The sequence below is a fragment of the Lepidochelys kempii genome, chromosome 2 (assembly GCF_965140265.1).
Source record: "Lepidochelys kempii isolate rLepKem1 chromosome 2, rLepKem1.hap2, whole genome shotgun sequence".
Lineage (NCBI taxonomy): Eukaryota > Metazoa > Chordata > Testudines > Cheloniidae > Lepidochelys > Lepidochelys kempii.
Genome location: NC_133257.1, coordinates 164,330,092 through 164,402,180, shown reverse-complemented (window position 1 = coordinate 164,402,180; position 72,089 = coordinate 164,330,092). Strand labels below are relative to the sequence as shown.

At 40.0% G+C, this 72,089-nt stretch overlaps 1 long non-coding RNA gene across 1 annotated transcript; it reads left to right on the top strand.

Annotated features, from left to right (window-relative positions):
• The first annotated feature begins 34,466 nt into the window (after positions 1–34,466).
• Positions 34,467–42,833, top strand: LOC140905986 (uncharacterized). Its single transcript, XR_012157014.1, has 3 exons — positions 34,467–34,547; positions 37,321–37,402; positions 42,742–42,833. It is a non-coding gene; the product is annotated as an uncharacterized lncRNA (long non-coding RNA).
• The last annotated feature ends 29,256 nt before the right edge of the window (positions 42,834–72,089 follow it).

Here is a 72,089-nt window from a genome sequence, read left to right as displayed (position 1 = left end):
CTGGAGTAGAGGGTAGGCCTGGGCTCCCCCTTTTGCCCCCCCCCCCATTAATCACTGAGACTGGGAGACATCAGAGACTGTGCAAGCAAGGATAACTTCTCACCTCCCTCGCTGGCTTATGATGAAAATGGCTCAGTAGAATGTGACCCTTGTCTCTAGGGAGAGAAGGGTTATGTGGAGGGTCACAGTGAGCCTCTGAGGCTAGCAAAATCCACCAGGAAATGCGGGGACAAGGATAGAGCTTTGTCACAATACCTACTTACTAAAGGGAGTTTCACAGGGAAGTTTAAGAGTAATTGCCTTCCCATATCTTGCCTCTGGCATGGAGAAAGGGCAGGACCTGTGTATTTAATACCAATCAGGTAGGCAGGGTGTGTGGAGCAGGCAGGGCACACAGAAGATGGGAGTGGGCAGTAATTTTGCATTTATCTCTCAGAGAAAGATAAGAGCAGAAAGCCTGAATTCCTTCTCAGGACTCCTCTTTGGGCAGTGCAGTGCAGGCCTAAGCCTAAAGGCTTTGGGTAGCCCTCAGTGGGATGACTTTCACTCTGGCACATCATTCACTGTGGTCATGTCATGTTAATTTCCTCATTGTCCAATCAGCATGAACTGTATATATCTTATTGTATATATCCTACTGTGTATGTTGAGACCAAGCAATTCATTGTTAACAACACACAAACCTTAATTCAACTAGTCAAGCCAAGGAGTGTGATCTGTAGCTCTGGGTACAATAGATTTCATATGCTCTTGAGCAACAGTACCAACTTAATTAATTATGCAGGGGAACATTAAAATTGCAGTATGCATGGGACAAGTAGTAAAATAGAGTTTCTATGAAGCCATCATATTAATGCTGTTGCTTAGTGACATTGATTGGGAAAGAATACAAATTGCTTCTAATGTCTACAGTTTAGGCAGCTAAATTATTTGCAGCACAGATCTGCACAAGGAAGCAGTCTCCTTAACTAATGCCAATTTTTTTGTACTTCCTCTTAGCTTTTGAAGAGATCTGTCTGGATTTCAAGTATGTGTACAATTATTGACTCAAGAGACAAAGGTGATGGGTGAGTAGAGGGTTGTAGGACAGGACTGAGGTGTGCGAGAAAAGCTACTTAGGGAAGCTTGCAAAGTACCGGCATACACTGTATCTGTCTTAAAGCAGTGCTATCAGTTTCAAATATATGAAATGCCAAAACTTGGTCCAGTCCGCTTTCTAAATGGAAACCCATCTTTTGTTCTTCTAAGCCACCGGGGGCTGGGCAATGACTGATAACTGTTGTCTAAAGTGCACACCCAGTTTTCGTCCCCATGTCTGACAACTTTCTTGGAAAGTGGGACCCCCACAGTTGGGCTGCTTAGACCTGGAACCAGTGACTCAGCCCTACCAGGTTCCCCCAGTGCTTAGACATGTACCCCCTCAACACATTCCACTGGCTTTGGGAGCTTTTATTTTCTAGTTACACCTTTCAGTGACAACATATCGCTAAAGAAGAAAACAGGCTTGGCAAAGAAATTTCTTCTACAAAAACTTTACTCTCAAAGCGCAAAAAAGAGTTACAGACCTACAGTAAACAGCAAAATCCTGAGCACAAACACTGTGTGTCCTCACCACATCTGTGAGCCAAGGTCAGCCTACTTAAGGGAAGCCTAGTCCCTCCTGCCTCCACTCTCTCACTTGGATCTTCTGTTTCTGGCTATGAAATGGCTTCCTTACTCAAAACAGTATTCCTGTTTTAAAATGGCTTATGACACCTTTCCTGCCCCTGCATTTCTGCTACGGAACCGTGCCTCACTTTCCCCTGGGCTCCTAGGCAGAGAGTCATTCAAAGTTAATGGCCCTGCTGGAAGCAAATCTGTTGTTCCAATGGGGTGAAGCCATTCAGTTCTGATGATCCTTGATTACTCTGTCACAGCTTACCAAATATAGTCTATCCACTAAATATCAAGCTACACTTTCAAAATGAATGCTGAAAACCACACACTTATGTTTACATTCAAAATGGAGTTTGAAATAAAAGAGTGCATTCAGAAAACCAATGGCTGACAAAGACATACCTCCCAAACTGTCACACTAAATCACTGTTAATATTTTGGATGCGGATGGTAGGGGGAAATGTATCCGAGAGAAAACACTTTTTGCAGGGCTCGTAGACCCTCCCATTACTAAGCTTGACCAACACTTCCCATTATAAGACCCTGTTTTCAGTTACTTATAACTTTGCCAAACGCTAACCATTTAGACTGAAATTATCCAGGTTGGCTGTCTGCCTCAGGCTGAATTAAAAAAAACAACAACCTAAAAATGTTCTACCATTTCTGAGAACAAGGCTATAGAAAAGTGCATTGTTTTGCTGAATGAGGCAATGGTCCTGTGGAAAATTATGATCATTTCAAAAATACTTAGGCACCTAACTCCCATCAATTTCAATGGGGGTTAGGCACTGTCAAGGTTCCTTCCCCACTCTGAACTCTATGGTACAGATGTGGGGACCTGCATGAAAACCTCCTAAGCTCACTTTTACCAGCTTAGGTTAAAACTTCCCCAAGGTACAAACTATTTTACCTTTTGCCCTTGGACTTAATCGCTGCCACCACCAAATGTCTAACACGTATATAACTGGGAAATAGCCCGTTTGGAAATGTCTTTCCCCCCAGAATCCTCCCAAATCTTACACTCCCTTTCCTGGGGAAGGTTTGATAAAAATCCTCACCAATTTGCATAGGTGACCACAGACCCAAACCCTGGATCATAAGAACAATGAAAAAGCATTCAGTTTCTTAAAAGAAGAATTTTAATAGAAGAAAAAGTAAAACAAATCACCTCTGTAAAATCAGGATGGTAACTACCTTACAGGGTAATCAGATACAAAACACAGATAATCCCTCTAGGCAAAACCTTAAGTTACAAAAAGACACAAAAACAGGAATCTACATTCCATTCAGCACAGCTTATTTTCTCAGCTATATAAAGACATCAGAATCTAATGCATATCTAGCTAGATTACTTACTAAGTTCTAAGACTCCATTCCTGTTCTGTTCCTGGCAAAAGCATCACACAGACAGAGAGAGGCTTTGTTTCTCCCTCCCCCCAGCTTTTGAAAGTACCTTGTCTCCTCATTAGTCATTTTGGTCAGGTGCCAGGGAGGTTATCCTAGCTTCTTAACCCTTTACAGGTGAAAGGGTTTTTTCTCTGGCCAGGAGGGATTTTAAAGGTGTTTACCCTTCCCTTTATATTTATGACAGGCACCTAAACCCATTGCTTTAAAAATGTATTTTGGTGCCTAATTCCCATTTAAACTGATGGGAGGCAGGCCCCCAAAACCTTTGAGAATCTGGGATCTAGGCACTTAAAAAAAACCCAGTAGGTGCTTAGCTGAATCTTATGCACTTAAATACCTATAAAATGCAGGCATTTAGTCTCATTGTATCTCAGATCCCCATGCTTTAAAATGGGGATAATGGTATTTCCCTACCTCACGGGTGTGCGGTGGGGATAAATACATTAAATTTTGTGAGATGATCAGATAATACAGTAATGGAGGGGCCATGCAAGTACCTAACTTAGCTGCTGGATGCTCAACACTTTTGACAATCAGCCAATTTAGGGCCTGATCCAAAGTCCATTGCTGTCAATAGGAAGGTTTCTATTGACTTCATTGGGTTTGCATCAGGCCCTTAGTGAGGTACCTAAATACAGATTTAAGAGCCTAATTTTGGTTTTATTTTTTTATCTCTTGTTTTATGTGAATGAATAACAAGCCACAGACTGAGATTTTCAAACACATCAAAACATGTTAGAAAGCCCAAATCCTATTGAATTTCAACTAAATTTGGGTAGCTAGCTAACTCTTTTGGGGTCCTTTGAAAACCTCACCCAATATAAACCTTTTGTATTTGCCATTGCTTAGTAATTACTGTATCATATTACTAGGGTATTTGTCTAAGGAGCTTACAGGACACAAAGAGATACACATATTGATGATTCTGTTAAGTGCACAGTGCTCTGCAGTGATGTGACTACTTTCAACTCCAAAATACACAGATCTCTAAAAATACGGCTTGTCCACACTCAGAACTAGAGTAGTCTTCCATGGTGCCATTTCCAACATACCCATTCTCTAAAAAGTACACTATTTGGTTTGGGATATAAAGGTTCAGCAGGGTTTGGGATATTTTTTAGTCCTCTAAATTGTGTCAAAACATACATCTGTTTATGGTATTTAGCTAACTGTGAGTATTAGAGTACTGTTATCATTGAGCTTAAATGCAGTGCTAACTGATAAATTATCATGCAGAGTTCCCAAGATAGGAGAAGTGAAGCAATGGTAGAATACTATAGTCTTGTTGTGCAAAATAAGGTATGGTTTCCTTATGAGAGGGCAGGATGACCATTTCCGTCATATGATAGGTTGTTAGCCTCTTCCTCAATAAATCTTCTCCTGTTATGAACAATCTTCTAACTACCATCCTATTTCTAGTCATCCCTAGATGATTGAGAAGGTTGTGGCACATCAACTCTGGTGCCAAATGGAGTCCTTAGTCTTCCTTGACCCTTTTTGATGTGATTTCCAGCCTGGGGTCAGCACAGAGGCAGAATTGATTTCATTGATCAATGATCTTCTCTTGGAGAAAGACAGAGGTCAAGTTCCCATGCTGGCTCCTACTTCTGTCAGCGCGCTTCAATTCCACTGACTGTAATATTTCATAGACTCAGCGGGGATTATGGTAGGGGTAGATGGAATCAAATTTCATTGTTCTATTCTTTCCTCTGTGAGAAGTCCCAGAAGCTAGTATTGGCTAATTGTTCATCTGTCCTCATATAAACTATTTCAGCTTGACAGCTCCTTAGCTCAAGGCTACTCTGCCAGAAGGCACTAGGAGAGTTAAAAATGAAGGTCTTTTTGAACCCACAAGTAATGCTGTGCCTTCTGTCACTTGTGGGTGATTAATAACAAAGTGTTTGACTCTGCTGCAAGTACACATGACTTTCTGTGCTTCTCTCCTGCCTTCACGACAGATGATATGGTGTCAGAACAAGCTGCATGCCACCTCCAGAGATAGAAGAAAACAAACAAAAAATGAAAGTCAGACTATTCTATAGTGAGGAGCTGTGTAGTGCCCCCACCCCATAGATACAGGAGCAACTTGCAGAACAGGCCATACTACCAGGTACCAGTCAGCAACAGAAGGGTAAAGAGCCTGAGATTTCATCTTGGCTGCTCCGTGACCACATCTCCAAGAGATTGTTTGTTTTATCCACATGTAAAATAAAATAATAACCAATCAACTCCTTAACTTTAATTAGTTTCAGACAACAGGGATTTCAGACAACAGTATTCTTCGTGGTCTGCCTAAACAGGGTCCCATTTCCTTATTCCTCCTCTCTTCTGCTGAAAGTCACGGTCACAGCTGCAACTCTACACAGCCTGAGGGCCTGAGAAATCCCACACATGTCTGTGGCTCAGGTCAAAAGTCTGAGATTAGACAGGTTTGCTGCCAGGGTTCCCTTGAAAAAGTAGGGAGCTGCTAAAGGTTCAGAGAATGGCTGTGAAGGCACGAAAAGCAACAACCTGATGAGGTGGAAAAGAGAAAAGCAGACAGGGCAGAGAAAAATAAATTCCCTTAAAATTAGACTCAGCTGAGAAACTTGGCTGCAGGCCCAAAACACAGCAGCTGAATCAAGATGGCCCATATCCCATGGAAACAGAAGATCCTAAGCCATCTCCACTGGAGCAGTGAGAAAAAACAAGCTGTCGCCTTATAGACACAGAAGTAGCAGGAAGAAAACATTAGAGCAAGGAGTTTAAGAAACAAGTTATTTTGAAGTGCAATGGAGATAATATTTCTTATCCTGTTATATACTGTAAAATTTTTATAGGTGGGGCCAGAATGGTTCATTTGGAACAGTTTCATGTTGTACATAGTTCAGTGATTGCTAATGAGAGTGATAAATACTAAGTATATTTCTTCCTCAGCTATGTGATGGCATCATTTTCTAATGATATCAGTCTTAATTTGTGATTTTCGGTGTTTGTGGTTAAGCTTCACCTCCCAGATTCATGTGATTCTCAGGTTTCCTTTTATTTTAATTAAAAGAATAAGTTTCTTGTCCTCATGATTGTGGAGAAAAGCTTGAAAATGTGACATGAGTTCACATTAAAAACTCAAAAACCAGAATACAAATGGAGTCACCCCAAATTTATTATTTTTGTACAATTCTTTTAATTTTTATTATTTGGTGATGTTTGTTCTTGGAGTGCATTATCTGAGACAAGGTCTTAGATAAGAGTGAGTTAGCTAAACTTCATTAGACAAAAGGTACAGAAAGACAGTGGAAGCATCTAAAGAGTGGAGTTCACCTCTACCGCTGAATTATGTCAACAAGTCGTGCAATCTGATGGTGCTTCTGCTAGCAGCTTCTTCCGGCTCTTCGGGTTTCAATCGCAGCCACAGGTGTTTCTCTTCTGGTTTTGGCTTTAAGCTTCCAACCCTTCTTCTACTACACCGACCTCACCAGCTAACTCATTCATCTGTGATCTACAGATTAAATTAGTATAATAGTGTCATAATAGACTAACACTAACGATTATTTGAAAAAGTCACCTGATGGAGGATGCAGAGGCCCATTTACAGTGTTTACCATGGTTAGCCCTGGAAAGGATACTATAATGGTTTTTCAAAATCTGGTGACCCAGGTGACTCTAGGGTGCAATTCCAGGGGTCAAATTTTGCTTGATGAAAGTAAAATGGATGAGGACTATGCCATTTACACAAGGAATATATTTGGCTCCTATCAAAGCTCTCTAAGGTTTGGATCCTGGCTGCTCTGGATCTCTTTCTATGCATCACTGCAGCATCTGAAGGCTTGTCTACACCTAAAGTGCTACTATAGTGCAACTGCACCACTGTAGTGCTTCACTGTAAACACTACCTCTGCCAATGGATAGCGTTCTCTCATCATTTTAGGTAATCCAGCTCCCCTAGTGGTGGTAGTTACACTGATGGAAGAATTCTTCTGTTGACCAACACTATCTACATGGGGACTCAGGCTGTCTTAACTACATCACTTAGGGGTGTGGATTTTTCACACTCCTGAGCAACATAGCTGGGTTGACCTAACTTTCTCATGTAAACCTTGAAATTCACAACAGTGCTGCAGACAGTTGATGATTTTTTGTTTTTTCCCCCACAATATGTTTCAAAGGATCACCAATTAAATTTATAAAGTCATGGTCCAATACCCAGCGAAGACAATGGAAGTGTTCCCATCGACTTAAGGGTGCATTGTATTGGACTGATATGTTATACTCCAGTTCTCCAAGGACCCGTAACAAGTCTTCTGAATTTGAGGAATCTTACAGCTACATTTCAGCCTTGAATTACAGTATTTCTGAAAATGCAGTTCAGGATATAGATTAGTAACCTGAAGAAATTAGGGCAAATTGGTGCAAGACTTAGTAACCATGAAGAAGGGTATGTATACCTGTTTTCATTAATAGTATTGATCAGGGACCGTGTGTGCTCATTGCTGGAACAAGAATCCCTAATTTGAGCAAGTTCAGTGTCAAGATTAGACAGATTACAAATTATCCACAGCTGTGGATAAAATGTGTATAACCCTCTGTTTTAAGGGAAGAGTAATGATTAGCACTGAAATGAAGACACTTATATATCATTTCCTAGAGACAGAAAACAATAAAGAGCTATCTGATGAATTGCCATTTTGTAATCCAAAAAAATAAAAATTAAAAAAAAAGAAAGATGGCTTTTCTTTCAGTTTTCCTTGTGAACTGAATAGCAAAATGCCTCATGTTTAAAATATCTAAAAAATTATTTGCAGAACGCCTTTTCTTTTCTTTCTGGTTCCGTTTCTTTTAAACACACATCATTGTTAACATGAATTCTCATTAAAGGCAGATTACATGTAGCATGACTTCAGCTTTTACCTGAAATGATCTTGAGATTTATTTAAACCCAGACATTCTGCTATTAAATTCATATTTAAAAAGAAAGAGGAAGAAAATCTTGGCTGAGGAGCAGAGCAGAACAGATGTACATTGGACGGCTCTCCAGATTTCTTTGTTTAATGATTCTGTAATCTTTCCTTTTTATTCAAAAGCCCCTGTAAAAGTAGATGATGGATGAAATATTAGTGCCAGTGCTCCTGAAACACCAAAGTGTAAAGATAAAGGCTCTCAGTTTGAATCTTTTACATTCTATTCTCCAATTAACAGAGTAAGGAGGGCCTTGTTCTCATCAATGCAAGGCATTTATCTCAGTCCCTGTATACAGCTGTACTGAACGTAAAGAATGTTCTTGCTTCTCAAATAAATGAATGTTAAATGTGATTATGTAGAAAATGCTTTAAACAGTCTGGATAACAAATTTGATCAAATGCAACAGTAGACTTTAACAAAAATAATAAAAACAGAGATTCAGCTATTGTTTGAACAATTAACTGTTATAGCACCGCTCCACTTTTAGTTCCCCCTCCCCACCAGCAAAAAAATCCACTCCATGAAAATACATGGACCCTGACAATACAGTGTCTGATTCTCCTCTCATTTGCCCTGATTTTACAGTGGTATAAAAATGGGTGCCTTCAATGGAGGTACTCCTGATTTACAGCTGTATGATTAAGAGAAGAAACAGGCCTATGGCATCAATCTGTTTGCAATTTTTTTTGTGGTTTGGTGGTGTGTTTTATTTTGTAGTGAAAAAGCAGATTGCCAGGTCACAACCATCCCACCTTGCTTCCATATGCAAAAACAAACTTCATGACACCACAAACCAAAGACTAGTGAAAACCAAACCACATTAAGGGAATAAAATCAACCAAATGCTTACTTGTCTGAACAACTTTTCTCACAGTAGTAGCACGACTGATGTACAGTGGGACTGCTTGCCTCAGTAACGTTCCTCAAATGTGACAGTATTAAAAGGGTCAGAACCTAGGTGATTTTGGAAAGGGTAGCAGATTGCAGGGAGTCATTATACATGTAATAAGTAGTTGCCAAAACCTCTGTGCACGGGGGTGGTGGGTGTAATTATATAATCATAAAGAGTTACTGGGAGGCTACCTGGTCTAAGGAATTTATCATATTGTAGGGCTGTGATTCCTTCTGGATTTTAATCTCAGTCATTTCATTTTCTAAATACTCTTTAAATTCTTCCATATCAATTAAGTTATGACAAATAGATCAAGGGCAAGTATATCTTTCAGTTTTAGGAGGTTATTTTGTGGAATTGATAAGTAAGGCTGGATGACTGTTTTTATAATATTGCAAACATATTGTGTTTATGTATCCATTTTATATGTAAGTCTGTTGTTTTCTGGCCACTTCCCAATTCTAGTTCAGGAATAAATCTTGCAGATCTTCCAGTCTAGTTATGCAAACCAAAAGAGTTCTGGGGTTGTTTTATTCACCCCATTCAGACCATCTTTGTTTTAAACATATGTAAGCAGTGTCAGGATGAGCTCCACCCTGACATCTGGTGGTGAGGTGTGGCAAGTTGTGGAAAAGAACTTCAGAAGCTGATCTCATTTGCATAGGCACAACCACCCCGCCTAGCATGAGCCCATAGCTGCCCAAATGGTCACTTTGGCTGCTGTGGGATCCCCAGTGTCTCTGTTATTGGGGCAGGAAGAATAAATTGTTGTTACCCTGATTATGGGAACTGTGCTTGGAACTGTACTTGGCCTTTTGTTATGATGGAGGGACTCACCATCAACTAAGTAGCACTCGCTAGGCAAGGGTCATGGGTTCCAAAACTCTGTGAATGGAAAGAGGCTGGGGACAAGTGTTAATACTTGGTGGTATGGGCCCCTTTGTGAGGGCCTTACATGCTAATTGCACTTTCTTCTCTCTCCACTGTGGAATATCAGAGCTAATTTTGATTTCATTAGAAGTCTAGTTACAGGCTGCTGAACTCACTTTGGGCTAATAGTGTACCAGTACTGAGGCTCCCCTACTACAAGCTGAATTCACCAAAGAGCTGAACTAACTAAGAGCTGAAATCACTGAGTGTTGTGTTAAGTAGTGGGGGAGCCTGAAGATCTATTGTGGAGCAGTTTGCGGACAGCTGGAGTGCCTTGTGGACAGGCTGGTGGAGCAGTTCATAGGATGGCGGGAGCTGCTGGTGGGACGCGGAGCAGTTCATGGATCAGCTGGTGGAGCAGTTTGTGGGATGGCGGGAGTTGCGTGTGGGCCGCAGAGCAAAGCGGAGCTGAGCAAAACAGTTTGTGGGGCGGCTGGCGGAGCAAAGCGGAGTGAAGCGAAGGCCTCTGGAGCTGTGGGGCGGTCAGCTTCAGATCATGTAAGGTGCCTCTTACCTCCGCCCCCATCTCCACCCAGGTTGGGAGGTAAAGCTCTGTAGATAAACTTTTGAACTCTGGGGCTGCCCTGACCAGGGACAGAGACTTTTGGGTCATTGGACTTTTGGGACTTTGGGTGATTTGGGGTTGCTGGACTCAAGAACAAAAGGGAATTTTGCCCCAATTTGCTTGGGGTGGGTTTTTTTGCTCATGGGTTGTGTTATGAATCCTGTTGGTGGTGTTTCCCCAACACAATGCCACATTGTTTCTCTCTGTTATTAAAAGGCTTTTTGCTACACTCAGACTATGTGATTGCGAGAGGGGAAGTATTGCCTCTTGGAGGCGCCCAGCAGTGGTGGTATATATTTGTCCCAGGTCACTGGGTGGGGGCTCGGTCCAGTTTGCATTGTGTTATTGGAATGGATCCCCTAGATATTGAACCTGACCCTTGTTGCTGCCAACTCTGACAGGCAGAAGGGTTACACATACAGACTTTTTGTTCTCAATAATCAGTTGTTTATTCAAGCTAAGTTATTTTTATTATTAGCAATTAGGTATCTTTCTTTCTTTCTTCCTTCCTTTCTTTCAGTTCCTAGAATTCCTCTTTTGTTCCTTCTGCTGTTTCTATAAGGAATAATACTGTCCCCTTATGGCAGCCTGAAAAGTTTCTCATCTGTAGTCAGGGATGGTCAGTGTGCTATTATTTCTCAAGTATTCTTCTCTCTGTGTTGGTATTGTTATTTAAAATGGGAAACTGCATTTCCAAGAATAGTTCTGTTTAACCAGAGGGTACAGACATTCTATTGCTAATAGCAATGGGGAGTGAACTCTCCCCACTTGGGGATCATGCATAAGCCTCTATTTTGTTAAATAGCTCAAACAGAAGGAGCAATTATGTACATATAAACAGGAAGAAAATTGTGAATCCTAGGTTCACTATATTGCCAGGGTCCTAACTGTTCTCATTCTGTATGTTTTAAACTGACAGTCTTCTTTTTAATATCCTGCAGAGAAGTCACTATGTGGCACCATATTCAGAGGATGGTTTAGACAACTTTGTATGTTACTTAAAATAGGTAGCCAGAAGAATAAGGTCTTACAACTTAAGACCAAAGAAAGTTCTGTTATCCTCTGGAGAATATATTGAGACCACTACAAGAGTTGTCTATAATCAGACATTGCCCTTCTAGATCACAAATACTTTACTTTTGAAAGGACAGACTTTTGTGTACATGAATCACTACCTCCCTAATTCATGATATTGGATACTGCAAATCTTCATCCCATCCACAAGTTTATGTAAATTCAGCATATGCTTCTGCACCAAATAGGATTCCTATACAAATGCTATATTGACACAGAGTCTTTTGATTGTCATAAGCATCCTGGTTCTTTTTCATTAGGCTGTAAAGATCATGAACATTCTACATAACAAATCTTAGCAGAGTATACATTGCCCCACCTTTTATATATATCTGCAAAATACCCTTACCATCTCCAGTGTCTGTCCATCCCCTACTTTATTGCTGCTGCTTCTTTCTCCAACCCCTGTTTTCCCTGACAACCTTCTACAGCAGTTTAGTTTCCTTTCCCCTATAGTATTATGCTGTAATGTTCTAAGTTCAGTGAAAATGTTTGTAAAAATAAGATTTGTAGTGACAGCAACATGATTGAAAGAATATTTTGCTTTTCTTGCATACAACACATGTCACAAATAATGAATTTAAATCTTGCAGATATTCTTCGTCTTATAAACAAGTGGGAGAATACTGAAAGAGGGAGTGCACACACATTGCCCTACTAATACATCTCAATGTTGGTCTTGAGTGGGAGGGGTTCTTCCCCTAGTACTGAAAAGGATTATGCAGGCACCATGGTCTATACAATTTGTGACCCTCTCTGCAGTCTAGAAATTAGTACACAGCACTGAGGTGAGTTTTTGATGTAAGATTTGGAACTGAGACCCCAGCTAACTCATCTCATAGAGGAGCCACAAAAAATCCATTAGATGGAAATTACTTTCGGTCTCCACTAAATTAGACTGGATTCAAAATGGTACAAATGGAAGGATCTTTCATTCATTAGCAATGCCCTGAGGCACTGAGTCCCCCAGTAAACTCTAACTTGTTTGTAATAGGATTACATACCAAAAAACTATGCTACAAGAACTTTAAGGCTGCAAGGTCAACCATCTGAATGTTAGGAAGTGCTAGGATTAAGGCTGCTTCTATAACATTAATAGGGCCCCTTTGTGTTTATACATTAAGATACAGGCTTAAATTATATGATTATATACCATCAGCAGGACTTTAATCTAGGATCTTCATAGCCACAGCAACAAACCTTTTCCACTTGAGCTCAGGTTGCTACTGGCAAAAATCAATATAAGCAGGTTGTGATGGATTGGGAGCAGCAGCCTGGGGGCTGATAATAGTGAGGGACCAGCACCATCTTCCTCCACATTCTGACCTGGCTCCTTTCAGCTTTTCTGCCCCATTCTATCCATTTTGAGATTTTCCCCTGTTGTGACAATTGGGCCTAAAACTTTTTGTCTGCTTGGGAATTAACTGTGAAAAGTAGGCCAAAAGTTATCATCAATAAAGAATGTTATTAACAGGTGCAAGAAAACCAGACAGAGACTGAACTTGTCCAAACAAAAAGGCCTACGAGTACAACTCCAGGACTGTGTTAGGTCCATGCTTGGTAAACAAGAAGATGAGTCTAGAAATTAATGGACCAAAATGGGTATGACAGATATTAGGCCTAACTGGTGGTCAAATAGCGAGCAAATATGCCAACCATCTTCCTCCCCATACTTTTTTAGGGAGGATCATAAAAGGATCATTTGAAAAATCATCTTATGTCAATTTGACTCATCTCCTCCAGCTCATCTTTTCTCACTCCCCTGAGCCCCAAGACAGAAGAGCAGGAAAGACGCCAAGGATGTTCTTCCCAAGAACAAGGTGTTATAAAAATAAAGGGAAGGGAAAACCCCTTTAAATCCTTCCTGGCCAGAGGAAAAACCCTTTCACCTGTAAAGGGTTAAGAAGCTAAGACAACCTCGCTGGCACCTGACCAAAATGACCAATGAGGAGACAAGATACTTTCAAAGCTGGAGGGGGCAGAACAAAGGGTTCTCTCAGTCTGTGTGTTGCTTTTGCCGGGACTAGAGCAGGAATGCAGGTCAGAACGCCTGTAAAAAGTCAGTAAGCAATCTAGTTAAATATGCATTAGATTCTGTTTTGTTTAAATGGCTGATAAAATAAGTTGTGCTGAATGGAACGTATATTCCTGTTTTTGTGTCTCTTTGTAACTTAAGGTTTAGCCTAGAGGGATTCTCTATGTTGAATCTGATTACCCTCTAAGGTATTTACCATCCTGATTTTACAGAGTTGATTCTTTTACTTTTTCTTTAATTCAAATTCTTCTTTTAAGAACCTTGTTGTTTGTTCATTGTTCTTAAGATCCAAGGGTTTGGGTCTGTGTTCACCAATGCAAATGGGTAAGGATTTTTATCAAGCCTTCCCCAGGAAAGGGGGTGTAGGGCTTGGGGGGATTTTGGGGAGAAAGACATTTCCAAGTGGGCTCTTTCCCTGTTATATTTATTAGACACTTGGTGGTGGCAGCAATAAAGTCCAGGAACTAATGGTAAAATAGTTTGTACCTTGGGGAAGTTTTAACGTAAGCTGGTCAGAATAAGCTTGGGGGTTTTTCATGCAGGTCCCCACATCTGTACCCTAGAGTTCAGAGTGGGGAAGGAACCTTGACAAAAGGCCATTAGACCTTCCTCTTGTTTAAGGAAGTTTGTTTTTAATCTGAGTCCTGAAAGTCATCAGATCATGCTAAAAGAACTTTAAGGTTGTGTCATGAATATAAAGGGAAGGGTAAACCCCTTTAAAATCCCTCCTGGCCAGAGGAAAAATCCTCTCACCTGTAAAGGGTTAAGAAGCTAAAGGTAACCTCACTGGCACCTGACCAAAATGACCAATGAGGACAAAAGATACTTTCAAAAGCTGGGAGGAGGGAGAGAAACAAAGGGTCTGTGTCTGTCTATATGCTGCTTTTGCCAGGGATAGACCAGGAATGGAGTCTTAAAATTTTTAGTAAGTAATCTAGCTAGGTATGTGTTAGATTATGATTTCTTTAAATGGCTGAGAAAAGAATTGTGCTGAATAGAATGACTATTTCTGTCTGTGTGTCTTTTTTGTAACTTAAGGTTTTGCTTAGAGGGGTTCTCTATGTTTTGAATCTAATTACCCTGTAAGGTTTCTACCATCCTCATTTTACAGAGGTGAATTCTTTACTTCTATTAAAAATCTTCTTGTAAGAAAACTGAATGCTTTTTCATTGTTCTCAGATCCAAGGGTTTGGGTCTGTGGTCACCTATGCAAATTGGTGAGGATTTTTACCAAACCTTTCCCAGGAAGTGGGGTGCAAGGGTTGGGAGGATTTTGGGGGAAAGACGTGTCCAAACTATGTTTCCCAGTAAACCCAGTTAGAGTTTGGTAGTGGCAGTGGATATTCCAAGGACAAAGGATAAAATTAATTTGTACCTTGGGGAAATTTTAACCTAAGCTGGGAAAAGTAAGCTTAGGAGGTTTTCATGCAGGTCCCCACATCTGTACCCTAGGGCTCAGAGTGGGGGAGGAACTTTGACAGGTTGCAAGATCATCAGCCCATCAGAGGGGATTTCTAATTGTCAGCACCACAGGGGCTCCAGGCAGAAGGCATGTAAGATACCATTACACTTCCCTTCCTTCTTGTGTTACTTTCTGTCCCACTATTCTATTTCCTAGCCTATATCTTACTTTCTTGACTTTTCATCAGCTCCTCAAATCAACTACACTGTACCGATCAGCAGAGGAGATGAGACAGCCCACCCAGCCCTGCCCAGTCTAAGGAGAAAGCATCCAACAAGATTATATCCTTCACAGTAATATGAGCCAGTGTCCAAGTAACTGCTGTCCTGGCCAACCTGCCAGCCTAAAGCATCCAGTCATGACTGACCAATGTTCTACTAACATCAACAAAAGCCATATTCCCCACCTTTTCTATCCTGTCTCTCCTCCACTTTGCGTGTCTGCCTGTCTGTTCAAAACAGGAGAAGTGAACACCCTTCACACATCAGGACTGAGAATAAAATTAACCCTTTCCTTTTTAGTTTTTTCTTATTTTGTTTGTTTGTTGGATTCTTGTTCTTTCTTGCATTTTGATCAATAAACTTCCAACTTTCGAATGAATGATTTTGGGTGTTTGCTAAGAAACCAAGTAAACCAGGGTGTCTGTAGAAAACCCCAAAACTTGTTATACCGTTTCAGTGTCAGACAGTGAAAGAGTTTACAACACTCTTTTGGCCCTTGATATCAATATAACAGCCCTTAGCCCTACTTCTGTGCCACCTCTAAGCCCCTTCTTTCTCTGTCCTGCATTCCCTATCTGCTGCTGTCATCCCCACCAGCTGCCTCTTGCACTGTAGGGCTTCAAATCAGATGGGCACAAGGAACCAGAGTATAAAGGAGAGAAGCAGACAGGATACCTTGGTGCACGAAATCAGGCCCGCCACAGCCTCTGGAGTCATTAGGACAAAACTGCAACTCATGCCTGTGGCTTTGCTGGAAGAGTGAGAATGTAGCTTGGATGTAGGAATGGATGACAGGGCTGCCAAAAAAGTGAGTGGCAGGTGAGAAATGTGACACTACTGCCATTTCCAGTAAACATTTAGCAATGTTTCCACTTTTTTGCCATTTCCATATTTTACTCATATTTTAGCTTGCCCACTCCAATTTAATTATTACTCCTGCTCCCATTAGCCACCACTTCTATTCTTTGTATTACAAAGAATAACACCACCTCTTGAGACCAGCTGAGATTGGGGCCATGGTGCGATATGCTGCAGCACACATTTTGTAAGAGACAATCCCTGTGCTGATGAGCTTTCATGCTAAATAGTCAAGACTGATACAATGTGGAAGAAAGGAGATATTTTAGATGGGAAACTGAGGCACAGAGATTAAGCTCTACCTAGTCTTTAGTTTGACCTCATGCATGTCAAAACTACCAATTGCCTTGTCTTCACTAGAACTTTACCTAGTGATTGTTAACAAAAATTAGCTATGTTGATTTAAAAACACACTTTTTTTTTCCTACTGAAGGTAAGGCAACTGTGACATTGTTTTTTATCATCACTATCAGACTATTTAGAATGTCACGGAAAACATGCAGTTATAAGGTTAGCGATGTTGAAATAAAGCATGCAGGTATTTTATTATTTATTCAGAGGCTTTTCTTTGGTCCTCATCAATACAGTGTTTGAATTTGCCAGTACTCAAACCTTTATATTGTTAATTGTGCCAGTCTTATTTTTTGTCTTAGACTCTCTCCGATAACTTTGGTCAGCTGTCAGTATTTGTTGTTCTTCCAGCAGTCTGTTACACAGCTTTGTGTTACACGTGTGTTGTATCTGTCACGTTTCTCTCTTCCCTTCTACTAATGCTGGGGTGTTCCTTTTAGTTCTAAAATTACCCTTCTCTGCTCTCTACTAGGCTTATTTGAGTGTTATGTCTTTCTCCTTATTACACTAAAAAGACACTGGAACTAATTAGCAGAACTAATGAAAGACTTGAACTACTGATACTTAAGATTAGCATTTATTAAAATGAAAATATCACAGATACTGCAGTCAAAATGTGTGAGGAAATGCACATAACAGTGAGTGACCAAACAATTATCCGAGCTTAAATCAGAAAAAAGCAAAGACAAAATACCAGTTCTCCCATGACACAATTGTCATGATACCTGTATGATAAGTTCCATAACATCCATCCAATAAACACAAGCAGCACGAATTGCTTATTAAAAAAAAAAATCTTCTGTGACTTTTTTCTGTGTATTTTTTTCTGGGATTTACAAACACATTGTATAGTCACCAGTGGCCAAATACAAGACTTGAATGGCCAGGCTAGTCTCGATGTACTGATTAATATTCCTGCTAGAGCAAGTGCATCTCATAACTGAATGAACAGCTCCTGAGGAGAAACATGTTATGTGAGGCTCTTCCATAGTGATCCCACTGTACGTGGTGAGGGAGCCCTGCTGGAAGCAGAGGGATTCTATGACAAGCAGTGAGGTCATAGAGTCATAGAGCTCAAGGCCGGAAAGTACCTCCAGCTCATCTAGTCTGACTTCCTGTATATTACAGCCCACCACCAACACCAAACACCCAAAATTAGACCAAAATACCCCAATCCACAGGAAACTAGACTATCATCAGCCACAGAGAGAGAACAGGCAAATAGGAAGGACGAAGCTGCATCAGCACTCAAGGTCCCTGCAGTGGCAGGGAAAAGATTAAGTGATATATACCCAGATAACATAGGCAAGTGACTTGCACCCACACAATGCAAAGGAAGGAATCTGAGGAATTGCCTCTAACTTCTCCCACTCAGTGCGGGAAGAGGCCTACCCGCTACTCATATTTTTCCTTTAATATAAATTTAGAGATGCTATTTCTTTACCAACAGTGATAGAATGCACAGTGTGAATCTCTAAGAAGGAGGTGGCTCACACATCCTATGGGACACAACCCAGAGGGTATATACTTCTAGCTGTCCACTTTGGAATTCTATTTTGTTTATTGCCATCATGCCTAGTAGTGTCAATTTTGGAAGATAGTACTTCTGGCAGGTAAATCATATCATTACAGATCTGATTTAATGTTGTCTGACATACTCCTGTGGAACAATGTAATTTAAATGCAGTACTTCTGCCTATGCCATGATAGAGCAGTGGGTTAATTAAGCAAGCACTGTGTGCACCTGCAAAGAGATGTAAACAGCGGATATTTTAACATCTGTAAACATTTTCTTTAAGTCAATTGAATTAGCATCCATTTTTCTTTATCAGGTACTTTTAACAAGGCATTTGAGATTTGAAATGCATTTATTTAGTGAAGTCACATGAGCTCAAAAATGTCAGAAAAACAGTTTCTGCACTCATTTAGGTTTAGGGTCAAATCAGAAGTGATGTAAAGCAGACACTCTTAGACTCTTACATTTACTGAGGTCAGGTCTACTCTACCACTTACTTCAGTATAACTTATGTGACCAGGGGTGTGAACAAGCCACCCCACTGAGCGATGTAAGTTACACCAACCTAAGCGCCGCTGTGAAGAGCGCTATGTTGGCGGGAGAGCGTCTCCTGCTGATATAGCTACCGCGTGGAGGTCAATTTATTATGCTATTGGGAGAGCTCTCTCCCATTGGCATAGAGTGTCTTCACCAGATGTGCTACTGAGGTGCAGTAGCATCAGTGCAGCTTCTAGTGTAGCACTTTTAGTGTAGACTAACTCTGAGAATGCCTTTCACTCAGACACCTTTAGATCTACTTACTAGTGTGTGTGGGAGTCTGAATTGGTGTAACATCTACTCTCCCATCATCTGGTTCCTCAGAGTGTGAGTTACACCAAATTACAGCCCCTAATACTCAAGACTTTAGAAACAACATGTATGGTAAGGTGCAAGTTGCATACTGACAAATGGGTTAGTGTAAGTAGTGAGTTTAAGGGAATCTGTAGAGAGATTCTAAGTAAGCGTAATTTACATGTTGGGGAGATGGAAGAAGCTCTGAGACACATCAATTTAGAATCCCTCTGGTTTCCTAAAGTGCATCAATCCCCTCTAAATTTGGCCCATAGTCTCCGCAGATCATTAATGACTCAGAACATTTCCAGAGGTTCCTATGTCCACAATGGAATACAATGTATGCCAAATCAACTGAAAAGAAAAACACCAAAAGGAACATTATCTAAGCTAACACTGCCATCTAAGTCCCAGCAATTTGATATTTGTTTTCATTACAGTGCCGTTGACTTTAAAGTACTGCTTGTAATTCAAGAGAAATACCATACAGTGTGCTCTGTTTATTGGAACAAATTTCAGTCTTGAATTTGAGTTTCACATGGTGCCTCTGCTCAGCTGTTGAAATTACATCTTATAAAGACCTTTAACAAATACCTCTAAACTTAAGTTTCTTTACAATGTATGAAAACATGAAGCATTTTCTTTACATTAAATAAACTTCTGCTTGGCAGTTGTAGACATTATGGGCTAGATTCTCAGCTGGTGTAAATAGGAATAGCTGTACTGAAATAAATATTTCTAGATAAATATGTCTGGTCAATTCAGTCTGTAGTTTAGGGTTTCTCATGGATTTTTTGATGCCGCTAAGCTCTCATATAGCAAGATCCAGAACCAATGTCATCTACTACCTCCAGTTGACTAGGAGACTCTAACTCATCCTGGCAGACAAAGACATGTACTGAGTTGTACAGGCTGTCATTTCCTCCCATCTGGACTACAGCAATGTAATATACATGGACGTGAGGCGACCAGCCCTTAGGTAATACCAACTCATACAAAATGCTGCAGTATGTCTCCTCCCCAACATGGGCTACCATCAGCAAATAAGTCCCATCTTCTGCTTTCTATGCTGGAGTCCCATAAAAAAGAATGAAGTTCAAGATCTCACTCCTTATCTTCAAGGTGCTCATTGGCCTAGGTACAGCATATCTAAAAGATCACCTGAAGTTCTGGGGTGAACTTCATGGACAGCAATTACACTCCTCAGGCATAATGGAATTTTCTACCATAAGGGTAAACTCAGCTCTGCGGAAGACAGAACTGTCAAAGGGGCTGTCCCAAAACAGAAACAAACTCCCACTGGCCTAAACGGTAGGGCTGTCCACCTTCCAGGATTGGCCTGGAGTCTCCAGGAGTTAAATATAAACCTTTACTTAAGGATTATGACATGTGATGAAATCTCCAGGAATACATCCAACCAAAACTGGCAACCCTATCAAAGGGCCATGACAAATCTCACCATCTTCCACTCCAAGTGCAAGGCACACTTCTTTGATCTTCCCTCTCTAATACAAACACAGAGCAGTGTGTACAGTTAATGAAACTCCCAAATCAAAACACTACACTGAACACACAATTCTTCCTACTGGGGAGCGCACGAGAGAAAAAAAGAAAACCACACCTGCCAACATGTTTGTCACTGTGATGGGTTGGACCCCCCTTTCTGGGATGCCACCTGATGTACTGGGATTTCCCTGAGCTCCTCCTGCTCCACCATCCTGAATTTCCCTATCCCAGTTTTGCTGAATTAGGCTCTCTTGCCGTGCGCACACACACACACAGATAGGGACACATCACCTGTAGAATCGCATCTTCTGCTAACAGCTCTCTATGGGAAGGATCAGCTAGGAAATTGCCCTTCACTCAAGTGCACCTCCCCTCTGGAGAGGACACCCAAGATAATATTGTCTTGCGCTCTAGAGAAATCTATACAGCATAAGTTCATAAATTTTCCCCCTCCCTCAATGTGGAAGAAGATATGCACAGCTTCTTGCCCCCTCCCCCAGTTATAAATTGTACAAACTGGGTTTTATAACAAACAAAAACAAGTTTATTAACTACAAAAGGCAGATTTTATATGATTATAAGGGATAGCAAACAGAACAAAGCAGATTACTAAGCAAATAAACAAAACATGCATACTAAGTTTAAGATCTTAAAGAAACTGGTTTCAAGACATTTTTTCTCACCCTAAATGTTGCTTTTGGGGCAAGTAGCAGTAATTTTTGAAGTTTAGCTACCCTGCTTGCAGCTTAATTCTTCAGACACAATATTCATACACCAGATTCCTTTTTCAGCCTGGGCGCAACTCTTCCCCTGCTATGTCTTTGTTTCTCAGATCTTTCCAGCTGTCATCCTGGGTGAGGATTCAGTGAAGAGTGAACCAAGATCAACTTACTCCCCAACCTTAAATAGAATTTACATTAGGAGGGAACCCTTTGTTTCCCGGTCTTGACCTCCTCCTCCTTTTAATGGAAAATCACTAAAAGTCCAAGATGGTGTTTAGTACCAGGTGATATGATCACATGACCTTATAGTGTCAAAGGAACTTCCCAGGAACCTTCTCAGGAAGGAGAGCAAGATTAGTAACTTCAAAGTCTTATTGTTTCTTCCTAATGGTCCATCAAACAGCCCATGCTGTTTGGTGGGTGTTTCCCCAAGTACACACACAATTGTAATTGTTACATAGTCAATATACCTACCTTTAGATACTGTCAAGGTTCCTCCCCCACTCTGAACTCTAGGGTACAGATGTGGGGACCTGCATGAAAACCTCCTAAGCTTACTTTTCCCAGCTTAGGTTAAAATTTCCCCAAGGTACAAATTAATTTTATCCTTTGTCCTTGGAATATCCACTGCCACTACCAAACTCTAACTGGGTTTACTGGGAAACATAGTTTGGACACGTCTTTCCCCCAAAATCCTCCCAACCCTTGCACCCCACTTCCTGGGAAAGGTTTGGTAAAAATCCTCACCAATTTGCATAGGTGACCACAGACCCAAACCCTTGGATCTGAGAACAATGAAAAAGCATTCAGTTTTCTTACAAGAAGATTTTTAATAGAAGTAAAGAATTCACCTCTGTAAAATCAGGATGGTAGAAACCTTACAGGGTAATTAGATTCAAAACATAGAGAATCCCTCTAGGCAAAACCTTAAGTTACAAAAAAGACACACAGACAGAAATAGTCATTCTATTCAGCACAATTATTTTCTCAGCCATTTAAAGAAATCATAATCTAACACATACCTAGCTAGATTACTTACTAAAAATTCTAAGACTCCATTCCTGGTCTATCCCCGGCAAAAGCAGCATATAGACAGACACAGACCCTTTGTTTCTCTCCCTCCTCCCAGCTTTTGAAAGTATCTTTTGTCCTCATTGGTCATTTTGGTCAGGTGCCAGTGAGGTTACCTTTAGCTTCTTAACCCTTTACAGGTGAGAGGATTTTTCCTCTGGCCAGGAGGGATTTTAAAGGGGTTTACCCTTCCCTTTATATTTATGACAGATACAGAAATGATACATGCATACAAATTGGATAATCACATTCAGTAAATCATAACCTTTCCAATGATATCTTACACGACCCATTTTGCATAAAATATATCTTAGTTATGCAATATCCATTTAATAAGCATATTTCTATAAAGAATATGGAGTGTATCGCCACAGTCACATCACTTAATGAATTACTGGAAGGCGCTCAGGTGCTATGGTGATCACAGCAATTTAAGAATCTGGATAGAACAGCATAGAATAGCAGGGTTTATGCAAGATATTGGGCTCAAGTTTCCCATGCTTCTGGGGTACATACAGCACAGGAGTATGAGCAGTTTCCGCTCCCTATTTCTTCACAGGATTGTTCCTAACATGAGTTAAAGCAGCCTAAAACTGCTTAAAACTGCTCTCACTTACACCAATGGTGAATTATCCCCCAGGGAACTAATGGCAGTGGAGGGTGAACAGAGCAGAGCTCCCTTACAGTGGTGGTGGTTAGACAGCTGGCATGGGAGCTTGCTCTGCCAGTTTTACACTCATGGTCTGCTCTCCTTTCCAGTGAAACCCTCTGCTGGTGAGTTCTATCCGGAATATGGCCCCCTATACGTTGCATTTTTTTCAAAAAAAAATTCTGACTGTGTCCTTCAATAACATTGGCTCTGTCTGTGAGTACCAGAAGTACTGCAATTAATAATAAAAAAATATTATCATGTGCCCAGGCCTTTGAAGTGCTAAGTGAGCTCCACTCATTAACTTCAATAGGAGCTTTGGGTTCAGGGATCATTTTGCTACTAACTTCAAAGGGTGCAAGCCGCAGGTGCTGGGTGCTCTGTACTACTTGGTATTCTGCAACCCTCACAAGAGTTACATAATGTGAGTGGCCCCAAACTAATGTTGAGTTAAGGGATGTAGACATGAACCCTGATAAGAAACAATAATTAGCTGTGTTATAGGGGTGTTGTCATGATAAAAGTGTCTGTAGAGCACTTTACAAACTGAGTTTTCAAGGCATGACCAGCTTTCCAGATTGGGGTAGCATTCATCTAAGGTGCCCAAATACTAGAAGAAGGTTAAGAAGTCAGCCAGGCCTAAACCTTGGGGTGTCAATTGACAACTGGCAAAGAGAAGCGATGCAGGCCCATCTTCCTCTGGGTTTCTTGTCTCCAGTGCAGATTGGCTCTAATATTCTTTATGCTTTTCATTCACTGTATGACCCTGAAGAAGAAAAAAAATCACATTCCTGGCTCTGTCATTTTCCATCTCTACCTTGACAGAGAATAAAAAGATCAGCTAGCAGCACTTTAATTTAGGGAAAAACAGAGAATTTAAAAAGACGCTGACTTGATAAATCTGCATTTTCACTAGTTCAGAAAGCTTTGTTGAGGTGTAAGAACCATTCTTTCAATCTGAAAATTAATTTGATATGTAAAGCCAAGAGACCTGGAGCCATATCTTCAGCTGATGGAAGCAGATACAGCCCTATTGATACACTGATTTATGCCTAGCCTTCAAACAGAGGAATGCTACAATAAAGCCTTCAAATCTCAGATGACTATAGCTTTAAATGCATCAGGCATTGTAGCTGAAAGGTCTATTACTTGTAATATCCTTTTTGCATAATACCTGTACTGTATTTGTGAAAGATTTCCTGAAATGTTAATGTTTGAGGATTAGTTTTGTGTAGGTAACTAGGCAATCTATTTCCGTTTGTTTTTAAAATCACTTCTTTACAAATCCCTTTTGTGCCTCCAAATTTGCATGCATTTTTTAATAAAATGATTCTTCCAGTCTCCTACACACACAGCTTGAGCAACTGTATTCACAGAGGCTCTGCAGAGCATAAAAATCCTCCAGTAGTTCTATTAAAAATGTCTTCTTCCTAAAGCAGAAACATTGTCAATCATTCAGAAATACAGTATATGCATAGAGGCAGTCACTAAAAGTTCTACATTCATTGCCTGAAGTATCTGCAGTAACTGAGGTACTTTCCTGGCCTTTTGAAAATCTACTCTTATGGAAATCTGAGTTTCCTAAACCCAAATTACTTGAATGTTCTATGCCATGAGGTCAGACTGAAGACTGGGTAATTATAATAGCAGTTGTCAGAATAAGCTGGGCAGATCTGGCACGAGATCATTCTGTAGAATCTGCTCAAGAATCAACTTCTAGAATTCATAGCGTGTCTTGATTTTATGTGAACCTGGAGCAATCATGTCACTTAATAAAATTTCCCCAATATTTCACAAATCATTCTTGCGCTAAGACGTAGCCTCATGGATTCAATGCCACACCATTTGTAAAAGATGCAGGTGCTTCATTCGGATGGAAATGTACTCTTTTACATAATCTAGGTAGGTGAAAATCTACTTCAAACATCACACAGTTTAGTCATTAATCTCTTAAAAGTATCCACTGGTAACCCCAAAAGACTTAACTGTGAACTCATAATGATGTGGTCCAACCAAAAAGGCTCCTTTTTCTGCAGTTTCTTTAAAAGGAGCTGACAATATCCACAAGCCCCACTGGACAACTTCAGATTGCTCCAAAATATAATTTGTTTGTTGAAATTGCTGTGCACCTTTCTTTGTAACATTAGACATCTTAATCTCAAGCGGTATGTTTTACCTTTTTTTTTAAACCAGAAGAGTTGAAGATGCCATGGATTTAGGGATGGATGAATTGCACCCTTTGTAAGGCAGCCTGCACCTGAATGTCAGTCTGAGCCAGGAGTTTGTTAGGATGTCTTTGATGTGCATCAATGCAGTGTTCTGTCATGTGAGTCACTTCCAGCTTTTCAGTAGGTCCTGTCACAAGGATATATTTGTAACTGAAGCCTCAGCCTTCTATCTGTCAGAGCAGATGGAACTGATTACATTGATGTCAGTGTCCAATTTAGCATGATGTTTATCCCATCTCACTAACAGATTTACCCCATCTATCACCATCAGATTCCAGACTATAAAATATGTTCTCAACACAGAGTCAGGCATTATATCAATAAAGGTGTGTTGCCTCGTTTATTTGTCAGCATAAATAGTAAAGGTTTCTGAATGCATCCTATGAAGTGAGCTGTAGCTCACGAAAGCTCATGCTCAAATAAATTGGTTAGTCTCTAAAGTGCCACAAGTCCTCCTGTTCTTTTTATAAATAGTAAAGTCTGCCATTCTGCTAACAATTCGTGGCTCCCATTTTCTTGAGCACAAAACCAATGAGGAGAAATCAGAAGAATATCTGCAAAGTTCCTCGTCATTAGTACAACAGTAGCGCCAATGTCCACCAACAAAAACAGGTCTTCTGAGGCACAATGGCCTGTACAGCAACAGCATTTATTGTAATACTGCCTATAGAAATGGCTTCATTAGGTTGTTCCCTGGCCACCAACACCAGAACTGCGCTAATTTCCAGGCATTATTTCCAACCCTGCATACACATGGTAAATGTTCTATCTGCCCACACATGTAACAGCCCATTACTCTACTATCGAGACGGACCTGCAGACAGCTGCCACAAGTGCTGAGGAACCATGCTTGACAAATGCAATAAGCACTACCATTTTAAGCGTAGGAAATTAATCCACAGGTGAGAATTTTGTAGTGAGGTTCATAATCCTGGACCTGCTAGCTAGAGCAACAGGGAATCATGTAAAACAGGGCAGGAAGAAATCTATGTCATTGACATTGACAAAGATAATGTTATTTTATTATGGTCCATGCCCTGAACGGACAGTGGAGCAGATAACTTTTGCCATTTTATAGAAAGTTGATTGGTTTATGTTTGTGCTAAAATGTCAAGTTTTTTAGGGACAATAAGCAAGAGATTGCTAGAGTTGCTGCTCACCCAGTGGTAGTTATCAACTAATGAGTTGTCCATTTGCTATCTCCAAGTAATAACGATTAATGTGATATTCACAATAACCACTATACTATGTGATACCATCTATTGTGCAACCGGTAATAGGGTAGAGATTCTAGTGGAAATCACTGTAGGTGTAGGCTTTTTAGCTACTATCCAAAATATGTTTAACCAGCAATGATGCTAAATCTGATTTGTTTCTCTTCTATTTTATTTCTTTATCATAATATCCTGCAGCTGTACCCAGGAAAGAATTATACCTTATCCATCCAGCTGTTTGTTACAAAAACATCATAGGTTTATAAAACATAGTGCACATTGCCAGTTTAAATTACATCATCCAAGCAAAAAAAAAAAAAAAAAGGGAACAGCTGGTATATCCTCAAAAGCCTATGTCACGATGTTATATTGAAATATATGAATGAGCTGACATGCCAGAATACAACTCAAACTGCAAAGGCAGCAGGTGCAAGGCCGTTGAGAAGTAAAGCAATCAATGGAAAAATGCCAACTTTCATAAAATAAAGATGATTACTGATTCTTCAAATTATTACCCAAAGAATGTATTGTGACAGCACGTTTGAAAAACAACTTGGAGGTGAAGCACTCAAAGTTGGAAATCATTGTTTCGTACTCAGGATGTAAAAAAAAATATTTATTTTAGCAGGAGTAGCATAAGAAGTACACCTGTTCAACAGAAATAGGACAAAATTAGAACCATTAATCCAAATTACCTTGAATTTTTGTGGTTTTGATACAATGGATATAAATGGCCTTCATTTGTCAATAGGAGAAGTGGGGAAAACTTTTTTCCTGAACTCCCTTGTCCTGAATTTTGGTGGTTTGCTGATAATTAATTTGCTGGTTAGTTTGCCTCTTTTGTTTGTTTGAACAAAGAAAACAATGGAAACTTCTGAGATAATTGAATTTAGAAATTTCATTAAGTTCTCCAGTGCAGCTGGAAACTTCCTTGATCTTGAGATATTCAGCTTGCACTCTTATCTCTCTTAAACTCATCCCTCTTTAACTGAATTATCCTTTACTGAGCTATCCTTAACAAATTCATCCTTAATTATGAGCTCACTAGCAATGTTATCCTTAAATGTATTTTTAAAAGAATAGACAAAATTCTAACTTGTCTACAATAAGTTATCAAAGTTACAAGATCATAACTACACCTAGGGAAAATCTGCACCACTGTGAAAATGCAGAATTCATGTCTCCTGCAGATTCCTCCCTCTCCTCCCCACTGCCAGAATAAAGGATTTTGCCAGGAAGGAGCTGCAATGATAACTTTCACCCACCAGGAGCTACTGTACTGCCAGAATGGAGGGCAGCTGGCTCACCACCAAAGCAGACATCCACAGAGAGGGAGGAGTTAGAGGCTGCCTTCCTCACCGCATCCTGCCTGTGAGGCCAGGTGAGGAGATATGGGACATGAAGGGGACAGATAGAGGGGGTCACACAAGGCTGCTGGGGGGGTCACATACACTGGGGTTCAGAAGGGCTGAGGGGACAGATTGGGGCAGGGGCATAGGATCTAGTGGGGTGACAACACTGAGCCAGGGGCTGAATGAGAGTGGGGGTGCAGGGCCACATGGGAACAGGGGGCAGGGGGTGCAGGGACACATGGTGAGGTAAAGGGACACATGGGGACAGGGGCAGATATGTCTGACTGAGTGGGAGAGGCTGGGGTGAGCCAGGGTCTGTATGGGGGAGACTCCCCAACGCCCTACCAATCTCTCCTCCCCACCCCCAAATGTCCCATGCTTCTCCCACTCACACCCAACAACCCTAGAGGTTCACTCACAGGCTCCTTCCCAGCAATTACTTCCCTCCTCCTCAGCTCCTCCGTTACCCGACTCCCCCAAGCCTTTGCACTGCTTCTGAGGGGCGCAGGAAATACATTTTTGTACTGTAGTTTAAATGAATTATTGCTCAGAGTTCTTATTAATATGCCTAAAAAGGAATCTATTTTTCAAAATACATTTCCTGAATCATCTTTTTGTTGTCTGTGTTGTTGCAGAGATACTTGCTGACAGGGATTTTGAAATAAATTACCAAAATAATTGAAACAGGTGTTATTATATTGTGTTATTTTGACAAATAAAATATGCAGAATTTTAAAATATTGTGTGTCAAAATTTAAATGTCTTGGTGCAGAATTACCCCAGAACTATCATAATGTATAAATAATTGTAGATGCAGAACATTGTGTGCATACTTCAATATTAGTGTGGAATATTTTAAGTGAGTAATTCTTACTCAAGTGAGAAGTTTAAATGAGGTCAATGGGATTGCTCACATGAGTAAAGATTACTTCAATATATAATGCTCTGATAGATCAAGCCTACAAAGACTGCCACAGTTTTAAGGTTACTGTTAGAAATATTTCAAGCAGATTTAGTCTTCCTATCACAATTTGCTCCCATAACTGATCCCAGTTTGCCAAGTGTATTATGCCTCAGTGCCCCATCATAAAATTCAAGATACATTATTACTTCTATTTTGATAAGACCTAGAGGATGCCACTGAGAACTGGCCTCCATTGTGTGAGGCCATGCACTTATCCATAGCAAGAGTCAGTCCCTGCCTCACAAATTTTACATTCTAAATAAAAAAAATAAAGGGTGGAAAAAAAGAGGTTCCCCAATTTTACAGATAGGGAATTGAGGTACACACAGATTGTCATTTGCCCATGGTCCGCACAGCAAATCTGTGGCAGAACTGGAAAACGGAATCTTTTGGGTGCTGTGCATTATCCATAGCACCATCGTCCTCTTCTCCTACCTTTACATTGCCTATTTAGATTGTAGGCAGGGTTCATTCTCTATATATTTATACAGTGTCTAGCACAGTGGGGGTCCAAATTTCATTTAGTGCCTCTAAGCATTACTTCAATACAAATAATTAAAACAATAAATCAAACATAACCAATGCAATACAAGTTTGGATATTGAATAGTCACAATAATCATGAACAACTTACAGAGCAATTATTTGGCAAGGATTTTTTTTTTGAGGGAGGGGGAAAACAAGCTGTAATTGTGTGAAAGTCATAGACTACATAGGGTATGTCTACACTGCAAGTAAACATCCGTGGCTGGCTTATGTCAGCTGACACAGGCTCATGGGGCTTTGGCTATAGGGCTGTAAAATGACAGTGTAGATGGGTGCGCTCGGGCTGAAGCCTGAGCTCTGGGACTCCGTGAGGAGGTCAAATCTCTGAGCCGGAACATCTACAATTTTACAGCCCCATAGCCCAAGCCCCATGAGCTTGAGTCAACTGAGAGAGGTCATCTGCCAGGGATTAACTGCTGTGTAAACATACCAATGAAGTCTAGGTGAACTAATCAGAACAAACAATTTATGTATTGCATGTTGCCTTTTTTTTCTGCTACTTCTGCCTATTATCCTGCCCTTAGTTAACCAGTAAAATTCCACTGACTTCAGTGAGGTTTCACTGGTATAACCGAGAACAGAATTTGACCCTTTGTTTCTAGGCCAGTGTATTACATATGGTTATCCAAATCAGGCCTCATAGCTGCCATTCTGGTATGTGACTATCATCCCATTAGCAGTTCAGCAGGCATTTGCTTTTTAAACTATTCAAGGCTGTTTGGTAAGATAGCAGGAAAGAAGCTATTTGCTATATTAAAGATAGTGTATCTCCTTTGACAATTTTTATCTTTCTAACAAAGTATTTGGCTTCTCTATTAGAAGCATGGATGCTAGAGGCAGATAAAAAATAAGACGTTTGTGATCATGACTATGTTCATTTTCAGTCACAAAAATATTTGTGAAAGCTCCACACTCCAAAAATAAATTTTGCTAAAGGTCTTGAGGCATAAACAATGGGATGTGCCCCAGACTTGACATAACTGATCCATATACTAAATGATAAGAGGAAGAATCAGAGTGTATCTAGGTCACAGTGTACCAAACTATTAGTGGATACAACCGCATATTTTTGTGTTTAAATGTTGGGCAGGTTGAAATATATCTCCAGGAAATCAACTCTCTGATAATAACTGAGTCAAAAGATTTACCAGTGAGAATCCCTTCAGGACTGCACGTAAACATTTGTTTAAGTCCCAGTGAAGTTTGGCTGAATCAGAAACTGGATATGCAATTACATTTTTTGTAGTTGTGTGCAAGCACAAGGAACAGATGAAACTCTTCTGGAGGTGCTCTTACAACATCTGCCACAGAGGATGGCCTTATATGTCCAGAATTTACAAAAAATCCAAGATGCTGAGTAGAGTTTCATGAAGAAGCACTTGGACATGCACTGCTCATCTAAATGATTTAAGACAATCTCCGGATTTTGGTAATGCCCATCACTATTTTTCCAGTGACTATTAAACCAACTACAGCATACAGCAGTGTCAATGGTCTATTGACATATGTTCTGCCTTTGGCATGAGGACCCATTTTGCTTGGTATGCATGTATATAAATATATTAAGAATAAATAGAAGAAAAAAGGAAATAGAACAAATTATCTGAAAAACAAAATATAAATAATAAATTCTGGCCCTTCATACGTTTGTAACCTCAGTCCTTTCCTGCCTGAACTCTATAGCACATAACCTTCAACCTCTTTTGTCTATCCTCTGTGCCCAATTTCCTAGCATTCCTTTGTGTCATATGTCCACATCTAGGTCAAATGCAATGAGACTTACATCAACACCCATGCTCCTGAGTGCAACTGCTTTAGTTTGCGGAATCCTATCATTTTGAGTCTGAACCGCATTGTGCAGGAAATGTTAGTTGTTTTAATTAAATATTTTTTAAAAGTTGTGATAGAACGTGTGAATGATTATCCCAGTGGACCATAAGAAATACAATTTGACAGTCTTTAAAAGAAGTGTGTAGAGTATTAAAGGTCCATTGAAGCTGAGAGAAAAAATAATTTTAAATAAAAGGTCATCATTTAAAAAAAAAATTCAGCCATTTTAATGTATTTTAGATTTGTTTAAATGCTGCAGTTATCATTTCTGTTATGTATATTCACACACACTCCCTGGAAGAGTGAATCTAATAGATTTTATTTTTCAGAAACACTCCCCATAGCCTAATATATAAAGTAAGTTTGCCTGCAGCATCCACAGGTTCAGCCAATCGCAGCTTCCACTGGCCGCAGTTCACCGTTCCAGGCCAATGGGGGCTGTGGAAAGCGGCCGCCAGCACATCCCTCAGCCTGTGCCGCTTCCCACTGGCTGTGATTCACCTTTCCGGGCCAATGGGGACTGCGGGAAGCAGCATGGGCCACGGGATGTGCTGGCCGCCACTTTCCACAGCCCCCATTGGCCTAGAGCGGCGAACCACAGCTAGTGAGAGCTGCAATCAGCCAAACCTGTGGACACTGCAGGTAAACAAACGGTCCTGGCCTGCCAGCGGATTTCCCTGACGGGCTGCATGCCAAAGGTTGCCAATCCCTGATATAAAGGAAGTACTGGACTGCTACTACAGCACTGCAGCCCTTTGATCTGAAACAGGAGATCCTAAAGGCGGTGTCACTGCTTCATCGTCTCCCTTGTGCCCATACCCAAGGACTCAGTTCCCTTGCTGTATGGACTGCAAACTGGGGGCCTGATCCAAGGCCCACTAGAGTCAACAGAAGTCTTTCCACTTACTTCAAGAGGCTGTGGATTAAGCCTTGAAAGGGCAGCCCTGCCCTGGCTGCTATTCTTCTTCTCTGCCTAGTAGCAGCTAGGACATGATTCTCAGAGAGTATGGTGTAGAGCCTGCAAAGATAAAGGGGCCTTGCCTTTGGTCTGGGGTAAGAGAGAAGCCCCTTCTCTGAGGAAAAGAAGAGTTGCTGTGCATGGCAGAAGTCTGATAAGGGGAATTCTTTCTGAAGGTGGAGGCAGAAGATGATGCTGGAGCAGAGAGATGATCGCTCAGAACTAACCAACTGCTAATGGTTTAAAAGAACTTTTTTGTTTCTTTGTTTGTTTTACAGACTTCACTCACCAGCAGATTGGAGAATGACAGCAGATAATAAGCTTAACAAAGTAACAGCATATGCAATGAAACTGGGTATAGACTGGATACTGGAAAGTGAAAACACTTCCATTCCTTGAGAAAACATCAAGAAAATTCAGCTACTTTCATGGGCAGGGCTGGCAATATCAAAGAACTATGCCAGTCATACTCAGATATTAATGGGAAGTCACTGAATAACTTCTTGAAGACCTGACACCTATAAAATTCTTTACAATTTGGCATCAAGATCTCAAATCTCTAGATATTGATGACAACAAAACGGTTATGGTTGAGTGACAGGATAATGCTACCTGGAAAACTAAGTGTGTTTCTAGGTTGGTTACTAGCTGAAAGTTATTAAATATGGCAGGATTGAACAAAACAATCAATCCACTCCCCAAAATTTTGCAAGTGTGGAGCACATTGCTTGATTATTATGTTTCTAAGAATAAACTAGCCATGGCTTTCTTGATGACCTTCAGATTAATGCATTAATGCAAACAAGTTTTTCAAGAATGAACTTCATCAAGACTGATACCAAGAATCAGCTCGTAAATTATATGAGTACACTATGTGTGGCTCTGAAAACCATCCAATGCAAGCTTATCATTTAAAAAAAAAAAAAAAAACCGTCATCCAAAATTCAAGAGCAGAAGTCTGGCTGTCTGTTGGTCAGCTGCCTCTGCAAATCATGTGATAATGAGTACATCTTTTCTAACCACTTCGCATAGTAAAGGATAATGGTCACTGGAAGATAGCATCCCAGTGCAAGATCTCGAGGAATCATATCCACTGATTGTTAGAAAACAGGTGATGATGAGGCTACAGCCATTCAGTAATGTTTTATAGAAATATAAACCTATCAAAGTATTTATGGTGACACAATCTCATTATTATTTGCTGTAGGCTTGTGACAGGGCCCACTTTCTGCCCTCTGAGTTTCATAGGTCACTGCCTCCTCTAGTTTTCTAACCAGAGGCACTCTTTGACCTGTGAAACTTTTTAGCTCAGCATTTGAGGTTCACGTGGTACTTTTAAAAATCTTTCCTTATAATAGCTTATTTCAGATGGCAAAAATATTGACTGATATACTTGTGCCCAATTCCATAGTGATGAAATTATCTTGATTTCAAATTCAATCACAGTTTCTGATATTCTTTTGACTTGACACCAATTTATGGTGTGAATAGCAATTCACTATCTGATGTATAATCTCCTTCCCTCAGCAGACTTGACTTATTTTTCACCTGTAGTCACTCATGTTTGAACTTGTTTCTTTTTAGTTTTCTCATAAATTTTTATTTTGTTCCCTTTCTTTCTTTTTACCTCCCATTAGCATTTTGTTAGGATCACTAAGGTATAAACAACCAATGGATTTTTTTGGATCCCAATCCTGCAATGAGCTCTGCATAAATGCAGGGGACTGGCTGTGTGCAGTTCATCATTCACTATTTGTTGTGAATTTGACAGCCCTGCACTTTTAAGCAGGGCAGGATGCGGGGTGTTGGCTGTCTGACTGAATGAAGGGAACAGTGCTTTATGGCTGGGAGGGGGAGGGGGAGAGAGAGAGAGATGAAAACCATTGCAAAAGGTCAGTGTGGTTACTGACTCATTCCCCAGGAATGCATGGTTTAAAAGGGCCTGAAGCTCTTTTACATGGAGCAGGCTGAGGAGGGACTCGCCCTCCCTCCCCTTTATGTGGTAAAATACCAGGTTTGGTCAAGACTTGCTGGAGGCATTACATTAGCCGCCCCTTTTTTAGGGGGGCTGGGAAGGATTTTTTCCCATATCATCATATTGGCTTGGGTTCAGTTGGGTTTTTTTTTGCCTTCCCCACAGTGGGTTCAGGAAGGGCTCTGTTCATGCATGACATGAAGGGCTGTAGGCTGTATGTTGCAACTTATTATTTAAGTGTAGGGTGGATGTCCAGTGCAGGTACTCCATAGGAAAGGTATACAGTGACCGGAAAAATGGCTTGGAAAAGGACTTTAAAAGGTGTTCATTAAAGGAATAAACAGGGCTGTTGGGGACTCCTATGATTGATACAGCAGGGAGCCAGCCCCCCATTTTTGTAGCCCACCATAACCATCCTACGGGGAGGGGGGTGGATGGTATGCTCCTGGCGATAAATTTGCTGGAGGGACCTGGATGGAAAAAGAGGGGGAGCTGGTAAAATCCCCTGGGTAATTACAGAATAAACGTGGGATTACCTGCAATGTACACTTTTATCTGCTGGGTGGTCCAAGACATCTAATAATAAAGTTGTGGCCTAATTAAAGCCATGCCAAATGTCTCCTGTCCTTATTTCGGGATAGCCAGACAATAGGACAAAGGGCTCAGAATCCAAAAAAAGAGACAGTTTTTGATTGTATATTTATCCAATAAAACCAACATATTGTCTCAGATGAACAACAGTACTATCAGCTGTATGGCATCGTTAGTGGAACAAAGTACTACAGTGCCAAGGACTGGTAAGCATAAAGTATTGCTTTTATAAAATTTGTTTAAAGAATACTGTATTAATAATAGAAAATACTTTCCATTATTTAACATGAATTAATATTGAAGACTGAAGAAAAAATATGCAAGTAATATTTTTGGAAAGCATCATTTGTATAACAGCCAGTTATGCAACAATTCATGATGCTGTTTGCATTTTTCTTCTGGATCATTTTCTTTGCTATAACATAGTATTTAAGTTTTAAGAAATTTGATCATATATCACAATATACTTAATTCCTTGTTGTGGCGTTCAAATCAATGATTAAATCCTTTATCCACTAGGTTTTGATTTTACTGTTCAGTTAGAACCTGCTTTATGGAATTTTCTATTGATCCATGAATGTGTACATTGGTTATTCAAAGGCAGGTATTAATTTTAAATAACTGCAGTCATTCCAAACGTATCTGTTCTGTTTGCCTATGTTTACCTCTTAAACTTCATTAAAGCTTAAACCCCTTAAAGTTTAATTACATGTAAGTGCCACATTTTGTAATACAAGAGAGTTATGTTATTTCTGGAGTAACACAAGTGACTGTATGTTATTGTGGAATAGATCTTTAATGAAGAAAGAACCAGATTCAGTATGGTGTTTCAGCAAAAATATTTGAAGATTTTTGGATAATGCTTTGTCAGACCACAAGGGTTGTTACCAAATAAAGCAGTCTCCTTGGCAGCATTTGAGAACTTCAGGGCATTAGACCAAATTTCACTCTTTTGGCTTCTGTGTCCTAGGGTAAAACATATTCTTGTTTTGTTTGTTTGTTTTTTTAAAGAGGCTTGATACTCCATCGCTTATACCAGATTTACTCCAGTGTAACTCCACTGATTTCAAAGACATTAAGTCCAGTTTACATGACTATGAGAAGACTGAAAGGCTTACAGAGCATTTATCTATATATTGTGTCAGAAAGAGTCTGTTATTCTGTTGTGGGTGAGCTACATTTGGGTCATGACAAGATATGAAATGTAATTCAGATGGAAGGTTAAAAACAAGCTAGAAAGTGGCAGCCCCTGCCTCCAATCCTGGAGGTAGAATTATTGGGCCAGATCCTCAGGAGATGTAAAAAAGTAACTCCAGTGTCTTTAATGGGAGGTATACTGAATTACACCAGTTGAGGCTCTGGCACCAGCTGAGGAGTTATCCAGTGATGACAACTGCTCCATACAAAGGAAGCAATTGCAGTACCCTAGCTTTAAAAATAAAGATTGGGCAGGATAACTGGAATAGTAGTAAATAAACTATTAATTTGGGGAAGAATTCTCTTGTGAATGACACTGATTTTCCATTAAGAGCCATTATAAAAAGTGTCCTTAACTCTTCAAATCATTTAATAATTTTGTTAAAAAAGAGGACTGTTCAAACAGCCTATTTTTGTCCTAATGCTAAGAGCACCTACAAAGTAAAGTATTTATTTGAGCAGATTGGATAGTGGTAGCTATAGAATTCAGAGAGCTATACTAACTATTACAGACTTCTCCCAGTTAATATGTAGTCATCAATATTCCCCAGATTCTCTGAGTAAGGATGTTGAAGAAATATTAACAGATCACTAGTATATAGAAAAGCATTGCTGGAAACATTGCCACTCTGAATTCAAGTGAGGAGTAGGTTGTTTCATAGCAAAACTGCTAAGGGTTCTATAGCCTGATTTAACTCCCACTGAGTTAACTCAATGAGAAAATTCCCATTTATTGTTATGGGAGCTGTATCAGGACTTGTAACCTGATAAGCCCTTATAAACATAAAAGAAAAGGGGAAAGCACATGCCTCAATGGAAGTTAAGTTTGGGGGAAGGTTGCAATTGATTATGATTATGCTTTGTCAGTTACTAAATACCATGTTTATCATTTTAATCATATTGAGGCCAAAGCCAGTTCTATCAGCATATTCCATACAGATGCTAAAGCTACTTCCGCAATCCCCTTTGCCTGATATCATCTCTCCCAATTTTTCATGTCACATCTAACCTAGGCCCTGATCCTGCAGTGGGGTCTACGTGGGCACAGAGATCCATGTGTACAGAGTTCATTGTGTGATTAGGATCCTAGACTGCAAGCTCCTCAAGGACACGGACTGTCTTTGTTCTCTCTCTAGAGTGCCATACACTCTCACAGCAAAATGCTAGTAATAAATAATAAAGTTAATGAATTCAAATTGAACTTCCTGAAGTACATATGACAGACATATAAGGGCTACATTAATTCATTAAAGTTAGTGCTATAAGAGTGAACACTGAATGTGTTTCTAATGTCTGGACACTCAACATAAAGTGGGCAACATTTTACAATTTGAAGTTCAGTGCTACAGCATCAATCATATTCAACAACTAATGCAGATTATATATAGCTTGGTGATTATACTTGCAGGTTCACCCCCCACTCCTCATCCACGTTTCATCCTATTCCACATTTCTGCTAAAGACCATGGGCGGGTCAGGGGAGATGTTGTATCACTTTGCTTAGCTTTGTAAAGTTTAGCATTCTTTCACTGCTATTGATGGTGATAAAAAAGGACTAAATTCAGTAACTCCAAAATGAATGGTTCCTCTTACAGATTGCAATCTGAGCAATAGAATACAGGAAATCATTGGAAGTTTATTACTTGTTTGCCTGTGACTGTCACTGAAATATGGGTTGACTGTCTGCAAAAAATCAATGGTTTCCCTAAAAGAAAGCACACTTGGGATAGAAGAATGCAGGGCCCAAGTAATTTACTGGCTTCTGTGTTTGTCTGATTGAAGCATTGCTGAAGCTGACGGGGTAACCAGCGGATTCCTGAACCAAACAAGCTCTCAGTCACACAATGGAAAGATGAAACACAGGGTGAGCATTATACTGCTTTGTGTTCTGCATGTAACGTATTCTACCACACTTCTTCTCCCTCCCCTCCCCCAACCTCGCATGCTACTTCACTAGGAAAAAAAAAGAAGCTTTGTTTGGGTTTTTTCATTGCACATTGGAGAGGTCGGAGGGACCCCCACACACAAAAAAAATCAACCACTTGTTATGTTAATTCAATAGGATCAAGAGGTAAGTCCCTGTTCTAAAGCAGCATTTGAAACTGTCCCGAGTTTCAGGTGGTCAGATTCAGTAGTTTGGTTTAGCCCAGGTTAAGGATATTAGCCATTCAGACCTGGATTCAGATTCCCAAACCTCCCAGAATCCAGGGATGTTCAGATCTGGTACTTGTGTTTAGGGCCTCTCAACAATGTTAATAATTTCAGTCTTCACAAGTGGCTCAATCCTGCAAGGTGCAGAGCACCCTAGCTCAGATCCAGCAAAACACTTAAGCACATGCTTAATTCTAAGCATGTGAATAGTTCCACTGAAGTCAATAGGACTATTCATATGCTTAGAGTTAAGTATGTGCTTAAGTGCTTTGTTGGATCTCTGCTAGGGTGCTCAGCATGTTGAAGGATCAAGCCAAATTAATGTAAACACTTAGAAAGACCTGTATTCCCCCAGTAAAACCACTGGCTTCAGATGGTAGTATAATAACTGCAACTTCAATTTTTGAGGCAAACCATGCCATTTTCCATTACCTACAAGCTCAAGCATGCTGAATAGGTGCCTTGGTGTGGCACTTTTTGGAAGATGGCAACAGCCTGGTGAAGCAGCAGACAGTATTCTAGCTGCTGGTAATGTGTATCTGTGTATGTGAGTTCAGAATTACTCAATTCTAAATGTGAAAACTAACCACCGTCTCCTCGTTTAAAGCACTCACAAAGATTCACTTCTCCCATGACACATAAGAAATGTCAGTCAAGTCATCTGAGTGAACTGCTCAACTACAAGGAGGAAAATTATTGAACATAGGGAGAGAGAGAGTATAAGGGCTCTTGACAGGGAATCAATGTAGGAGAAAGATGAGAGCACAGAATTATGAAGGAAGAGTGAAGGAAGGGAATTCAGTATGTTTAACTTAATGCACATTTTTTTTTAAAAAAAGTAGGTAATATACCATAGGGCAGATGCTGAGCTTCTGTAAATGACTATAGTGCAATTGAAGTCAGTGAACACTGAAACTATGACAATTTACACAAGCTGTGGATCTGCTGCCATGTGTCTATCATGAGCCTGATCATTCTGTACTGTGTATTTCTCCCACACCTCATTGGTCTTTTAGACTGTAGCTTCTTCAGGCTTCATGTATATTTGAAAAGCAACTTCCACCCTGTGAGTACTGCTGCAATCTAAATAATAATAATTTTAAGGGGACTATTATGTGTAATTAGAGTAGAGCAGAAAGACACTAAGATCATGGCCCCTCTGTAAAAGGCACTATAAAAACACATGGTGAAAGAAAATGCCAGTGCTAGCCCATTGGGAGACCTAAACAGGATTATATTGGGCCCCCTGCCAAATACAACACATATTAATAATTAAAAGTGGGCTCCCTTGATCCGCTCAGGGCCCTAAGCAATTGCTTAGTCTGCTTATGCCTAACGCTGGCTCTGAGAAGAGATTTCCTTCTCTGAAGAGTTCTACACAAGGCAGGAAAAGGGTTGTGTGGGTGGGGGGAAGGACAGAGATTTGAAATTACTTGCCCAAAGTGACACTGCAAGTCTGTGGCAGAGCCAGGCACAGAACCCAAGACTTGTACCTCCTAGTCTGGGCAACCAACCAAAAAGCAATAAAGCAAATAATAACAACATGGATCAGCGTATTCTTCTTCACACCACTCATGACCAGAAGACCTTGGTTTCTTCCTGAACAGGGAACTGCCATTCTGTTCTTACAGGCCTGGTGCTGACCAGCTGAACAGAAGTGAAAAGCAACTGGGATTTGGCCATTTGGCCCCAAAAGTATGTGCCATTAAGGAGCATTTCCTTTTAATATTGTACAGCAACAACAAGGGATTCCAACTTCATTACCCTTCTCAAGTCCTAGGAGAAATAGCAAAGCTCTAAGTTTGAAACAATAATTGGTATTATAAAAAATACAGGACTCAATTTCCAAAACAGTTTAGCACACAGCAACATCTATTTAGGCATCTACATTAAGAATTGAAAAATTCCTTCCTTATTAAATATAGGGGGTGCCACAGTAAAACTGTCTTCTTGCAAAGGCAAAATTGTTAATATTTTATGTCCCAGTTCATCAAGATACTTAAGCATGTGCTTAATTGCAGTGGGATTGTTAACTTTAAGCACATTCTTAAGTCCTTTGCTTGATCAGGTCCTTAGAGAATAAGCCAACACTAAAGTTCTAATTCTGTAATATTGAAGTCAAAGGGACTTTGCCATTGAATTCCTTGGGAGCAATATCAGATGCTAAGTAGCTGAGATTAAGTTATTCCATAATTGCCTGTTATCAGGATATCTTAAATTCCTACGAAGCGCTTGATAGCAGTCACTGATGGAGACAGACTAGTGTACAAGAGGGACCACAGGTCTAAATTGGTACCGAAATTCCTATGTTCCTATACCTTGTTTAATATTCATAGAAATGTAGGGCTGGAAGGGACCTTGAGAGCTCAATTAGTCCAGCCCCAGCACTGTGGCAGGACCAAAGTATACCTGGACCATCCCTTACAGGTTTTTGTCTAAAAACCTGTTCTTAAAAACCTTCAGAGATTCCATTACCTTCCTTGGTTACGTATTCCAGTACTTAGCTAACTTTATAGTTAGATACTAGGAAAAAACTTTCTAACCTAAATCTCCCTTGCTGAAGATAGAACTGATTACCTCTTGTTCTACCTTCAATGGACATGGAGAACAATTGATCACTATTCCCTTTTTAATAGCCTTTAACAGATTTCAAGACTTATCAGGCTCCCCCTCAATCTTCTTTTCTGAAGATTAAACATGCCCAATTATTTTTACCTTTCTTCATAGGTCAGGTTTTCTAAACATTTTATCATTTTTGTCACTCTTCCAGAGACTCTCTCCAATTCATCCACATTTTTCCTAAAGTGTGGCACCTAGAATTGGACCTCACTACTGCTGAGAAGAATGGGACAATTACCTCCCATGTCTTATATACAAAACTCCTGTTAATACAGTATATTAGCCGTGTTTTAAAACTGCACCACACTGTTGACTCTCATTCAATTTATGATCCACCATAACCACCAGATCCTTTTTCAGCAGTACTACCACCTAACCAGTTATTCCCCATTTTGTAGTTGTGCATTTGATTTTTCCTTCTTAAGTGTAGCACTTTGCATTTGCAGTTACTGAAGTTCATCTTTTTGATTTCAGACCAATTCTCCAGTATAACATGGTCATTTTGAATTCTCTTCCTGTCCTCCAAAGTGCTTTCACCAGCCTGGTGGTGTCACTATAAGCAAACTCCCCCTTATCCAACTAATTAATGCAAATATTGAAATAATACTGGACCCAAGACAGAGCCCTGCTGGACCCCACTAGATATGTTATTCCAGTTTGACAATGAATTATTAGTCTGTGTGTTTTTCAGGACTGGGACCTTGTCTTTCGATTTCTACAGTGAGGTTTCTAACACACTTTTTGGTGCTTTAAATGATAAATAAATAAATAAACCACCACCAACAACAACTGGGATGTTTGTCTAAGAGCAGAAAATGGACTCTGATCAAGAAACATCCTTAAGTCAGAACAGCACCTGTTTAAGTCCAACGGAAGCCTATGGAACCTAAACACCCTCTTACAAGCTTTCGAAAATTGGGCCCTTAATGTCTCCAGCTGCACCTTGTTTTATTTTCAGAAAAGCTGTGAAGTGCAAAGACAGCTCTGCATTGCCATCTTTTAAATGGAACACTTTCGTTACTTCTGGTATTCAGTGGGACTAAGGGTGGGCTGACACATATTTACATTTAAATGGGGGGTGGGGGGACTTAAGATTTTAAAAATGCTCTCACTCCACAGTTTTTTCATGTTAAAATTAAGGGGGGGGGCTTACCTATCATGCTTGTAGTAAAACAGAAAAGAAATGTGATACTGATATTAAATATCTGATAGTTATCATTTATTCATCTTATTTCCTAACATATGCAAAAAGAAGATATTAGTTCCCATTGAAAGATCATTGTTCCATAACATTCTGATGCTAGCTTACTTTGTGATAAATATCAAAATACAGGGTAAACATCCTAACAGTAGCATTTCCTTTAGCCAAAACTCTGTAGTGCTTATATTTATCTGAGTTCTGCACATGTTGAGTGTATTGAAATTGATAATCTAGGAAAATGTTTCTAGGTCACCAATTTGAATGACTGCACTGCACAAGAACACACTTGATCTTTTCCCCCCATGAGTTTTAGAAGTTAAACATTTTGATGTTCTGTTGTAAGGAAACAGACACATGACTGATGGCATAGGTGGGTAATCAACAGACCTGAACACTAGATCAGCTGCACTTGCCTTCTTTTTGTTAAGTATAGGAAACATTACAGTAACATTATTTACTTGCAAGGATTTTAGGTCTTGATTTAGCAACATATTGAAGCACAAACCTTTCTCTAAGCACATGATGACCAATATAAAATGTGTTTTAAATATTAAGGTCTTAACATCGGTATTGCCTGAACCAGGGATGAGGGGGGCCATCCCCCCACTTTTTAACAAAAAAATATAAGCACAGAATTCATGTCCCCCGCAGATTTTTCCCACTGCAGAATAATAGATTCTTCTGGATAGGCACTACAATTACATCTTTCACCCACCAGGGGCTGTTGTAGCACCAGAAGAGAGGGCAGCTGGCTCACTGCCAGAGCAGCCAGCCTGGGGAGAGAGGGAGCACTTTAGGTTTGCCCCTTCCACCCCCACTTCTACAAAGATTTCAGCACCTTGATCAGTATTCTATACAATGCAAAATTATGTATGCCTGTCTAGTAATATTATAGTCATATTTTCTATATGCAAATACGGGAGTTCCCCCAATTTAACTGTTTTAAAGCTTTTGCACTTGATCCTCCTTCCACTGAATTCAACAATTTCTGCTTTTGGAGACCTGATTCAGATCCCATTTACTTCAATTTTATCCTGGAGTGACTCCATTATTTTAAACTGAATTCCTCCCAATTTAGACTGATGTAAATGAGACCAGAATCAGGTCCTTCGAGTTTTGCAAGATCAGGTCCACATATTTTAAGAGAAAAATGTACACTAATAATGTAAAATACTGTTTGCAAAACCATACCTTATTATTTAATATTTTTACTAATATTGTTCTTTGAACAGGACCCTGCCAATCCCTGGAGAAGATCTGAGTCATGAGGCCAGCAAGCAATCATGGTCCCAGGAATCACTTTTTTCCAATACTCAACAAGGATCTTTTCAGTGTAATGAAAATGATATTCTGAAGAGACATGCTTTATTTCACTGTAGAGCTTCTGTCTAAATCCTTTTCCAGCCTCCCTCTTGCCCAGGTTCCTGGTACAGATTTAAAGAAACAGCTTCAGCTCAAATCTTGATTTAGCCATCATCTGGTGTGTAGAAACTTTGTACAGATAATTCAGTTGGATCATCAAATTGCTTAATTTCTTTTCAGGATGTTGAGGTGACTCTTCTCAATAGGATTAGCTTCCTTTACTAGATGGTGGTATGATTACCAGTGCTAGTAGGTCCATAAAGCAATTCAGCTGGGTTTGGAGGCAGTTGAAGATGATACTTGTTTTTCTATATTGAGTACCTTAATTAGTTTCAAGTATGTAGGATCGCTACTGTAGCTCTATCCAATGACAACAACTGAAGCGGTCCACTATTTTACTCAGTCAGTATTATTAGGGCTCTTTCTCCTGGTTTAAGTTTGGGTAGCTTTGGCCTTGCCAAGGTGAGACTGAGACCACTTAGATTTGGTATCTCATTTACACATCCAATAAGCAGTTCAATTTGGGATGAATATTTATCTCTAAAGTTAGCAATGCTCTCATCTATCAACACAGAAGGCACCAGATGGCCTTATTAAAGTGATTATTATCAGTGGTGAGCTGGAGCCAGTTCGCACCGGTTCACTAGAACAAGTTGTTAAATTTAGAAGTCCTTTTAGAACTGGTTGTTCCGCGAGGGACAACCGGTTCTAAAAGGACTTCTAAATTTAACTGGCCAAAAGTGGCGCCTTAGGCACTGACTCCATGGGTGCTCCAGCCCTGGAGTACCCAAGGGGAAAATTTGGTGGGTGCAAAGCACCCACCAGCAGCTCCCCGCCCCACCCCCAGCTCACCTCCACTCCGCCTCCGCTTCCTCCCCTGAATGCGCTGCCCCGCTCTGCTTCTCCGCCCCCCCCCCAGGCTTCCCACGAATCAGCTGTTCATGCAGGAAGCTGGGGCAGGCTGAGAAGCAGGCTGCCGGCTTCCTGCTCAGGCCCAGGGATGCGCAGGTGAGCTGGGGCGGGGGGGTGCGAGGAGGGCTGCCCGCGCTGCAGCAGATAACCTGGGAGGGGGGGCGTGCAGGGGAACCGCTCCCCGCCCCAGCTCACCTCAGCCACCCTCGTCCTGAGTATGAAGCCACCGCCTGCTTCTCTGCCCCCCTACACTCCCCCCGGCTTCCTGCCGAACAGCTGATTCTCACGGGAAGCCAGGGCAGGCTGAGAAGTAGGCTGCGGCTTCCCGCTCAGGCCCAGGGATGCGCAGATGAGCTGGGGCTGGGAGGCGCGAGGAGGGCCGCCCACACTGCAGCAGGTAACCCGGGGGGCGGGGGTGCGCAGGGGAACCACTCCCAGCGTCAGCTCACCTCCGCCTCCCTGGGCCTGAGCGGGAAGCCACTGCCTGTTCTCAGCCTGCCCGAGCTTCCTGCCAAACAGCTGATTCGTGGGAAGCCAGGGCGGGCGTGGAGAAGCAGAGCGGGGCGGTGCTTTCAGGGGAGGAGGCGGAGCAGAGGTGATCTGGGGCCAAGTGCAGGGTGGGGAGCTGCTAGTGGGTGCTCTGCACCCACCAATTTTCCCCGTGGGTGCTCCAGCCCCAGAGCACCCAGGGAGTCGGCACCTAAGGCGCCACTTTTGATGTGATCAGTGGGGGAGCGGCCGCTCCCCTCCTAGCTACACTCCCCTACCCCGGGAGCCAGAGGGACCTGCTGGATGCTTCCTGGGAGCTGCCCCAGGAAGGTGCACCTCCGGGACTCCACGCCTCGCCCCTCCGGCGGGTACCTCTGGCTCTTAGGGGTGGGGTGGGCACCCACTATGATGGCCTATAAGACCCTCCTGCCCAGTTCTGTGGGCAGTCAGGGGACAGGGGAGGGGGGTGAATGGGGCAGGGGTCCTAGGGGGGCGGGCATCAAGGAACGCTGGGGTGTTGGATGGGGCAGGAGTCCCGGGGGGCGGGGTGGGCAACAACCCCCTCGTGGGGTGAGGAGGGAACCCGTTGTTAAGATTTTGGCAGCTCATCACTGATTATTATGGAAGTTGTCATACAGCAGTATTAATACTGGGTGGTATTTGTGAATAATTTTCTTGGCATATAGCACTGCTCTGCCCCACAGTCCATTCTCTTGAATGTGTGTGGGGCTGGACTTTAGCATCCTGTATCCCAAAAGTTTGGAATTCAGAACTAGCAAACTCTGACATGTCAATTACTATTTCTTCCAGAGGGCCAAAATGAGAAACAATGCTTCAATATGTGCATTAACCATTCATCGACTAAATTAAAATAAGGAACATATATGAAAAAAGCTAAATCTCTATGCGGGTAATTCATGAACGAAAAACAAATTTGTTGAAAATGTCATTCCCTTTGACTAGTTCAGCCCATTCCAAAACATCCACCATAAGGAGATCCAAATATAAAGCTTGCTGCCTAAAGTTGCTGCTACTGAAAAGTCAAAAAACTAACATCAGGGTACTTCTTGTATTTAGAGAAGACCATTTGTATCTTATTGGTCTTGCGGGCAGTCATTTCTTAAATGGCAATTCCTCTCCACTCTTAAAGCACTAGAACAATAGTTTTCTACCTGTGGTCCATGGACCCCTGAGGGTCTACAGACTCTGTCTAAGATTTCCAAAGGGGACCACACCACCATTCGAAACATTTTAAGGGTCCGCAAATGAAAAAATGTTGAAAACCACTGCAGCAGAGCAATGATTTCATTTCACAAGTGTGGTTTATTTTTGGAAATCAGAGTGACTGAAAATAGATTCTGCTCTGATTTACAAAAATAAATTACATTTTGAAAAAACATCACTCTAGTACTTTCATGAGGGAGAGTAACAGCTATCTAAAAACTTGTCACTTAGCAACAAAGTCATACTACGCCTCCGGTGACTTCTCAAGACCAGCTGCTATGGAGTTTATCTTCATGAGAGCTTTCCAACTTTGTCTTCTGGCTGATCAGCATTCCAGCAGGGACAATTTTGAGCCTCTCAGCCTTGATCAACTTTCAGGGCCATCAACAATGTAATAATAAACTAGCACCACATACTACAAGGTGTCAACTATTCAGGGTCCTTATTGCAATTATTTCATAAGTTAATATATGTTGTCATCTGCAAAGAAGAATACACTCTGGCAGAAAAGATAGCATATCCTATTCCCTAGCAGCCAGTTTTCACACTAGACAAAATCACCATTCGTCTTTATGATGCTTATAATTCCGCATATAAATATGTTATTGTAGCTATCACATTTAATTATTACAAACAGTATATAAAAAGTCATTTTTGCATACACAGTGGGGACCACTAAAAACCTTCATTATCATTCCCGACATAGCATGCAGAATGCACAGGACTCAAACAGGATGATTCAAAGCATTCTGGGGCGTACGTCATTTTATAACCACTCCGTTGTTATTTTATTGCAGGTAAAATTTATTCCACTGTTGTGAATAGCTGTTCATTTTCAGTTTCAAGTGTTTTCAAAGTAACATTCAATTGTATTTAGTTAGGCTGTTTTCAGGAGGGATGGCTCCCAGTTACAGTAGCATGAGACGTGACAAAAAAACGTGGGGAGGAGAATAAGTGAGAAAGAAAGAGTGGAAAGAAGGAGAGATGGAAAGGAGGGAAGGAACAGGAATGAAGTGTGTCAGTGGAAAGTGAGATATGACAAAGGGAAAAAGAAAGAACTATAGTAAAAGAATACAGCTTTGCACAAAATAATGTTGTACTGAATAAGGTACAAAAGGAGGTATTGCTGTAGGATGACCAGACAGCAAGTGTGAAAACTTGGGACATGGAGGTGGGGGGGTGATAGGAGCCTATATAAGAAAAAGATCCCAAAATCGGGACTGTCCCTACAAAATCAGGACATCTGGTCATCCTATATTCCTGGAAAATTGACAACAGAAAATAACGAGCAGAAGAGTGATGCAGGTACAACCATACCTTTGAAGACCAAAGATAGGTGAAAGAAGAGAACTTCAGTGAGAGGGAGAAAGCAGAGACTCTATAAGGGAATTAAACATATGAATCCAAAAAACAACACACAAATGTATAGGCAAATTCCCTACTGGCATAAGTGGGCCAAGCAGAGATCAACCGTGCCTGCAAATAGTGAGGGGGGGAGGGGGCAGAGCGAGGGCAGCGGCTTCAGCAATATTACTGAGCATGCTCAATACAAGCCAAACAGCAAATCTGGGTGGGGGGCACAGGAGCCCACATGTCCCCCAATTTGTGTCACCTGTGGGGCCAAGCCCAGGGGAGTTATGCCTCCCTATGCCAGCAGTGAATTGACCTATGAACATCACATGGCCCAATCAAAGTGGTTTGCCACATATTTTAACTTTCGGAGAGCCCAGCAGTCTGTCAGCCTCCCTCCTGGACCCCAGCTGCCATTGCATGTATACATTCAGCTCCAGACTACATTGCATGCCATACCCCAGAAAGAAAGCAGCTCGTTCTAAAATACAGTTGTATCATTCTAACCAACCACACTTAGGTGTCTTACTATAATTATGTAAAAGGTTGGCCTATACATTACTAATGATTTTTGTTAGCAAAGTTATCAAGTCATTAAAGAAAGTATTGAACAACTACCAGATTCTTAAGGCCAAATCAGCGGCTCATCTAATAATGTAACCCATGTTTTGCTGTTAGCGTTGCCTAGAAATCAATCAATCTTATTCCTTCTGAGAAAAATCCACCCTGTCTCATTCACTGAAGGATAATTGAGCTACATAGGTGTCACTGAGGGCATAAATGGAGGACATCAGGGATGCACAGGTGTTATTCAGCACATCATTTGGTCCCAGTATCTTTACTGCTATAGACACTCCCAAATCAAGTTTCTGTGGCTACCATTAAATAAGTTAAAATGCTTTTTTTCTTGAATATTGATTAAATTTTGGATGAAATCATTGAGAAAAAGATGCCACTAAGTCATTTTACAGTCACTTTTCAGAGTAGAAGAGAATTTTTAAGCATTTCCTTCCATGAAAACTGTTTTATGAAATGTGTTACTAAAGATACTGTTAGGAAAGTAGAATGTATAACATGGAAACATTTTTCAAATGGCAGAGAGAAAGCTGTGTCATTAAAGAACATTTAGAGGAACTGGTCTTTGGAATTCATTGAGTGAACACAAAGATACAATTCATGCAATGTGTCCTGGAGATGCAATAAGTTAACAGAGAGTAGTTCAAACAATTTAAAATTGGCAACAAAGCCTCAGGAATGAATTACAACCTTTCATTGCATTAATTAAGTGATCAACTGTGGTCTTTATCAAACAGAAATTTAAATTTTTTTCCAAGTTCAATGCTGCCCTGAGATTCTTAGCTCATTTACCAAAATGCCCTCATGAATACTTAATAGAGGAGTGAGGGCTTTGTTTGAATTTTTCTTTTGTATTCCCCCCCAATTTGTTCACTACAAACCCATCCTCAACACAAACATTTTACAGTTTAATATATATATATATATATATATATATATATATATATAGTATCTTCTACAATACAATTCCCATTAAGTAAGCATCTATGAAAAATGAAGTAATTGTGCATCCAGGAAGTCATTTGGAGGTGTTTCATAGTAGTTAGTAACAAATTTAGTAATAAACTGAATAGATTGGAAGTCAACTCCCAGTTATTTAACTAGGTTCTACATACTCTGTCCCAGCCAGATTACCTCTGTACCTGGATCTGCATCTTCAAAGAATTCCTTTGACATGATTTTGTAACTTTACCAAATGGTTGATTTCTGTTTCTGTCTCTCTGTGTGAAATGAATGCCTGTGGGGAAATCAAACAGAAAAAGCTCAGAAATGCTGCACTGCTAATTTCACACAATGTATTTGTTTTATAAGTGCTACTGAGGTGCTGTAGACATAAATAGACAATATATAAAAAAGAATTCAAAATGTCCCCAGAGCATGCCTATTTTAGTATCAAATGTATAAAATGAAAGAATCAATATGTCTTATGCTGTTTTGAAACCCAGAGAGGAATAATGCAAAGGCAATTAGGGCACCCTGGACCACACCACAACCTCGGATCAAAATTCAAGATTTAGATCTGAACTTCGTGGACCAGATGCCTGGCTGAAGTAAACACAGTTGCACTAAGTTCAACAGAGTTATGCCAATTTACACAAACTGCGAATCTGTAACAAACAGAACAAGAACTCTGGATTCCAACTCTCCTTTCTTTGGGAATACAAAATCCAGATATGATCCTCCTTTTTTCAAATTTCAGTTGTTCTGGATTGTTGTTTGAGTTTATCCCATTTTACGGACAGGACTGAGAATCGCAAATGCTGATCCCAGAGTTTAATACTGGGCCACTTTGTGACTGCTGTTGCAAGTGTGTACAAAAGGTATTGGGGGGGGAGGGAATCACAGGGCTTAACTCAGGAAAGCATTTATGTACATGATTAAGTCTATTCTTATTTAGGAAAGCACTTAAATGAGACTTAAGCACATGCCAAGCACTCTTCCTGATTTGGGGTGCTTTCCTGAAACAGTGCTCCATAAAGGAAGCAGACACTGAGAACGGGTGAGAGGACTACCATGGTCTGAAGTCCACCACACCCCAAATGGATATAGGTGGACATGGCAGAGGCGAGAGCGCCATACTTTCTGGACCCTCTGTCATTCAGAGGTGGGAGTTAGTGGACACACATGCCATTTAAAAAGGTTTAGTAGTTACTGCTGCTGAAATTGCACCTCATTCTGCCTGCCTCAGAATCCAGAGGCAAAAATCATCCAGCAACTGTCACTAGAGTGCTACTCCTCTGCACCACTTTCTAATTGTCCCTGGGTAAAATTTTCAAAAGCACCGGCGTGATTTTAGGACTGCAAGTCTCATTTTCAAAAGTGACTGAAGCACTTTGACTTTGGAGCCTTACTGAAAGTCCATGGGACCTTTTACCCTGTGGCTGGAAAGGTTACACACTGGAGCCCAGATAGCAAAGACATTGTTCAAAAGCAGCAGTTCTCAACTATGGGGCGGGACACCAAGGGAGGTGCGGGTATATGTCAAGGAAGGCACGAGCTGTGTGCTTTTTTTTGTTTGTTTGAAGAGCTCTGGCTGTCAGCCCCAGGTGTCTGGTGCTTGTGCTGAAGGGTCGTGCACACCCATGAGGCGGGGATAAAGGGGAGAGCCAGAGCCCTGCCACCTGGGCTCTCCTCCCCACTCCCTCACCTGGGGGCAGTGGGGCTCTAGCTGTCAGCCCCAGAGTGCCAGCAGCTGCTCAGAAGCAATGGGGCAGTAAGTCTGCTGTGAAAAGTGATATTGACGAATATCACTTTTCACATTACCACACTTACTTCTGGGCTGCTGCTGGCATGGTGCTGTTTTCAGAGCTAAGTGTTGGTATATGTATTTGACACATAAATAACTACAGACATAAAGAAAGGGACCCCATCAAATAAGTTTGAGAACCACTATTCTAAAGAGATGTAATAAATGTAAGGCTGGTTAATTCATAAGCCCAAAGATTTGTATATAAAAGACACTTAAACAGGAATATAAAATGAAAAGTAAGTGTGTGTGTGTGTGTGTGTGTGTGTGTGTGTGTGTGTGTGTGTGTGTGTGTGTGTGTGAGAGAGAGAGAGAGAGAGAGAGAGAGGATGTGTTAGCTGAAGTAAAGCAAAAATATTCTGACTAATAATTATCAGTACATGTATCAGTGCTTACTATATTAGTTTATTTAATTAAAATACATGACATATTGTCCTTCAAGTCTTATTTTTTATTGTAGCAGAGTTATTTGACTTATGATTATGGTTTCCATATACCAGGCTCAGTTAAAAATAAATACATAAATATTATAATGCAGGAGAGAAAAGGTAAGGTATGCTAGAAAATGGGATTACAAAGGAGAAACTGGAGCCAGTGGTAAACATTCTGTGAACGAAAGGAAACAAGCAGAAAGTTTAATCACAAATTAATCACAAACAGTACAGCCCACTTAAATGTTCATACAAATAATGAAGACAACTGAATAACTGAACAAACTCTACAGTAGATGGTCCTAAAATTGCTAGTACATTAAGATCATCAAGCAAAGCAACCTGCACAACAGAGTAGTGTTGTTGTGAAGAAGGAATGAAATCCTTGGCTGTCTCTGCTTTGAGGAACAGCAAATACAATTTAATAGCGATGTGTGATGCTGTGTGCACTATGAGGAAGATGTAGCAAAGCATAGGTAGGCCAAAATTTTCAAGATACCGCAGCACACACAATTTGCACCAAAATAAATTGGACAAATGTTCAAAAGAGCCTAACGCTCTGCGTGCTTATTTCTTTTGCACATCTGTCCCCTGCTGAGGTGCCTAAACAGGATCTGAACTCTTCTGAAAATCATGCCTCGATTGGGGGTGCTGAGCACTTGAAAATCTGTCCCTTAGGGCTCAGTTTTGTTCTCACTGAAATCAATGACAAAGATCCCATTGTATTCATTATGAGCGGATCTGGGCCCTTATTCATGAAAGGACATTTAGCAAATAGCAGTAAGTTATTTGGCTCTTTTTCACACCACTTATATGAAGTATCAACACAATTGCAAAGAAGATATGATTTCTGCTGCTTATGCAGCACCACACAGCTGGGATTCTGAAGTAAGTAAATGTGGAAGTTACCCAAGTAATGATATAAGTTTATTTTCTAGTTTATTGCATATTTGTTTTCTTTATAGGAAAAAAGGCAGGATAGAGAATATATAAAACAGTCCACAGAAAGAGTACCTCACTTACCCCATTCTGTGTTCAAGGTAGGATCAATTTCAACTTGTGGTCCACAGACCCCCAGGGATCTACAAACTACGTGTAACGGGTCTGCGAAAGATTGTTGTTACCATAGAACAGTGGTTTTCAACCTGTGGTCCGCAGACCCCTGGGCTAAGACCCCCCCCACCCCCACAACAGACCACGGCTAAGATTTCCAAAGGGGTCTTTACCTCCATCTGAAATTTTTTAGGGGTCCACAAATAAAAAAAGTTTGAAAACCACTAGTGTGGATAAAACACTTTCACCAGAGTTCAGACACGGAAGTGAATTCCTGATGATGTTGGTAAAGAGTGGTTTGGGTGGGGGTTTTTCAAATGACTAATGTTAAACTAATTGCTTTTTTGTCCAGCTATTGGAATTAACATGTCAGATAATATAGGTTCAGACGGGGTGTACAAATGGACAGGGTGGTAAAGACCTGAAAAAGGTAAATAAAAGGACCAAAAATTAGATTCTGTTTATACAAAAATAAGTGTTAATATTTTTTCGGCATTTCTTCATGTTACTCATGTCCTTCAAGTTCTTTCTTTAACCGTAAGTATAAATAGCCTAGGTATAATTTGTCAAGAGGTTTTTTTGCCATTGGGTATCTGTTCTACTGACACCTGAATACTAAGTGTTCTCTGAAATAAAGCTTTCCAATAGCATTAATTAGCAAGCCCTCTGGGAGGGAACAGTAGATGATTGTCAATTAAACCAGTGAAACTGATCTCCTTGTAAATCATTTTCTTATTTAGTTAGCAGAACAGCCCCCTTCCTTTGCACTGATGAGAATAATATAGATATGCAGAACAGAAAATCACTGATCAAACTAATAGCCCAATTTAAGCTATACTCAATATGAGCCTGATCCAAGCCCATTTAAGTTAATGGCTCAATGGACTATAGCAGGGCTTTAATGCTGACCACATGTTGCCATAACAGGTGGAAAGTAAGTATGTTAGTAACAATCCTGTGCTACCTTTACATGTGTGAATAGTTCTCATGATTACAGTTGAGCTCGAGTGTTTCCAGAATCAAGGTCAGTGATTGTCCTGTGTTTGCACAGCACCTACCACACTCCTGGGCAATATGAGGAAAACAATAAATAAGAATAATGACTTATTTTGTATTATTTTGTTGTAATTGAGCTCTACATTTTAATTGTTTCATAAATAAATAAATATTTTTAAATTTCTGGAGTCTGTCAACTGTGGCCATAACCAGGGGATGGCCCACGAGCCTCCATGATTAATTTGGTGAACTGGATGCAAGAGCATCTATAGTAGTTCAGAACTGAAAAAGTCTGGTGCAAAGCTATACTATATTAGGGGGTAGGAATTTATTTCTCACATAATGGTCTTAGAGTCTGTTAGAATCTCCCCTAGGCCCTAAACCTGGAATGAACTCTGTGCGGAGGAAGGAGCTCACTGCAGGATTGAGGCTTTGGTCACTAAACAAGTCAGCTAGCTCAAAAGGGAAAGCTAAACTAAATTCTTGTGAAATCCCAAGAGTTCTAGGGCCATTATACACCATAGAGTGCATTGTGTATAAAGAGGTGTTACATTGTATACATCATTTTATTCTTTCAAAAAATTGACATTAATAATCATTGTACTAGAATACAAACACAGAGGTAATTACCTTCCTCTAGAAAAAGGCAAAAGAGTGGAAATACATCATAGTACAATTATTCTAACAATTTCCATGTAAGAGACCCAATATAGAATTTTATATTAAACTATTTTTGAATATAAAAAGATATTTTTGTCTAGTCTTCAGACTTAGCAGTATCCTATCATTATGGTTTCACTGCTGATTTAACTTTAATAAGTGTGCCTTTCACTAACATACATTCTTAATAAACTAATGTGTCATAGAGTATTAAAGTAAAAGGATTAAGACTATAATGATCTTGTTCATATGTGCCTGTTAACCTAAGGCGGCCAAAAGGTAGGCAAGTAGGATTTAAATTTTTGCATACTCATCATAGCTAATCGCTAACAGCTGTTATAATTAATTTATATATTCTGCAACAAGTGCAAAACTGCCTGGAATTTGATATTTCTTAAGTGGTTTTTCATAAAGGGTACATACCATGCTGCAAAGTGTGACTTGGAACAGGAAGGCCTTCTTTCATAGTGAACCAAGAGAGAAACCTCTGGATATTGTTAAGGAATTATGGAGGGAAGCGGAGGAATAGTCTCTCAGAGTCAACATGCCAAAACCCTGATTCACAATATAACCTTTCCAGACAGGAATTTACTGACAGTCTAAAATCTTTTCTGACTCACACCTCATTTTTGTTTTCAACCTTTTTCTTATATCAGTTCTGGAAGATACAGCAGGTAACTCTGAGGACTCAGGTCAACTGAGTAGCCCATGTACTCTAATACTAATTCTTAGCAAACCTACTCACAGCACAGCACAATCATTTTATTGATATCATAGCACATATATACAAATATCTTGCTTTTGCTGCAACTTGAAAATTAATACCAATCTACATGCACACCCAAAACTTCCACAGACTCACGTGGAAATGTTGAGCATTCAAGGAATGCAAGATCGAGCCCATAGTTACAACCAGGCTCCAAAACATTCAGTGTATGGTTGTATAAAGCAACATAAATTTAACCTATTTTTTCATAAGTTAATTGCACATTAGTAACTGTGCTCTGTATGTTATTTTATGGTGTTTCATTTTTCTGAATGGCAAGTTATGTTCTTCTGCTTAGTTTCATTAGACATGCCTGTGGTTTGTAATTTATAATAAGAATTTGACCTTCTAAACAAAGATATAAATAGTCATAACTTCAGCAGTCCACCCACTTATTTTCTGAATTTTGTTTTCTAATCAGCCGGTGATCCCCAATGAGTTTATTTCAAAAGAATCCCAAACTGAACTCATTAATTCAACATCTGTCTAAATGTGCATCTAATTTATATGTGTATGTTGGATGGTCTCTGATCACTAGGCTTCTGCATTTTAATTATTCCCTCTTCTCACAACCCACAGTTCCATGCCCTTAGTGGGTTGTTGATCAGGCTGAGGCTAAGAGAAAGATTGTCACCTTCAACCTCTGGGGAGTCTTCTCTAATACATTATGCATCTTCACTACAATACTGTGTATGGGCAACAATAGGGGTTGAAACATTTCCTGTGTCTGCCACCACTAAACAGCAGGGCCACATAGAGTTCCATATCTTTTAGTGTTATAGCTAAGGGTACCAGTGTGGTTCCTGAGCAACCACACAAAAGTTGTTGAGGAACACAAATAGGTTACGAGCCAATGACAGGGCCCTGTGTTGGTACCATGGTTACAGATCAATCTGATTGTTCACAGGTTTGGCTAGAACCATAACACAACTTTATTTCTTGTTATGTGAGGGGTTCTGGTTTGACCTTTCACATAGCCCTACTGGTAGCCACCTTCTCTGACTACTGGAAAACTCTTCTCCCACATTTACCTCTCAAATACAAATTATTGCAATTTATGAAATTGCAGTTGGTTTGCAGGAGCTCTCTGATTAGCTGCTGTGAAAGGAAAAATGTCTGTGCTATTTAAAACAATATAGAAAACAGAGAATGGAGAATCCCTCCTGAAGAAAGAAAGAAAAGTTCCTAAAAGCTAACTGAAAGATGGAAAGTTACTAAAGGGAACCCAGGTCTGCAATGATATTCTGATTGATTATGCCAGGATGACAGTTTTGACATCTTTATTTACAGTTTCTTTTAACATTTCATCATTCACCAGTACATACACACCAAACAGAGAACAGCCTATGTGATAAGAGAGAAAGAAGAGAAATAGTCTTCCAGTGTAGACTCTCATCCATCAAGTTTGATAAGCATTAAAAGAATCCGGTGTTTGATTACTTTAACTAACTTCAGACAATTAGATGCAACTGATCATTTTAGTAAACTCCTCTTTCAGATAATTTCTTGATATCATTAACCTTGGTGGTATTCTTTAGCAATTTAACTACATGTGTAGTAAAACTTAGCTCCAAAGAACCGTACTTCCTTCTTTTGGCTGAATTACATTTAGGACAAATCAATGCATTCTGCGTGCTCTGTCCTAGTATAAATAAGAAACTATCTAAAGCAGTGGTTCTCAAAGCCGGTCCGCCGCTTGTTCGGGGGAAGCCCCTGGTGGGCTAGGCCAGTTTGTTTACCTGCAGAGTCCGCAGGTTCGGCCGCTTGCAGCTCCCACTGGCTGTGGTTCGCCACTCCAGGCCAACGGGGGCTGCAGAAAGCGGTGCAGGCCGAGGGATGTGCTGGCCACCCTTCCCGCAGCCCCCATTGGCCTAGAGCGGCGAACTGTGGCCTGTGGGAGCTGCTATCGGCCAAACCTGTGGAAGCGGCAGGTAAAAAAACCGGCCCGGCTCGCCAAGGGCTTTCCCTGAACAAGCGGTGGACCAGCTTTAAGAACCACTGATCTAAAGGACTGTATTTTGTTGCTTAGTAGATCTATGTCTAGAATAAATAATGTAATACATCCTTTGGCAATTTATTGTAGACAAGTACCTTCTGCCATTCTTTGCATATACCACATGTAAAAAATTAACTACAATAAATAAAAAATGGAAATAAAATTCCTTTTAATATGGCATTCTCAGTATGAATGCATAATATTAGATTGTGGTAAGACTGGAGCTGAGCACATACCTCAAAAAGTGTAAAATTCTGAGTCAAATTAAAGCAGTGAATTCACTTTAACTGTGTTCACAGACACCCATATGTTGTTAACATTTTGGGAATTAAACAGTGAAAAAATTCACTAGCATGAATCAGTGAAGTTTAAACAAATATTAGAGTATCTTCACAAAACTGAAGTTTTGAACTTGCAAATATGAGAATTTACACCAGAAACCTAATTATGGGTCAGATTCTGCTATCCTCACTTGCATTCAATGGGACAACTCACAGAATGAGGCACTGCTCAGTAAGATGACGGAGGCAAAATCTAGCTCTCCAAGAGCAACATTCATCCATTCCGGTAATAGAACAGTATCAATTGACTCGTGTCCAATTAAAAATAACCAATTCCTCTTGAATTTCAGATATAAGTTTCTTGCAGCAAACTGATCAGAAAGTAAGAATGCACTAAAACTGCATGTGTTTTTGAAGAGGAAACAAGTCTTCGCAATTTGTTAATGGATTAAAATATTAAGAAAGCTGTGTGACTGAGAAATTCACAGGAACTGGAATTTTCCTTTAAATGCGCAAATAAATGTATCCATCACGGGACAACTCTACCACTCAGTAACAAGAAGACAGTAGAAGGATCTCTGTTTAATTGACACTTGGTCAGATTCTGAAGCCCAGTTATGATCCCATTTGGGACACTAAAGAGACATAAAGGGGCCATGATCTGGCCACAGAGAATCCCCCTGGCATAGGCAAAGTGTTCTACTGGGCTCAGGTGTGCTGCTGTCAGACCTTGTGCCACCTTCATCTGCTCTCCCAGCAGAAGGGGAGTATCAGAATTTAAAAACGGGGTATTAGCGGAGTCTCACTATGCCTCCCCAGTCATCCATGGTCACTGAATTCAGTGGAATATAAATATGTGCTTAGTGCTTTGCTGAATCAGGGGCTAAATTATTTGCGGACATACGCAAATTATACTTCCTTTTCTTCCTCCTCTGGATCCCAAATTTAAGCAATATGGTTTGTAATCTTTAATAGAATGAACCTGAACTCCATTTACCTTTAACATCCCAACCAAAGATCAACACCAGATAAACTAATTTTTGTATAAGTATTGTATATAATATAAAGAATACTTACCCCAAGGCAACACCAATGTATAGTTTATTAACCTCTCTTCTTATAAACTACAGGGTTCAAAAATAATCTCACAGATTAAAATATCGGTTTCAAAATTCTTGTAAAATTTCTAGTCAATAAAACCAGCACAGATATTATGAACACTTTGTGTGAAATATGAGGTCTAAGGCAAGTCTCATAGAAATAAGAATAAATATGCATTTTAATGAAATTGCACAAAATAAAATATTGATTTTATGCATATTGTGCCAAATAAAATACACAACTAAATGATTCTATGGAGCTCCGTTATGCAGGAAGTCACCCTAGATGATCCTGTGGTCCCTCCTATCCTTTGAAATCTATTAATTCCCAGGATTAGATAAAGTCACAAGAAATTGCAGATACAGAAGACAGTTTTTAAACTGTTATCAGTACAAACTGTGGTATCCTGAGTTTGGGTGATTTCCAGCTTTGCGCTTGCTTGGCACAGTACTATCAGCATTCCATGTAGCATCTTGCATATCATTCTATGAATCCCAAACTTCTTCCCATTAAAGCCACTGTATATTGGAAAAAGGACTATGTTTTTTTTTTTAACCATATCCTTGGATTCCTGTTCGGGCATATGAAATAGAAAGTCACTTTTAAGTGCATATGAAATCGGAGTAAAACGTAGACGAGGCAGAGGCAGTGCATGAGGGGTCATGTGGGGTCACATCCCCTCTTCCCCCCAGATTTGCTGCTTGGCTTGTACCGAGCATGTTCAGTAACACTGTTGAAGTCGGCTGCCCTCACTACCCTTCCACTATCAGCAGGAGTGGTTTGTCTCTGAGATGAGGCCAAGATTTTCAAACATGACTAGTGATTTTGGAGTCTACGTGGCACACCTTAAAGGGAGCTGATATTCAAAAAGTACCGCACACCTTCTGAAAGAATCAAACCTCTTTAAATGACCCCAAGTTTGGTACCCAAAAATTGTGGCACTCAGAATCACTAATCACTTTTGAAAATCCTGGCCCAAGCAAATATGTGCACACGTTCCACCTTTGAAACACAAGACTGTGCAGAGTGAACACCTGTAATGTTAAAATGTCAGAATAATAGCTGGTGGGACAAATCTACTACCTATGAATGAATGCATTATTTTTCAAGTCATCTACAGATATATCACAATTTCACAAGTATCAGAACACCCTGTTGGCAATATCTGGCCAGAGGGCTAACTCACCTCTAGAAACAGACAGCAAGCATAAAAGCTGAAGTCAAGAGAGCTATGCCAATTATGTCAACAGACAATCTAATCCTATATTAATGAAAGGCACATAGGAAATTTGTAACTCAAGGCAAAGAGAATGGATAGTAAGGTTCTAAGCTGCAATATTTATTTTTCATTACTGCCTTCCACACAAGCTTCAATAAACTCTCAGACCTCTCCCATGTTGCACTGGACTTTATATAATCCTGGGAAGAGATTTCTAGGAGTGACCTTTTTGGTTGTCCCCAAATCCTGGTCAGCAATAGAGATAGATATCCTAGGCTATCACAGGATCCAGATTTGACCTTCCTCCAAGGCTTTGAATCTAGAATTTTTGATGGGTGTAGTTAACAGGTAGGGTCAGACCACCAAGTAGTCATCCATATTCAAATCTAGATGGACAATTTCTAAAGTCATAAATCGTATCTACTGTTCATATACATGTTGCAGAATGACTTTTTTTCACCACATATCTGTGACACTATGCCCCATATTCTTCATAGAGGTATGGTTCTGATATGATTCTCACATAACTAAGATATATTTTATGTAAGATAGATCATGTAAGATACCACTGAAAAAGTTATGATTCACTGAATATGATTGTCCTATTTGTATGAATGTGTCATTTGGTATCTGAAGTTAGGAATATTGTCTATACATCTATTACAAATATGTTTGCACCTGGGGAATGCAGAATGAAATCAGTCTAGATAGCTGCCTGGGAAAGGCCATTAAGGAGAACAACAGGTCTTAGAAGAAGCTAATCTCCCACTGGGAAGCCTTCCTGAGGACACTACAGACAGCCTCCGCATTATGGCTGCTGTGACCTGACAGGGACACGTGACCAAGTCACCTGATACTGGACTCCATCTTGGAATACCAGTGTTTTTCCAGTGCGAACTAAGCCTGGAGATAAGCGAGTTCCCGCCATATGCAAAAGCTATTTAAGGCAGGGAAGTGACATCATCATTGTTCTTTGCTGACTCCCCATCCAAAGAGACTCCTGAAAATACCTGAGGAAGAGGGAATGAACTGAAGGGAAGGGCTGAACCCAGGCTAGAGGGATTTCTAGCCTGTGAAAGGAATACCTGGGGTTTTAAGCTGCAAGCAAGTTCATCTTGCCCTTTAATAATCTTTGCAACCAGATTAAATCATCATTTACGGTGAGAATTTGCGACTCATATACAATCTCTTTAGTATATTAAGCTTAGATTGCATTTTTGTTTATTTGATAGGTAATCTGCTTTGATCTGTTTGCTATCCCTTATAATCACTTAAAATCTATCTTTTGTAGTTAATAAACTGGTTTTTGTTTCTCTAAAACCAGTGTGTGAACATCATACTTGGGGCAAAAAGCTGTTGCATATCTCTGTCCACACTGAGGGAGAGGGTGAATTTAATGAGTTTACGCTGTACAGTTCTCTGTGCAGCGCAAGACGTTATAATTTTCAGAGGGGGTGTGCACCTGAGAAGCTGATAAGTGCCCTAGCTGTATAGCCTTTCCATGCAGGGGCTGGTCAGAAAGCCAGTTTGCATGCTACTACAGCTGGGTGTATCCCTACCTGTGTGCTTGTGAAAGTGTGAGACCGGGAGCATGTTTGCAGCTTGTCACAGCATTACAGGGGGAGGGGGAGACCAAACTGGTGGGTCAGGGGTCTCAGTAGTACCCCAGTTCCAGATAGCACCCCAGAGGGAACCCATCATAATATCCAATTGTTGCATGTTGAATTAGAACACATTTGTATGAAACATGGCTTTTACAGGGATATGTTCAAATATCTTGGGGGGAGGGGGCATTCTACATAGGTGTGTACCAAATACATACCTTCCATTCCCAAGCTTTGAGTTTCAAATTCAAATTAATTCAAAATCTCAAAGTAAAATATAATCAGCACCACCAATTTTTGCCTAATAATTCAAATTTATGAATTCCACATGATTGCAATGCAAACCATAAATAGGCTCAGGTTTGCTTCAAGGTGCCTGAACCACAGCAAGTATTCAGATGAACTTGGTATGAGTACCAAATGTATAATCAACGTTAAAAAAGGCAGATTTCTTTGCAAAGATTTTGCACAGCTCTAAACTAGAAATCTGAACTAATTTCAAGGGTACAGTAGCATTTTTACATTGTACATGTCAATCAACCGAAAAAATCTTGCTCCAGGTTATAAAGGTGCTATCCTGCTGTCTTCAATAGGAGTTGCACTGAGTGAAATTTGGTTCACTATCTGCATTATAAACTAGGAGCATTGTCCTCATTAGAAGTATTCTAGATGTATAGCCTGATTGTGATACACACTTGCACTGGTTTTATACTGCTATCACATTATTGCCGTTAATGGAATTAATCCAAGGTAAACTAGCACAGTGGTTCTCAACCAGGCATTCGTGTACCCTGGGTGTTATGCAGAGGTCTTCTGGGGGTACATCAACTAATCTAGATATTTGCCTAGTTTTACAACAGGCTACATAAAAAGCATCAGTGCAGTCAGTGCAAACTAAAATTTCATACAAACAATGATTAGTTTATACTGCTCTGTATATTATACACTGAAATGCAAGTACAATATTTATATTCCAATTGATTTATAATTATATGGTAAAAATGCGGAAGTCAGCATTTTCTTCTGTAATAGTGTGCTGTGACCCTTTTGTATTTTTGTGTCTGATTTTGTAAGCAAGTAGCTTTTAAATGAGGTGAAACTTGGGAGTCCACAAGACAAATCAGATGCCTGAAAGGGGTACAGTAGTCTGGAAAGGTTGAGAGCTATTGCACTAGCATAAATAAAAACAAAATCAGGATCCGTGATCTGGCCCTAAAGCAACATGAACCAAATTCTGGTACTCTCATTCACAATGAGTAGAAGATTAATATGCAAGCCTTCTAATTTGTATCAGTGAGACTACTCACTGTTTCAGGAGTTAATCACTGTAAATGCCCCATGTTACCTAATAATATGTATAAATAAGACAGACAAATTCTGCCCTTAGGTGTCTCCCATTCAAATAAACTGTGCTCTGGGTAGAACTGAATGTTTAGCATCCACATAGGATCTAGCTCACAATAATCTAGCCCTGTAGCCTTCACACAGGCAACGTTCCCACTGATTTCAGCACAATAGCAGCTTTGTCCACCCAGAGGACCAAGTTCATAGAATTTATACAGTAGCCCCGGTAAACTGCAGTTGTTCCTTTGCCCTAGCACCCATTCCTATGAAATAAGTTTCCTTCTTGTTCATGAGTAATGCCTCATTAAATTGGGTTTCACCTGTGAACTGATTCTCCAAACACTTCACTAGTAGACCGAGTTCTTATGCTAGAAACAAGATTAAATAGCCTCTATAAATCCCTCCTGTCAGAAGGATTATAAATTTGGTTCTGTTTCCACATCAGCAGTCATTTTCAATAGTAAATATAGTACAAGGTCACATTACACATTATAAACAGAGTACGTGTGGAAAGAGAAGCAGGGACAAGTAAAGTTGCCAGGTGCCATTTCAATATTTTCATCAGTTCTTTCTGTTAAAAAAGGGAGCTTCTTTCTACTGAGCTACATTGTTTGGCATCATGTGCTAATGTGTATTATATATAAATCATGAAAAATTAAATAAATGTTTATTGAAATCATGTAAGCAATTAAATAATTTAAAAGATGCACTTTATAGAATATAAACATTCACGGATTACTTCAGTATGAATTAACAATGAAAAACTAAATTATTTAAATTTCAGTGGCAAAGGGGAAACCAAATGAGATCATAAGTATTTCTTGTAAGAAAATGTCACACCAAAAGTGTGTTTTCCAGTAAGGTAATTTACTGCCCAATAATTTATAGCTATAAAATTTTGTTTTTCCAGTCCAGGTGATTTACTCTCTGGAATCACTGGGTGCTATGAATGGTAGAATGACTGAAATAAATAGACAAAGAACAGTATAATAAATCCCTTTGGATCATAGTATCATAAACACCAATATAGTCTCTGCATAAATCAGAAACACCTCTTGATCTAATTATCTAGGAGCTGCCCTCAAGGAATGTAAATTTGAGAATAGGATCTTTATTAAATTTGCTTCTGTATTTTAAAATGTTTTGTCATCTAACTTTTGGAAAATTAATGACAACCTAAACGTGTTAAAAATAAGAATGATTCTTTATTATAAGGGAACAGTCAATAAAATTAATCTTTAAGAAGTAGTTGCTGTAAAACTCAAGCTCCATGAGCTCCTTCATGATGAAAAATGAAGACTGGAGCGTGTACTCACTGGGTTATCCTTCCTAAATCCTGAACTATAACACCCCTACTGTTGTAATTCACTCAAATTTATCATGGCTGGGATGCACTTTCATCTCTGCAGTTTTTATTTCTGTTAGATTCTTGGTATTAATGCTACGAATTTATAAACAGATATGAAGATGAAAAGATGAAAAGATGAAAAGTTAAGGAGGGTTGCTGTTATATCTGTGAGGAGCGGGACAGGTGAGCAGTGCTCACCATGGATTCAAGGGGTGTTGCATGGAAGAGTAGTAATGAGCTGCCAGAAGGTGTGCATAGCATGGTACATTGCTAGTCCAATAAGTGGAAAAAAGAGAGGACACGGAGCACTGTAGACCGATAAGATGGCAAGAACATTGTGCCCAGCATATGTCATAAGTCATTGAAAGCCATCTATGAGGAATATTGGGACAGATCTTCAGGTGGTGTAAATCAGTGTAGCTCAATTCCAGTTAATAGAATTGCATCATCTTACACTAGGTTAAGGATGTGGGCCACTGTTTTAAGAATACTTCATCAAATTTCTGAGTCAGTAGCTTCCCCTATTATCAGTTTCTTCTTAATACCCTTGAATCTTCTATCTAAAGTGATTATATGGCTCCCATTACCACAGCATCCAAGTGCTTCACAGTCAATAATGTAATATCCTCAAAACACCCCTGTGAGGTATGGGAGCACTATTTTCCCCATTTTTCAGATGGAGAACCTAGGCAAAGAGAGAAACTAAGGGCACATGTTTCAAAAATGCCCTAAGCGATGTAGACACTGAAGTGTCATTTTGAAGAGTGATGTAGCCATTTCAAAGTCTAAGTCACACTCACTTTCAGTGAATCTTAGCCTCCTCAGTTCCTTTTGAAAACGGTCTCCTTAGTATCTTCCCCAAGGTCACACCAGAAATCTCTTGGTGGAGTAGGGAATTAAACTTGGGTTTCTCAACCCCCAGAGTAGTATCCTAACTAGCAGTCAATTATTCCTCCCCTAAACAGCTACCTAAGTTCAGCCCTAGGAGTAACTAATAAACCTAAAAATGGCCACTACACATACAATTTTCATTGACTGTATTAAGCTGTATGTGGGCAGCCTCCTGAATACATAGGGTGCTGTCAGGGTTCCCTCCCCACTCTGAAGTCTAGAGTACAGATGTGGGGACCTGCATGAGAGACCCCCTAAGCTTATTTCTACCAGCTTAGGTTAAAAACTCCCCAAGGCACAAATTCTCCCTTGTACCTTGGATTAGGTAATGCTACCGCCACCAAGTGATTTAGACAAACTCAGGGAAAGGACCACTTGGAGTTACTACTCCTCCCTAATATCACCCCCAAGCTCCCACATCCCCTTTCCCGGGGAGGCTTGAGAATAAACAAGATGAGCACAGACCAACCTTGGGTTTTTTTTAGGACACTAAAAAAAAACCCAATCAGATTCTAAAGGAAACAGAACTTTATTATAAAGAAAAAAGGTAAAAGAAGCACCTTTGTAAAGTTAGAATGGAAGATAATCTTACAGGGCAATCAGATTAAAAAACACAGAGGATTTCCCTCTGGGACAAACTTTAAAGTTACAAAAAGAAAACTAGGAATACACCTTCCTCTCAGCGCAGAGAAAAATCACAAGCCAAAACAAAAATAAGCTAACACATTCGCTTGCTAGTACTTACCAATTCTAATGGAGTTGGATTGCTTGCTTCCTTGATCTATGTCCAGCAAGCACACAGAACAGAGAGACCAAAACCTCCCCCACCCCCCATTTGAAAGTATCTTGTCCCTTTATTGGTCCTTTTGGTCAGGTGCCAGCCACATTACCTGAGCTCTTAACCCTTTACAGGTAAACAGATTTTGTGCCTCTGGCACAATACAGTAAACAGTATTATGCTAGTGGGGCTCAAACTGGTGCACTAAAAATAGCAATGTGGCCATTTCAGCTCGGGCTGTGATGCCCAGAGAACTGGATGGGCTTGAGGGCCAGAATCAGAACGTCCACATTTAGAACACTAGCTTAAAACCTGCTAGCACAAGTCTGTCTACCCAGGCCTGGAGATTTGCTCCCAGCTGCAGTGAAGACATCCCCTATGACTTCACAGACATTCCAGATAGGAGCAAAGTTCCAACTACGTGACCCAGTTGCAGGACTGCAACCTTAATTCACTAGGTCTCAAAAAAATGAGGCTCAAACATAGCAAAAGGCAGCAGAGGTGGAACGGGGGAGAGACGAGGCACAAAAGCAACTACAATAAGATAACATGGTCACTCAGGTCAATAAGCCTGGTACACATCTTGATAGCTGTCAGTTTGGGGGGATTTTTAGATTAATGCTCTTCACTCTCCGTTGTTATAGGCTTTGCAGCAGAAGTACATTTTACGGAGGGAGCTGAATGAGACAAAGAGGGTGGCTCTAGGAGGGTATTCCAACCAGAAAAGGCAGCATGGAAGGCATAGACACAGCTGTGAGAGAAGGACAGAAGGAAAGTATTGAAGTCATTGGCAGAGCAAAGGAAGGGAGGGTATTGTCCTCGGTTTGCGCAGGCAGCTCCTGTGAGTGCAGGCAATCTTGCCCCCTCCCCCAAAACTGTGTATGTATAATTAAGGAATATATTTAGTGGCCACTTTGAAGGAGAAGTTGCTTAAAAAATGTGGCACCCAAACGAGGAACACTGTTTGAGACACAAATTTGCATTTTTTATATGTGCTGCCTGCAGACAAGTGAGCACAGTGCATGCACTGCAAGAATGACTTTGCCCCCAAAGAGTTGCTGACCCAGAACTGACCTTTATAAACCCCATTCAGATCTCCAGATTTTGGTTTTTTTCCTTTGTGGAGCAACCTCATGAACATGTAGGACCAGATTCTCCTAATCCCATTAGCACAGGTCCTGCAGCATAAAGAGATGGCTTAATCAGTGTTGGGGCATTCTTGGATGGTGAGAAGCAGGTGTTACCAATTCCACACTACCACGGCCAATAGAGCATCTCTGTAATGTGATGATCTTCATCTATGATATAGGCCCATTGGGAGCCATAACCAGACAGAGCAGACCAACTTGTCCCTAGATGGCCCAAGAATCTGGAGGTCATAAAGCAAGCCTTTGTGACCCCTGCATCTGCCTTTAGGTCATGCAATGAACAGAACTTTGCCAGACCCAAAGAACTAGTCAATAGTAAAGTCAGGTACAGTATTAACCAGGATTAACCTTTGCAGCTCTGAGTGAAATTTACAGAACTGTTACCATTACAAATTCATGAACCCATCCACAATCTCATTCAAGCACAAAACTCTTAAAGCTCAGTGAGTATTTTTCAAGCAAGTAAATCATATAACTGATGACTCCCATGACAACTGATATGGGAATCAATGAATAGATTGCAATTCTGCTATCCTTACTCAGATAAATCTCACAGAAGGAGCTTTGACTCAATAAGAACTGCAGGATTAGGCCTGAAATGATCAGACAACACTGGACAATGGTGAAACACTGTCTAATAAATCACGTTCAATTGCATTAGTTTGGATTCTATTATAAATGTTTTTGCAGATTCTATTATAAAACTGTATGCAGTAAATTAGCTGTTATCCAGCTGTTCATGTGGGCTAAACTGTGATTTTTCATTACTTACTCTCAGTCAAATATTTGTTTTAGAAATCTGGGTTTACTATTAGTAGATGGAGATATATTTCATACACTAAGTACATTCCATTACTGCAATATACAGGTAAACTGACAATATGTGAGAAATTCCAAGAATACGGTGTAACGAAACATACCACCAGGAAATATAGTATAGACATACAGTACATCAAGACAGATGTTCAAAGACAGAGTAAATTTTAATTACTTGTACTGCATGACAGTAAAAAATAGCCAAAAAAATCACAATACATTTAATAGTGTTTATGAAAATGAAGAAAAAATGGGACCACATTTGCATCTAATTAAGCTGGAAAACATGACAATCCTTGTGAATCTTTTCAATTCTTAAAATTAAACAATCCATTAATAAGTCTTCCTTGATTGATTACATATTTTACTTTACATTCTTAAACAATAGCAGGATGCCTATTTCCTTGTATTTCAGCTCATGGCTGGGAGACCATGCACATGAAATCATCCTTCCACTCCTAAAAAATGTTGCCAAAGCCCATATCCTTTCTGTGTAAATGACAAAGCCAAAAGTAAGGTCATTTTTTCATGATCTGTGTGTATAAAAAATCCTCACTTCATTTTCCACTGAATGATCCGATGAAGTGAGCTGTAGCTCACGAAAGTTTATGCTCAAAAAAATTGGTTAGTCTCTAAGGTGCCACAAGTCCTCCTTTTCTTCAAGCACGATATAGGTACCTCTTCAGAATCTGGCTGTGTCTCCAAGCACAATGTGGTAAATGACTCTGCATTCCCTCAATTTAAAGGTGCAGTGCACAGAAAACACATTGTAACAGATATGGGTTATATATAGCAGAGTCATTCCCAGACTTGGAGATAGGGAATGGGAGTTAGTATCTGTGCTTGGGAAGAGACTAAATCAACAGGAGGGATTAAGATTGGAGAATGAGTAAATTCCAGATAAGAGAAGGAAGCACCAGGAAACTAAACAAAAGGGAGTGAGGAAGGAGATTCAAGCTGGAAAAGAACAGAAGTGATACAGGCCAAAGGAAGGAAAGTGTAGATGGTTTCTGCCAAAGGTAAGAAAAAGTAAGACAGTGCAAGGAAGCTGGGGGCAGGAGGGAAGGAGATTAAGTATCTTCTAGGTCAGTGGTTCTCAATGGAGGTATGTTGTACCATTGGGGATCTACAGAGATCTTCTGGGAATACATCAGCTCATCTAGATATTTGCCTAGTTTTACAACAGGCCTCATAAAAAGCACTAACAAAGTCAGTACAAACTAAAATTTCATACAGACAATTACTTGTTTATACTGTTCTATATACTATACACTGAAATGTAAGTACAATATTTATATTCCTACTGACTTATTTCATAATTATATGGTAAAAATGAGAACCTAAGCAATTTTTCAGTAATAGTGTGCTGTGACACTTTTGCATTTTTATGTCTGATTTTATAAGCAAGTAGTTTTTAAGTGAGATGAAACTTGGGGGTACTCAAGACAAATCAGACGCCTGAAAGGGGTACAGTAGCCTCAAAAGGTTGAGAATCACTGTTCTAGGTAATGCCCAGAAATGCATTTCAAGCATAGCTAATATGACTAACTCCATATATTAGTGGTAGTTTTAAACAACTCAAAATTAATGCTTGAGTTTCCTTTAGTTTTGAACACATTTCTTCTCCCCTCCCTCATTTGTTTATATTGAAACACATTTTTACAAAACTCAAAATTTGGAAAATATTAATTAGTTCTAATAATATACATAGCAATTTCCAACCACACAGTCAATTATACACCTTCCAAAATTTCTATAAAAAGAGCTGGTCAAAAATACATTTTACTCTCAATAACAGAAAAACAAAAAAAGTTATTTTCAGTTTTAATAAAAACTAAGAATTTTGAAAAAAATGGACAAATAGAAATTATTTTAATATTTTTTGCAGAATTCTTTTGTAAAGAACTATTTTTTTAATATATAAAAGTCTAAAGAAATTCAACAAATATGGAAATTCTCACAAAAACGTATTTTGGCAAAAAGCTACTTCCTTGTTTAGAAAAGGTGATGAAATTTTTTTGGACAGCTCTACCCACAATTATTTAAATATTATACTTTATAATTTTATTAATACGTGGTCTGATTCACCCTGTTTTAACTAAAAACTTGTAGACACTTTATTTTCTACATTTCTTATTTAGAAAAAAAGATTGTCATGTAGCTTTATTTTCAAGATATTGAACTCAGTAACATGTTACTATCATGTTAGTATTTTACCACACACTGAGTGGACACAATGCTCTTTTTTGTTTTGGGAGATGAATAAGAAAAGTAGGTATAAAGTGCAGGCATGAGCCTAACATTCAAAACCGCCATTTCTAAACTTTTATTAGAAGACTACATTACCACCAGTCAGAAAAATACAATTGCAGCCATATTTGCTAAAAAGCAACATTGACTTCTGTGGCTTGTTAGACTAATACTACCACGGATGACCACACGTTACTCATTTTGTCATACAGAGATGTTTAGAACTGACTCAGGATAACAATTCTAATCATGTTCTGTTCATCTATTCATTAAAAATAAGCAGGCCAGTTCAGTCAATGTGTGACATTGGACTATACACACACTAGCTGTTTAAACAATCAAGTTGACCGAGACTGAGTGTCAAGAGACCTAGAAAACCACAGAGATTCGAGTCAGTCCAACTCAAGACCAATCAAGGAGAAATAATCTGTTAAGAGCCCATGATCTTCACAGACAAAAAGCTAAGAGAAACCTGTACAAAGCCAACTCTGAAAGTCTGGCAAACTCTCTACAGGGATGGTTTGAAGGAACTCCCCTCAGTTGGAGATTTTCTAAAGCCCAGCTACAGGATTTAGCCTCTTGACTCCCCTTGAAATTAGTGGGGAATTGTGTGTATAACCACTAGTTATAGCAGTGGTTTTCAACTGTGGTCCACCGCTTGTTCAGGAAAAGCCCCTGGCACTCCAGGTAGGTTTGTTTACTTGCCGCGTCCACAGGTTCAGCCGATCGCGGCTCCCACTGGCTGCGATTCACCGCTCCAGGACAATGGGGGCTGCGGAAAAGGCGACCAGCACATCCCTCGGCCCGCGCCGATTCCCGCAGCCCCCATTGGCCTGAAGCAGGAAACCGCGGCCAGTGGGAGCCGTGATTGGCTGAACCTGCGGACACGGCAGGTAAACACACCGGCCTGGCCTGCCAGGGGCTTTCCCTGAACAAGTGGTGGACCACAGTTGAGAACCACTGAGTTATAGCTTTCAAAATTCTGCTATGTTATCCTCTTTCAATGCCATAACTTCAGAGATAGATTGCTCTGTTCAAGGTACATCCACACTTGGAGTCTGGGGTGTAATTTCCAGCTCTGGTAGACATATGAGCAGTAGCTTTGACTGAACTAGCATGCTAAAAATAGAAATGTAGTCAAGTCAGCGTGGGTTAGCGAACCCAAATACAAACTTGCCCAGAATTCTAAGTATTGACTCAAGTAAATAGCTTGTTCCACTGCCTGCACCACCACAGCTACACTTCTATTTTTAGTGTGTTATAGCATGCACATCCACCCAAGCTGAAAATTATCCCTGCAGCTTGAAGTGTAGATGTACCCACAGCCCACCTGGGGTGTGCATTCTAGCTCCTCCAATTTATTGGTGTTCTGACTGCAACACAGAGATGCAAAGAAAGAAAGAAAACTCAAAGATAACAGAATGGTTTGTTAAACCACCCAAGTTTGAACATTTGGGGCTGAATGTTTAAAAGTTATTCTCCAAAAGAAGAAACAAATTTTACTGGATTCCTCAGAGCATGGCACAATGCCATTCTCTCTCTGTGACAATACTCTGTATTATCCTTTGTTTTGCATAAATTATAAAGTAAAACAAAAAACCCTAGCTAATGTAGATACTCCATTGCTAGAGTAATAGAAAAGAAGTTTGAGAAAAAAGAAAGTTACTCTTTTAACAACTATCAATGTTTTTTTTTATTGTAGAATTTACATTAACTATTTTGTTAGCTGTATTAATTTTAGCACCAGTGTAATTGCTCTAGAAATAGCCTTGATAACAGCTTTTGTATTATTTTTTAACGGTACAAGAGCCAGTTAGAGAGATAAACACTGAAAGAAGAAAAGAAAATCACTGTAAACCTGAATAAGTTTTTCTTTAGAATGAGAGGTAGACTGGGAAGCCAGATGTACTGAATGTAGTAGGAAGAGAACCTCAGACATAAGCCATTGTATTAGAGACCTGGTATGAGGCAGGACCTGCTTACAGAATTTGGCAAGAACAAGGCTGATATTGCAGAAATATACACTTCTAAGAAATGCTAGTCAGAGTGCTTATGCAAACACATTTCAGTATTAAGTGGTACCAGAACATGCCAATATTTAAGGATGGCACAAAAACATTTCCCAAGCATAACAGGAACACACTGATCCCTTCTAAAAGATAAGGTCAGAATGACAGTACATAATAGAAATGTTTTAAACATGTACAAAATAATGGGTAATAACTAGCGACATCAGGGGGAAGTAAGTAACTATGTCAAAAGGGCAGTAATAACTTGTTTGTATTGGTGTATAAAGATGTATCTCAGAGGGAGTATCTTTGGCCAGCCTAGGGAGCAGTGGAAAGTCCCACCACTGACTGAGCTGTGTCCGTTGTCACAAGCATACGTGTCTTAGTATCCTCGTAGAGTCTGTCAGGTGCTATTACCATGCTTTCTCAACAATAAACCTGTTCGGGTGCCTTCACGGAAAACCAAGTCTGAAAAGAGTAATTCCACTGACAGAATAGGATAAAGTGATCTTATTGTATATGAGAATCAGGCCCCAATTTATTTTTCTGAAGGCTCATACTGCTGATGTCAAGAACTGTTAACTTAGTAATATAGTGATATAGCTAATGAGTCACTTAAGAGTGACTTGTAAGCTTAAATACAAACTGAATTGTTATATTGGGGCTATTAATAAATTCCCAAGACCAAACAATTGACTAGAGCCAGGAAGAAAGGAAAGAAAAAAAGAAGTTAAAAAAAAGTTTCTCCAGCTATTGATTTATTGGGTAAAGTTCTTTGGCTTGTGTCATGGAGAAGGTCAGGCTAGAAGACAATATTGGTTCCTTCTGGACTTAAAAATCTATTAACCTATTTGACCATGGGGAAAGAGGAGTCTAAGACCCCAGCTAACAATGGATTACCATCCTGCATGGGTACCTTGTCTTGTTATAAGAGAGACTTAAAATGAAAGCTAGAAATACAACTAGATTGTACCATGCGTTGGAATGGTTTGGGTGTTATGCTTTGGCCTCTGTAATTGAAGAGTTTGTCTTTCCATCTTTGCCATTACCATTCTCAAACTGTGCAGCTGGGAAGTCAATAAAGAGGAGGGAATAGGAAGTGATTATTTCCTGGTATTTATAGTATATCAAGGAAAAGGCAATGTTGAGGATGGAAGAAGGCACCCTACTAGGAATATTAAAAAAAAAGGAAACAGAACTTTTTAGAAGCAAATATAATCAAAATATTAA